The sequence below is a fragment of the Solanum dulcamara genome, chromosome 9 (genome assembly GCF_947179165.1).
Source record: "Solanum dulcamara chromosome 9, daSolDulc1.2, whole genome shotgun sequence".
Lineage (NCBI taxonomy): Eukaryota > Viridiplantae > Streptophyta > Magnoliopsida > Solanales > Solanaceae > Solanum > Solanum dulcamara.
This window is the reverse complement of record NC_077245.1, coordinates 64576541-64648629: the sequence shown is the minus strand read 5'-3', so window position 1 is coordinate 64648629 and position 72089 is coordinate 64576541. Positions and strand designations below refer to the sequence as shown.

The 72089-nt window shown below is 37.0% G+C and overlaps 3 protein-coding genes and 1 non-coding gene across 9 annotated transcripts in view; 2 read left to right on the top strand and 2 right to left on the bottom strand.

Moving 5' to 3' along the window:
- Positions 1-2331, bottom strand: part of LOC129902535 (homeobox-DDT domain protein RLT1-like) — an 11061-nt gene extending 8730 nt beyond the window's left edge. For 3 of the 5 annotated variants that reach the window (XR_008770110.1, XM_055977831.1, XM_055977834.1), the window contains exons 1-4: positions 1950-2331; positions 813-865; positions 354-461; positions 1-250 (exon numbers count right to left, since the gene is read on the bottom strand). The exon at positions 1-250 is cut by the window's left edge and continues 398 nt beyond it. Coding sequence is in view for 4 of the 5 variants with exons in the window: in XM_055977831.1 (XP_055833806.1) it covers positions 1-250; positions 354-461; positions 813-834 (380 nt within the window). In the remaining variant the exon portion in view is untranslated. The remainder of the gene's footprint in view (positions 251-353; positions 462-812; positions 866-1949) is intronic. The other 2 variants (XM_055977832.1, XM_055977833.1) reach the window with 2 other exon arrangements.
- A 43852-nt stretch (positions 2332-46183) lies between these two features.
- LOC129904509 (mitochondrial fission 1 protein A) lies at positions 46184-49236 on the top strand. Its single transcript, XM_055980075.1, has 5 exons — positions 46184-46451; positions 47890-48028; positions 48293-48414; positions 48711-48774; positions 48871-49236. The coding sequence occupies exons 1-5, from the start codon at positions 46359-46361 to the stop codon at positions 48963-48965; spliced, it is 513 nt and encodes a 170-aa protein (XP_055836050.1). The 5' UTR covers positions 46184-46358; the 3' UTR covers positions 48966-49236.
- Positions 49237-49936: 700 nt separating this feature from the next.
- On the top strand, positions 49937-50009 carry TRNAR-ACG (transfer RNA arginine (anticodon ACG)). The gene has a single exon. It is a non-coding gene; the product is annotated as a tRNA-Arg (tRNA).
- A 377-nt stretch (positions 50010-50386) lies between these two features.
- LOC129902103 (probable magnesium transporter NIPA6) lies at positions 50387-68678 on the bottom strand. 2 transcript variants are annotated; one of them, XM_055977145.1, is made up of 9 exons: positions 68209-68673; positions 68055-68111; positions 67503-67593; positions 67244-67404; positions 67032-67159; positions 66739-66876; positions 52027-52119; positions 51263-51383; positions 50387-51181 (listed from the first exon to the last, which is right to left on the bottom strand). In XM_055977145.1, the coding sequence occupies exons 1-9, from the start codon at positions 68336-68338 to the stop codon at positions 51048-51050; spliced, it is 1053 nt and encodes a 350-aa protein (XP_055833120.1). In that variant the 5' UTR covers positions 68339-68673; the 3' UTR covers positions 50387-51047. The 2 variants fall into 2 exon arrangements, with proteins under 2 accessions (XP_055833120.1, XP_055833121.1); XM_055977146.1 differs by having other exon boundaries at positions 51045-51181; positions 51263-51399; positions 68209-68678.
- Positions 68679-72089: the final 3411 nt, after the last annotated feature.

Here is a 72089-nt window from a genome sequence, read left to right as displayed (position 1 = left end):
ACTTCCCGATGATCAAATTTCTTATCATCCGCTTGCTTGGTGCTGCCACAAGAATCCTGCCTAAATCCACTGCCATGATCCTGAATGACACCACTCGAACGATCTTGTCTTCCATTTACATATAGTTCCCCGTTCGACAGCCTCTTGTCCTTCAACCGCCTGTGACAAAACCACCCAGAAATTTGTTTTTCTGTTAACCCTGATGACTCTGCCAGATCAGCTTTCAGCTCGTCGGTAGGGTACTTGTGTTCTGAAAATTTACAAGCTTTCTCTTATTTCTGAGTCTGAAACAATATGTATGATGTTCTAGCTCATTGCAAAACAAAAATAAAATAGTACGTACGATCAATTACCTTCATAAAGTTTCTCTAGAGCTTCGACCTGAGCACGTGTCTTGATTATTCTTTTGCTGTTTTTCTCAGGGAGACCTTTATCATATTTAGAATGCACTTCGCTTAAATCTGCAAACAGTGTCAACAGCTTAACTATCATCCAAGATGGAAATAAGGACTAACAACTGTTCCAAAAATAATGGCTTCTACTTCAAAATGAACTTTTTGCTGTTAAAAAATCATACAATAGACAGAACAACAGTACTCCTCCCTATCTTATCTAAATTGACTCTAGCCATACTCTAGTCATCTGAATAGACAGAACAAGAGTACTCCTCCTACTTCAAGTGACACTTCTTCTTCAAAAGATCATCTTAACATGAAGATATAGCATAGTTCCCACACAGAATATCATTAAATGATTGCCACAACTGCCAGCTGTTGCAGACAGCTCTTCATCCTATGAAGAACAAATGAGACCTGTTGAAATCGGATTCTCCATGTACAAATAAAGTTTACTTGGCCACCCCTGCCTAACCAAGAGAATTCATTTCATTAGAGGCAGCAAAAAGGTAACTAAGGAACACCGGATAAAAGAACTGGTGAAAAAGAAATAACATAGATTTCATAGTTGCACTGACTATACCCTCCTCAAGATCTTCCTTCTTTTATTGCATATTTAGAGACTAAAGTAGGAAGAACAATTTTAATTCCAGTGATGGAAAATGAACGGAAAAGAGGATATTTCCCAATGCAAATATGCAGCATATCGATACCCAGTGATCTGCATGCACTTAGCATACAAAAAAAAAATGTTATCTTAACCATCACCATGTCGAGTTTCAACCACTTAAAAGTTCTCAGAATGTCATCTGGCTATGCAGGTACCATTGTAATGGAACATCACATCTATCATTTGTGTGTATATATATATTCTTAGTTATCTCCAAATTCAATCCATTCCATATCATCATAACCAATTAACACTTCCCTAGTCAGGACATTGCAAATACCATGTTACAAATAGGTTAATCCATATACAAGGAAAACTCTCCAATTCCGTGCACCCCAATCCCCCCAAACACACACACAAAAATAAAAACACGAAACACCTACATTGCACATAAATCTCCAAGTATTCAATCTTGCAAATTACCCAATCCACTTGATCCTCTAGAATAATTAGTAATCAACCATCAACCAACAATCCCAAATCACTTGAGTTTTGATTAAGTGAATCCTCAATGCCCATTCAGCTCAGTAACATTATAATTAATTTTATAATTTACTTCTGTCATTTATACACCATCAACTAGCAGCATCAACATTCTCAACCACACACAACTAAAAAAAAACATCAAAGCTTAATCACTCTCAAAAAAATGTGCAAACCCCCCACCCCAACAACTGATCACACATAGATAACATCTAAAGCTCATTATCACAAAAATGAAACCTACAGAATCTTTAAACTCACAACAATGCAGAAACTGACTTAAAACGGCACATAAAACCAAAAATTTCTAAAACCCATCTCCAACAGAGTGATAAAACACACAAAATTACATCTGAGTTTTGATCTGTGACAGAAGAAAAAAAAAGAGTATAATTTCGTACCTTCCATTAGTTTTCCTCACCAGAACTTTTCTGGGGTTTTCTCTATTTCCTCTACGTTTTGCTCTAACACCTTAAAAATTCAATCTTGATGCCATACCAGGCGGAGAATGCAAGAATTGAAGCATCCTTTTGTGCACAAAAAGATGGAAAATAAGATTTATATATATACAAAAAATAAAAAATAAAAGTTCAATAAAATTGAAATTGGACACACATCTGGATTGGAGAAGCAAAATTATGAAAAGGGTAAAAGAATTCTTGAGCAAAAATATGGGGAAAATGGAATTGGAAGAAGTTATGGTTTTGCTTTGCTTGTTCGCTTCTGTTCTTCTCCTCTTCTCTTCTTTATTACACGTTCCTCTTCTCTCTCTATTTTCAATTAATTTTCTGAATTTAGTATTTTATTACTCAAGACAAAACAACAATATATTATAGTAGAGAAACAAATAGCCTGTTTGGATTCAAGCCGTTTATAAGTTAAAAACTGTTTAAAATAAATTTATCCAAATAAATCAACTATTTATTCGGACTTATTTTAAGCACAAAATAACTTTAAGTTGGTCAGCCAAACACTCAAAAAGCTAAAAACAGTCTATAAGTAGCTTATATGCCAATCCAAACGACCTCAAAATCATAAAGAATTATTTGCTTACTAGACATGGGAACCCATGCTACACGGCCCAATATATGTTATTTTTTTGGAGAATTTTCAAATATGACAAACCTGTTAAGTATAATTACTTCACATGAATATAGTTTTCCTAATTACTTATAATGACAAATGTAAATTTGTCATTATACAAATGTTATAGCGAATTATACAAAAATTGTAGCGAATTATACAAACGTTATATCCACGAATTATTTATATACTAAAATATACAAACACTGGTATACATATGTATTTGTATATCTGGCAAGCGAGATTGAGAGAAAGGAGGAGAGAGGCGAGCGAGAGGCGAATTGTATATGTATATCTATCGAATTGTATATGTATATTTGTCAAAAATTTATATATATGTAACTAGTATACATATATATTTGTATATATGGCAAGCGAGATTGAGAGAGATGAGGAGAGAGGAGAGCGAGATCGATAGAGGAAGGATAGAGGCGAGCGAGATCGATAGAGGGAGGAGAGAGGCAAATTATATATGTATATTTGTGAGAAAAATTATATAATAATAACTGATATACATATACATTGTATGGTAGCAAAATTTGCCAGACTGCGTAAATATGTTTGTTGCGAGCCATAATTATTTTAAACTATAACCTAAACACGTAATATAGTAGTAAGGTTTGCCATACCGCATAATTTTCCCTACTTTTTTTAGTCTCAATTTATGTGACACAGTTAAAATCTGGAGAATCATTCAAATTTTGATCTTTTTACACAGTTTTCAAATAATATATATTACTCTATATGTCTCAATTTATGTGGCATAGATAAAATTTCAAGAGTCAACCAAATTTTGATATATCTTCCAAATATTTTTAAGTTGTTAATTATTGTGATTTATAATAATTTTTATGTCATTTTCAAATAAATCAATCAAATTTTGATATGTCTTTTAAATGTTTCAAGTTGTTAATTATTGTGATTTATAGTATTTTTTATGTCATTTTCAAATAATATATGTTACTTCTTCTGTCTCATTTTATCGGGCACCGATAAAATTTCAAGGGTTAATCATTTTTTCTATATCTTTTAAAATTTAAATATTTTAAGTTGTTAATTATCATGATTTATGAATAAAAAATTATATAATTTTCAAATATTCAAGAGATTAAAAAAAAGATAAATAAATTTAAATAGAAAAAGTATAGAAATTACATAAATGCCCTCAGCAAGAAACAAGTACGTCAATCAAGAGGTTCTGCAGCCCATGCTAGCATGAACCCAATATGTGTTACTTTTTCTATCCCAATTTATGTGATGCAGATAAAATTTGGAGTCAATCAATTTTTTAAATACATTTTAAAAATATTTTAAGTTGTGATTTACACTCCTTCCATTTCAAAATAAGTGTTTTTTAATTTTTTAATTTTTTTAAATATAAATAGTGTTTTAGATAATAATTAAAAAAATGTTAATGATGTTCTTCTAATTTTACTGTTCTTTTTAAATTGTTATTTTGATTCATGGTACTTTTTTTACGTAACTTTAAAATATATAGCATATTAAAAAGAGACAAATAAATTAAAATCCAAAATTTCTAAAAAATGATAATAAATAATTTTTATTGATTTTGTTTTTGACTTTTCAAATAACTTCTGTATTTAAGGAGTAAAATTTGTAGATTGTAGAGAGGAGTTTGAATTAGCTACCAATGGGACCCGTGTATATAGTGACTTTTCGGCCATTAAATATAAAAAATAGAATTAAAAAACTACACTACAAAACATAAAACTACTTGAATTATTATAAAAACATTAAAGGTACAAAGAAGAAGAGGCTTGGTCGGCAAGCTGGCAAGACCACGGCCAACTGCTTTTCAAGTCCCTTCTATATATAGAGAGAATCTGCTAGATCATATTATTAATTTTTTTTTATAAATTATAAAAATTATACTATTAGATTCATGACAGTTGATTAAAAGGCTAACATGTCATAAGATTTTGTATTATGTGTAAATAGGGTTTAGAGTATTGTTGATGAATTCATAAAATTACTTATTATGATAAAAGAAAAAATTGTTAGAATCAAAATGTATGAATATTTCTCTCGATTTTAAGCTCTTTTTACTATCACATTTATTTCTTAATGATATAAACAAATTGAGAAGAGAAGGCAATGTTAAAGTCGAGCATGTATACATAGAAAATAATGTGATGACAATTTTTTTAACTGACCTAATTTTTAAATTTATAGATACACTGTATTTTTCTTTATTTTAAGAAAGGAAGATTCTTAATATGGAGAAGGCTCTAATTTTTATTTTTATTTTTGTTTTTTAGTTAATATTTTGACCTAAGCGAGTCTTTGTTATATATGTAAAATTAGAAATCCGCAAAAGGCTCCAATTTCAAGTTTGAGAATTGTCACGACTCAAAAACCGAGGTCATGATGACACACATCTCAAATCCATCCCGATGTGTAAGCCATAAAGTAAAATCATATGAAACTCCCAAAGGGAAGTCAGGCCACGAATAAACACAAAATAAAGGACAGCAACGAAATTATATCAAATCCTGGGGTCATAAGTTTAAGAGCATCTAAATACAAATCTGAGTCTGAATACACAATTTAAGTCTTCGAGTATACAAAAGATTTAAATGCAAGATGGACTAGCGGTGATCTAGATTCCAAGATCTCACCACTGATTCGATGATGATGTATCCGCTAGAATCAACTACCGCGCTGGTCACCCTGGCTAGTATCTGCATCAAAACAGGGACACAAAAATAAGGGTGAATACAATCCACATGTACTCAGTAGGTTTAACCTGAGTATAAAGAATTAATCAAAAGATATGAAATAAACTAAGGAACGTTTCTATCTGCATGCAGAAAAGTCCCACTCCGGCTACACTGCCGCCAATTTATGTAGAACGACGCGAATAAAGTAAATATAGTTCAATATCACAATTAAATAGATAGAACAAATATCACAGGTATCAGTATGATGCAATGCATTATGATGATGCAATGATATGATGGTATGGTGGAATCAAGGCTATTGCACAACCTGTCGTATACACCTGCCGAGCTGTGCTACCAAGTAGGATCCATGGAGATCTCGCAGACCATATACCTCATCACAATCTCAATGTATCAACTACCTCGCCACCCAACTCGTGGCCAAGGACTCATGATACTAATGTCTCATCCGCTTGCCATCTACTCGTAGTCAAGGATACAAAAGATGTCATATTTTCTTTCTCAAAAAGAATTTACACAGTTCTCAACTTCCCAATGATCAATGATAATATGAATAAGGATGAATGCATTTACAACATATAAGACATGGAGGTAATATTCAACTCAACATTTAGTACAAGGTTCAAAGTTTTCAAAACTTAACCTAAACATGATATTCACCCTCAATAGACAACAATGGGGAGGAAGTACTTCAATTTAAATGTTCACCCCTTTCTCAACAATATTTCAATACTCAGGCACGCTTAAAACCCCCAACTTAACCCCTCAGACGGCGTTACAAGTCAAATAACCTCTACACATCTCTAACTCAGTTAAGTCATGGATTACACAGCCTCAAATAATAAATAAAATATCACATATGACCCCCACACAGGCTACACAACATATATAAGCCCTCAATGAGCATTGCAATATAAATTATCAGTTCCAAACTACACTACGACCCCATCCCAAAGTCTATAACATAGAATTTGACTAATCACCCCAACTCAGCCCCCAGAAGGATAGCCAAACCTACCTCAATTGTCGAAACCGCACTTGAACGCTCTATCGGATGAAAAACCTTTGAATTTAATGCCCAAAATAATAACCCACCATCAACAATGAAACATACGCGTCATAAGGAGTCCAATGACACCCATATTGATAGATTTCGGAACCGGGGGTAAAATAATCTAAAAATTGATCATTTTCAAAAAGGGTCAAATCTGAAATTTTATTGTAAAATCACGTTCTACTAGTAATAAGGAACTCATGGTTGAAAAACCCACAAAAATAGAGTTTAAAACGAGATAGAAATTACCATTTTTCTTAAATTCGAGTTTGAGAAGGAAAAGAAAAATTTGGGGTTTAAAACTAAAGATTAGGAGTTGCAATCACCAAATAATTAACAAAAATGGAAGATTTTAAGTCAAAAATCACTTACCCAATACTTTTCCTCGAAAATCTCTTCTCAAATCACCTCCCCAAGCTCTAAGAACTCAAAATGGTGAAAAATGGAGGTTTTCTTGATATTTCACTATTCATGTGAAATTTGTTCTCTGCGAACGCAGACATTAAATTTCGTGAACGCGGAGCTCGATGAAAGGACCCTCCATGAATGCGAAGCTACTCTGCGAATGCGGAGAAGGAAGATGTTGCCCTCCACAAATGCGCCAGGGGACCCGCGATCGCGGTCCCTCATGCACCACACACCAGATCAGTAAAACATTTAAGGATCAAGTTTTTGATCGAACCCTTGTGATTCGTTCGGAATCCCATACACCAAACCATATATGAACTCCTACTAAATTTGACGTTTCGGACTCAATGGAACCATCAAAATTTGAATTCAAGGTCACCTTGACCCGAAATCCGATAAGTCATAACTAAATTAGTTTCGGCACTTGAAATACTCAAAATACCTTCGAAACCTCTAAAAATTACAACAAAACCATTTCTAGCGTTAGAATCACCCCCAAAACCATTAAAATCATTAGAAATTCAATTTGAGTCTCTGAACTCGATTTGTTCACCAAAGTCAATCTTAACTCATTTAAAACTAAATTTCCAACTTGAGACCTCAAATTTACATATCAACCCCAAATTTGATTCCAATGACTTTTCTAGACCAATTTTCATAGTTCGGAGTTGATAAAACTGACGGAATCCCGTTTCGAGACCTGTAGATCTGATTAGTCTCTAAAACCACTTTTTCACCTCTTAACTCTATAAAACTCAAGAATTTGCCTAATTTACTAACTATTAAGATTTTAAGATATTCAACCACACAAACGGAACAAATAACACTCAAGGGCACTAATGATAGGGTAAAATAGTAATTTTACATAAATTTTTGAAAATGACCCTCAAGGTCATTACAACATCCACCACTAAAAATGATGTTCGTCCTCGAACATAAGATAAAGGAAAGTACCTAGAGTTTTAAAAAGCTAAGGGAACCGTGCCCGCATATCAGACTCTAACTCCCAAGTCACCTCCTCAACAAGCCGACGCCGCCACTTCACCTCGACCAAAGCGATATCCTTGTTCCTGAGCCTATGAAGCTGCCTGCCTAGGATAGCTGCCGGTTACTTCCTCATAAGTCAAATCCGTACCCAACTATACTGTATTATACAAAATCACATGAGACTCATCCGGTATATACTTGAGAAGTATGAAGACATGAACAACGGATGGACAACTGACAGTCTAGGGGGTAAGTCCAACTCATAATCTGCCCTACCCACTCTACTCAAAATCTCAAACGAGCCACAAACCTCGGGCTAAGCTTGCCCTTCTTCCCGAATCTTATCACACCCTTCAAGGGAGATATTTTAAGCCACACACAATCACCCACCATGAACTCTAAGGGACGAACCCTCCTGTCAGCATAACTCTTGTGACGAATCTGGGTAAGTTAGTATCAAATGCATCAATCGCAACTGAATCAAACCACCCAATTGGTGATCGATACCTATGACCATACAACGCCTCAAATGGTGCCATTTAAATGCTGAAGTGATAACCATTATTATAGACAAACTCCGCTAAGACCAAGTGTTGGTCCCATCGAGCACCAAAATCAATCACACAAGACTTAAGCATATCCTCCAACACCTGAATAGTCCGCTTGGACTGGCCATCGGTCTGGGGATGAAATGTTAAACTCATCTCTAGTCGCATACCCAAACCACACTGCAATGCCGCCCAAAAGTGAGAGGTGAATACTGAACCCTAATCCAACGCAATAGAGATAGGCACCCCATGCAACCTAACAATCTCATGAAGATAGATCCTAGCTAACTGCTCCGTATTGTAGCTAGTCTTCACCGAAAGAAAATAATCTAATTTGGTCACTCGGTCCACAACCACCCAAACAGAGTCATACTCACCCAATGCCATGGGTAATCCAGACATAAAGTCCATAGTAATACGCTCCTACTTCCAATCGGGAATAGATATCCTTTGCATAGGACCACCCAATTTCAGATGCTCATACTTCACCTATTGACAATTCAGATACTTAGCCACAAAATCAACAATGTCCCTCTTTATGCCACACCACCAATAGTATTGTTTCAAGTCATGAAACATCTTTGCTGCTCCTGGGTGAATCGAATACTTAGAACAATGAGCCTCCTCCAATATCATACATACCCAATCACCAACCTTGGGTACACAAATGCGATTATTAATCCTCAAAACTCCCACTAGATCAAGAGAGGCTAATTTTGCTTCACCACTCAATACTTTGTCTCGAATAGCCATCAACTTGTCATCCTCAAGCTGGTGTGTACGAATCTGGTCTATCAAAATAGACCTAGCCTGCACAAAGGCTAAAATTCTATGATGTGTAGAAATATCATGTCGGACCAACTGTCTAGCCAATGACTGAACCTTCAAAGCCAAAGGCCTCTCATCCGCCTTAAGAAAGGTCAAACTACCCATACTAGATGTTTTGCAACTCAGGGCATCTACTACCACATTCGCTTTGCCCGGATGATAAAGAATGGTGATGTCATAGTTTTTCAATAACTCCAACCACCTATGCTGCCTCATGTTCCGATTCAACTGAGAAAAGATATACTTAAGGCTGCGGTGACCAGTAAAGACCTCACGATGCACACCATAGAGATAGTGCCTCCACAACTTCAGAACAAACACCACCGCCGCCAACTCTAGGTCATGGATAGGACAGTTCTTCTTATGTACCTTCAATTGTCAAGAAGCATAAGCTATAACTCTATGATTTTTCATCAATACACCACCCAAGCCTACTCTCGAAGCATCACAAAACATAATGAAGGCCACACCCTCCTTAGGTAAGGCTAGAATAGGTGGTGAAGTTAATAATTCCTTGGTCTTTTGAAAGTTCACCTCACACTCATCAGTCCACTGAAATGCCACGATCTTTTGAGTTAGCCTAGTCAATAGGGCTGCAATAGAATAGAAGCCTTGCACAAACCGATGATAATAGCCTTCCAACCAAATAAAACTTCGAATCTCTATAATCGAGGTAGGCCTAACCCAATCACAAACTACTGCAACCTTGGCCGGATCAACCATAATACCATTCTTGGTCACCACATGACCCAAGAATGCCACAAACTCGAGCCAAAACTCACATTTAGAGAATTTTGCATACTACTTCTCCTCTCTCGACCTCTGAAGGACTGTCTTTAAGTGACTAACATGATCCACCTTATTCTTGGAATAAGCCAAGATGTCATTAATAAAAATAATCACAAATGAGTCCAAATAAGGCCAGAATACCCGGTTTAATAATTCTATAAAAATAGTCGGGGCATTAGTCAACCCAAAGGATATAACCACAAACTCATAATGCCCATAACCAGTTCTGAATGTAGTCTTTGGGATATGAGATTCCCAAACTCTCAACTGATGATAACCCGACCTCAAATAAATTTTAGAAAACACTGATGCACCCTGAAGCTGGTCAAATAAATCATTGATGCAAGAAAAAGGATACTTGTTCTTGATGGAGACTTTGTTCAACTGTTGATAGTCAATACACATCCTCATAGTACCATCTTTCTTCTTCATGAATAAGATCGGTGCACCCCACAGAGATACACTAGGCCGAATAAACCCCTTTTTCAAAAAATCTTCCAATTGTTCATTCAACTCCTTCAACTCTGCCTGAGCCATCTGATAAAGAAAAATAGAGATGGGCTTGGTGCCCGACTCTAAATTAATCACAAAATCGATATCATGATTAGGAGGAACACTTGGAAAGTCTTTAGAAAATACATCCATAAACTCTCTCACCTTCATAGTCTCTAAAGGAGGTGACTCCATAGTTAGATCACTTACATGGGCGATATAAGATAAACAACCCTTTTCCATCAAACAGTGAGCGCGTATATAAGATATCACCCCCTTTAGATATGAACTCGGATTATCCTTCCACACCAAGCTAGGCAAATCAGAATAAGCTAAGGTCATAGTCTTTGCATAACAATCTAATATAGCACGATAAGAAAATAATCAATCGATACTTAATATCATATCAAAATTAAGCATGTCTAGTAAAATCAAGTTTGTACAGGTCTCTCTACTTGAAAATACCACCAAACAACCCCAATATACCTGATATACCACTAAGGACTTACCTATCGAGGTAGAAACAATCATAGAAATAGTAAGAGGCTCACACATATAATCACTTCCCACATTAAAATAGGTCGACACATAAGAATAGGTAGACCTTGGATCAAATAATACTGAAGTAGGATGCTGGCAAACCTGAATAATACCTGTAATAACTGTATCAGAGACCTCTATCTTAGATATGCCTGTTGTAGCATAGCATAGCTGACGGTCATCTCTAGCCTATGACCCACCATGAGCACCACCTCTAGCTCTACCCTTGGTGCCACCTCTAGTGCCTTGTGAAGTACCTCACACGGTTGGAGTGGGAGTAGAATGAACAGCCGGTGTCCCGGGCTACCCAGTAGAAGGAGCATATTTGGGGAAGTCTTAGGTCTTATGCCCAAACTCATTATAACAAAGCAGCCTCGAGGTCCTGAACTCTATAGAGGATAACTAGAAGTGTCAATACGTCCTCCGGAGATCGAAGAACCACTATAACCAGTCTAACCCGATCTAGATCCACTTGTACCATTTGAGTCCTGAATAGCTGCCTGTTTGCCCTGATAACCATGGGTACTTGAACCCGAATACTCTCTGCCTCTGGAGGAGTAACCACTAAACTAACCTTGCCGATGGAACCTCTTAGCCTTGCCTTATATAGCATGCTGAATACTCTCTATCATCCTGACGTGGTCAATAACACTCTGGAAGGTACCATAAGATAGTACAAGGGAAGTTGTAGCCTCCTAATGATAACCCGTGAATCCCTTTACTGGCTTGCAGATCTGCTCAAACTCATTAGGAATACTAGACATGCCATAGCGAGATAACTCATGAAAGCGAGCCTCATACTCAGATACAGATAGGGAGTCCTGATCTAATTTGTCAAACTCATCTCTCCGTTGGTCACAAAGGCTATAAGGAACAAAACTCTCAAGAAATACCTCAAAAAACTGGTCCCATGTCATCATAGGGGAACCAACTGGCCTACAACCAATAACCGATCTCCACTACTCTTTGTCCATCCCTGTAAACTGATATGAAGTGTAGGCTACTCCATATGCCTTAAGAATACCAGGTTAAACAACCTTTCCTGACACTTAGTTAGAAAATCATAAGCCCTCTCCCTGCCGTACCATCAAATCTGAGAGGTGCCAATCGAACAAATCTCTTAAAGCTTTTCTTCTTAACTACTGACATAGCAGCACTAGTAGAAATTGGCGGAGCTGCAAATCTCAAGGAAATGATAGAAGGCACAGAAGAAGATCTCAGATTTTGAAACCCAATATTTGCGCCTAAACTGGTGGCATAGTACCAACTGCGATAGGAGAGCCTGAAGTACCTGGAAGAACACCAAGAGTCGAAGCCCCATCCAATCTAACAATAGTCTAATCAATAACTCCTTAAGCATCAGAGTACTATCAGAGACCGCTGGAGGCTGGCCTGGCCTCTACTCCTTAGTATGCTGCTCATAATCATCCTCATGATCATACACCAGCTTAGGCGATAACTCTTTAGCTTGGTCACGAGCAAGTACCTCTCCCTTAGCTCGGGCTTATCCCCTGACTCCACCGCGTCCTTTGCCTCGCCTGTGAATTGGGGCTTAGGCAGCAGATGCAGCCTCACTCTCGACGACTTTGACTTTAGTCCTCATCATCTATACAAGAAGAATAGATTAAAGGTATACAACACTTGATATGAATAACTCACATGAAAGGAATCAAAAGAAGGAATTTCTCCTAACAAGTATCTTGTAGCCTCTCAAAAATTAGTACGGATGTATACGAACCAATCCGCAAGACTCTACTAGACACCTTGCTTCTTAACTTATGAGACTAGTGAACCTAGCACTCTAACTTATAAGAAGGCTCTAATTTTTAATTTTTAATTTTTAGTTAATATTTTGACCTAAGTGAGTCTTTGTTATATATGTAAAATTAGAAATCCACAAAAGGCTCCAATTTCAAGTTTAAGAATTGACACAATCCAAAAATTGAGGTCCTGATAGCACACATTTCAAACCCCATTCCGATGTGTAAGCCAAAAAGTAAAACCATATGAAACTCCCAAAATGAAGTCAGACCACGAATAAACACAAAATAAAGGATAGCAACGAAATTATCCCAAATTCTAGTATCATAAGTTTAAGAGCATCTAAATATAAATCTGAGTCTGAATACACAGTTTAAGTCTTCGAATATACAAAAGATTGTAAATGCAAGATGGACTAGTGGTGATCTAGATTCCAAGATCTCACCACTGATTCGATGATGATGTATCCGCTAGAATCAATTACCGCGCTGGTCACCCTGGCTAGTATCTGCATCAAAATAGGGACACAAAAATAAGGGTGAGTACAATCCATATGTACTCAGTAGGCTTAACCGACTAAGTATAAGGAATTAATCAAAAGATATGAAATAAACTAAGGAACGTTTCTATCTGCATGCAGAAAAATCCCACTCCGGCTACACTGCCACCAATTTATGTAGAATAATGCGAATAAAGTAAATACATAATTATAGTACAATATCACAATTAAATAGATAGAACAAATATCACAGGTATCAATACAATGCAATGCATTTTGATGATGCAATAATATGATGGTATGGTGGAATCAAGGCTATTGCACAACCTGTCGTATACACCTGCCGAGCTGTGCTACCAAGTAGGACCCATGGAGATCTCGCAGACCATATACCTCGTCATAATCTCAATGTATCAACTACCTCGCCACCCAACTCGTGGCCAAGGACTCATGATACTAATGTCTCATCCGCTTGCCATCTACTCGTAGTCAAGGATACAAAAGATGTCATATTTTCTTTCTCAAAAAGAATTTACACAGTTCTCAACTTCCCAATAATCAATGATAATATGAATAAGGATGAATGCATTTACAACATATAAGACATGGAGGTAATATTCAACTCAACATTTAGTACAAGGTTCAAAGTTTTCAAAACTTAACCTAAACATGATATTCACCCTCAATAGACAGCAATGGGAAGGAAGTACTTCAATTTAAATGTTCACTCCTTTCTCAACAATATTTCAATACTTAGGTATGCTTAAAACCCCCAATTCAACCCCTCAAGTGGCGTTATAATTCAAATAACCTCTTTATATCTCTAACTCAGTTAAGCTAGGGGAACCGCGTTCATTGTCCCTTATGCACCAGATACTAGATCAATAAAACATTTAAGGATCAAGTTCGAGGAATTATATATGCACTCCTATTAAATTTGATTTTTCAGACTCATTGGAACCATTGAAATTCAAATTCGAGGTCTTCTTGACTCAAAATCTGATAAGTCACAACTAAACTAATTTTAACACTTAAAATACCCAAAATACCCATAGAACCTCTAAAAATTACAACAAAGCCATTTCTAGCGATGGAATCACCCCCCAAAACCATTGGAATCTTAAAAAATTGAATTTGAGTTTTTGGGGTATTTTGTTAGTGTATTTCTTCATGTTCTTCCCTTTTCCTTCTTTTTTTTGGTCCTATGAAGACCCATTTATATAGTTGTAAGTTAGAGTTTTGGGGGTATTTTATTCTTCAATTAATTTTAGAGAACCTTGGTGTCACACCCCAAGAGGGTACCTAAGACATAATCGGCACTCAAAAATCATTATTGTCTTCCAAGCGAACCACTTGGTCTGATCACATATTAATCATTAGGCGGAAGACTTAGTTTAAGAGAGAAACTAATCTTAGTGGGCTATCTCAATAGACAATCTCAATCATTCTAATTAGAATTATAGTTTGAAAGATAACTAATCAAGATTTAACGAAATTAAAACAAAATCATCACTATCTGATCTATGAAGGCTCTATCTCTACTATCTAAATAACACCAATGACAGGTTCATGGCTGGTAAAATCAAAATAAAATAAAAGTCATTACTCTAGACTCTAAATCTAGATGATTAAAGAGTGGTATCCTCCGAAAGAGGGAAGACTCACCAATCAACTGAAATATGAATAGATCCTCAATGGTGCACTTGTTGATGATCTCTAGAACCTGTCTCAACATTATTAAATGATGTAGGCCCAAATAGACTTCAGTACTTGAAATGTACGAATATGTAGTATGGCAGAATGAAACATGTTTTAAGGTAGAATAACATTAACTCAAGTAACTCAATCACGAGTAAGGAACTCAATCAGGATATCATAAATCTAAATCTCCCACTTCCACTCCAGAATCTCTATATTCTAAGCCAACCCACATGGCCTTTGATGCTCAACTTTAACCTGTTGACAATTTGGACACTTGGAAACAAATTTAGCAATATCTCTCTTCATTCTATTCCACCAATAGATTTCTCTCAAGTCATGGTACATCTTTGTAGAACAAGGATGAATGAAGTATTTGGAACTATGACCTTCAGCCATAATCCTTTCTCGGACATTATCAACATTCGGGACACACACTCTATTCTTATACCTCAACACACCATCTCCCTCTTTGGAGAAAATTGCCACCTTCTGTTACAACTTCCTTCAACTAAAGGAGGTTAGGATCTTGGTCTTGACTCTCTTTCACCTCTGCCATATGGGATGATGCAGACCCATGCTGAACATTAACTCCACCTTCATTATTTTCCTCAAGCTAAACTATCAATCGAGCTAATTTATGCATTTTTTTATCCAATGCTTTCTTTCTCTCCTCTATATGGGCAATCTACCCATAGACTACCTGCTAAGAGCATCCACAACAACATTAGCTTTACCTGGGTGGTAGAGAATGTTTATGTCATAATCGTTGAGCAACTCTAGACATTTCCTCTGCCTAAAGTTGAGCTCTCTTTAACTAAAGACATATTATAGGCTCTTATGATAGGTGAACATATCGATATGCACTCCATACAAATAATGGCGCCAAATTTTAAGAGTAAATACCATAGCTGCCAGTTCAAGGTCATAAGTTGGGTAATTTCTCTTATATTTCTTAAGCTGCCTAGAAGCATAAGCTATCACTTTTTTCCTCTGCATCAACACATAACCCAAACCAACTCTAGATGCATCAAAACAGATTACAAAACCCTCTGTTCCATCAGGCAAAGTCATAATAGGAGCGATGGTCAATTTGGTGTTCAATTTTTTGAAACTCTTCTCATAAGTATCGGACCATGAAACTTAGCCTTCTTTTGGGTCAGCTTAGTCAATAAGGATGATATGGATAAGAATCCCTCTACAAACCTTCGTTAATAGCCAGTCAAACCCAAAAATCTTCTTATATCAGTTGGGGATGTGGGTTTGGGCCTATTCTTCACTGCCTCAATTTTCTGGGTATCAACCCGAATACCATCTCCAGATATAATGTGGCCTAGACAAGCTACTGATGCAAGCCATAATTCACATTTGGAGAACTTTGTATACAACTCTTTGTCTTTCAGAGTCTAAAGGACAACTCCAAGATGATAGGCATGCTTTTTCTCACTCTTGGAGTAGACTAGAATATCATTAATAAAGACAATCACGAACAAATTAAGATACGCCTTGAACACCTGATTTATGAGATTAATAAAGGATGTAGGTGCATTGGTCAACCCAAAAGACATGAACAAGAACTCAAAATGGCCATAACATGTTCGTAAGGCTGTTTTCAGGATATCACATTCTCTGACTTTCAACTGATGGTAACAGGAGGTACCCTGAAGTTGGTCAAACAAATCATCTATCCTGAGAAGATGATACTTATTCTTTACTATGACTTTATTTAGTTGCCGGTAATCAATGCATATTGTAAGGGATCCATCTTTCTTTCGAACAAATAGGATAGAAATGACCCAGGATGAGACACTCGGCCTAATGAAACCCTTATCTAGCAAATCCTTCAATTGCTCCTTCAATTCTTTCAACTCAGTGGGAGCCATTTTATAAGGAGGAATATAGATAGTCTAAGTATCGAGAGGAACATCGATCTCAAAGTTAATCTCATTATTAGGAGGGACTTCATCAGATCCTCAAGAAATAATTTAGGAAACTCAGTCATAATTGGAACTGACTCAAGAGTAGGAGACTCAATACTTCCATCCTTAACTATAATTATGTGTTAAGTACACCCTTTAGAGATCAAATTTCTGGCCTAAGGTAGGAAATAAATTTACCCTTAAACACAATAGAACTACCCTTCTATTCTCAGACAGGCTCATTCGGAAATTTGAACTTAACAATCCGAGTCCTACAATCAACGGAGGCATAACAGGCATAAAGAAAGTCCATGCTAAGAATCATATCAAAATCTACCATGTCCAACTCAACTAAGTCAGCCATGGTATCCTTATGATAGATTGACAAAGTACAATATCTATAGACCCTCTCAACTAAGATAGACTCACTAACTGAAGTAGACACACTGAAAGGAAACTCAGGAATTCTATCAAATCTACTAGCCATATAAGGAGTTACGAATGACAAAGTGGCATCCGGGTCCATCAAAACATAACAATCAAGAGTAAAGACTCGAATCTTACCAGTGACAATATCTGGTGAGTTCTCCTGATATTGGTGACTACCCATGGCATACAAATGGTTTGAACCCCCATCAATACCAGAAGTACCACCTTTCTAGTTTTCTCAAATTGGTGGTGTTGGTGCAGAAGATTGGGCCTTGCTGGCCCACCTCAGATGGTCTTTCTGAAAGTGATCCAGTTGGCCACACTTATCGCACCCATCACTTCCCTCACAACATTCTCCCATATGAAGTTTGCCATACTTGCCACATTAGCTTGTGACTAGGAACCTTGGGCTCTAAAATTTTGGGTCCCTTGTTTATTTATGATCTTGGGTGCAGGCGTACTAGCAGATGATGGAGCTGGCCTAGATGGCCTTGTTTGAAAATGGCTCCTATTCCCATTCCCTCACTTATTACCCTTTTGGCTGGATGTCTTAGCCCTGTTGCTCCTAAACTCCTTATCCTGCAACTTCTCCTCCTCTATCTATTGTACATAAGTAATTAACCTACCAATATCTATGTCTCCAACCAGCATTGCTTCTCTTCCCTTTTTCTTTGTCGAATGACCCAATTTAGCCACATACAAACTCATCCTACTCCTCATATCAGCAACTATCTTTGGGGCATAGCGGGATAGTTGTATGAATTTGAGACTTTACTCCTACACAGTCATAGAGACTTGTTTCAAATTCAAAAACTCTTACCTTAGCGTTCTTCAACTTTCTCAGGAATAAACAGCCCTAGAAGGCTTCCTCAAATATTGCTCAAGTCAGCATTAGTGCACCCTCTTCTCTACTTTATCTCCACTAATCAAACCATGGTCTGGCCACACCCTTGAGCTGGTAGACAACCAACTCAACTCTATTAACTTCAGCCATATGCATCATCTGAAACACTTTCTATAGCTCCTCAATATAGTTCTACGGGTCTTCATTGGGTGTAGACCCTGTGAACTCAGGCAAGTTCATTCTCAGAAGTTCACGGGCCTTAGATGTATTCAGAACATCCTGTCTACATGCTCCCTGTCTAGCAACTGGCGCTATTAATGCTGAGCCAAAGTTTAAATAGCATGGCAAAGCTTAACATTTCTGATGTCAGCCTGTGGGGGATGCTCTCTAGGCATAGTTGGGTTTCCTTTCCCCTCAGGAAGTTATTGTTCAGGTTGGTTAACTTTTTGCCTGACTGGGTGTCCTCTGCCCCTAACTGTTCTGACATCTCTTCTTGGAGGCATGATCTAAAGTCAAAATATGAACACACGAATTAAAAGTGAACTTTCATAGAGTTAAAATCTATCGCACGAACTCAAAATATAAAGAAGTGAAACAATTCTTAATGTCCTATATCTTTCTGATTATAAGTGTGGTGCACAACATACCCATTAGCAAGATTCTACTAGATACGACTTCATAGACACCTAAAACTCTTAAACTTTGTTCTCTGATATCAAGTTTGTCACACCCGAAAGGGTAGTCTAGACATAATCGGCACTTAGAAACCATTGCTAGCTCTCAAGCGAACCACTTGGCCTGATCACACATTTATTCATTCAGTGGAAGACTTGGTAAGAAAAAAAATCTTAGTGGGCTATCTCAATCAACAATCTCAATCATTCAAATCAGAAACATAGTTTGAAAGATGACTAATCAAGAGTTAAAGACATCAAAACAAATTCAGCACTATCTGGTCTATGAAGCCTCTATCTCTACTATCTAAATGGTGCCAATGACAGGTTTATGGCTACCAAAATCAAAATAAAAGAAAAGTCTAAACTTGAAAGCTATATGATTAAAGAGTAGTGTCCTCCAAAAGTAAGGAGGACTCACCAATCAGTTGAAATGTGAATAGATCCTCAACCGTTTAGTACTTTGCCAGAGTAAATGGCAAATTATCCACTCAAGGATATAATCCAATCAATCAATTCCTATCTTTTTAGGATATTAAAATAAAGGAAAACATCCGACTTTAATGGTTCAATCCTCCCCTACGCTGCCTATGTAGTTATTAAGTTTGAGTTATTACTTACTCTTACCCAATTCGGTACTCGGTACTCCTCCCAAGATTTAATGCTTAAAATATAATCAATTCCAATCAACCAATCAACAAGACTTATATGGACTCTTATCAGTTCATTAGTTCTACCCAATCAATCATTTCAACCAATCAAAAATATAAAGTCTAAAACTTATTCCAAAATATAATCAAGGTTAAAACCTTCATAAATTGACGAGAATTGATTTTTGAAGTTGGTCTCCACATCTGCCATTACTTTTTTCAGATTTGTGAAGTCTTCACCAAAATGTTTGTATCTTGTTGTAGGAAAGTCCAAATGAAGAGTGACTTAATTCTAAAAAAACTAGACTTTTAAGTCTACAACATATCTAAAAATCAAAGCCAAAGTCCTTATGTATAAATTAGCGATCCAATTGACTCTAATGTGATTTTGGATAAAATTTTTGAGTTCACTTCTCTTTATCTTTGCCAAAGAGCTGCATATTGATTTCTGTATTGATTGAGACTTCTGACATCATCTATATGGAGAAAAAAAAACTTTTAATCTCAATTGGCTCATAGTCATCATGATAAGCATGAGAGAATATACCACATTTTTCAACATGCCAATTTAAAACTTTGTTGCTATTGGCACTATGAGACACATCACCTCTTTTTTGCAGGTTTATTATGGAAGGCAAATAGTCTCAATATCAGACCAAAAAATGTGAGGATTAATTCATAATTAGCAAAGAACTACTTTGTGCATCTTCGTTTGTAGTTGCAGTTTTGACGATGAACCACACTTAGTACATTTTTTTTGGCAATTATTGCTTTGTTGGTGATGAACCACACTTGGTTCATCTTTTTTTTCAGTCGCGGCTTTGATAATGAACCACACATGATGCATCATATTTTTCGGTTGTGACTTTGACGATGAACCACACTTGGCGCATATTTTGTTTTTGCAGTTGCGACTTTGATGACGAACCACACTTAGTGCATATTTTTTTTGTAGTTGCGGCTTTAATATGGAACCATACTTAGTGTATCTTCCTCTAAATTATGGCTTGAAAATGAATCACACTTTGTGTCTCTTCCTCTGTACTTTCGGCTTTGGTGAGAAAGATTTTAGTGTAGTCAGTCCTAGTTTTGGAGAACAACTACTTGGCACATGATCAACTCCACAAATCAGACTTCAAATTTTTTCCCTATGCCAAATATAGAGGCTCGCTTATGGCTGCATCAATCCAAAAAAATATTCGAAGTGATGATTTTTGATGAAGAGATAGTGTTAACTTGATAAATGCATCCAAGACGAGTTGACAAGTCATTTCTTGGCGTCTTATTTTTTTTTTTTTTTTTACTTAGGCTTTTTGTAAAGAATGATATGTCAGTATATTTGTTTTCCTTATGATTGTTGATGCATAAAAACTCTTGCAATTTTGAATCAATAAAATATATTTACTTTACACTTCAATGCAAAATATATGAGCTTTTTTTTCCTAATTTGCCTAGGTCACCTATTTCAAGGTTTTCAACCTAGTGATTTTTTTTGACCGTATGGATTTAACCTCATGTTGGTCAACAGTAACAATTTGAAGATTTAACTCATTTTCATGGAGCTTTTGTTACTTGAAGACTTTGCTCAAATTTGAGGAGCTTTGTGACTTAAAGAGTTAGGTCACCTATTTCAAGGTTTTCAACCTACTGAATTTTTTTGACCATATGGATTTAAACTCATGTAGGTCAATAGTAACAATTTGAAGATTTAACTCATTTTCATGGAGATTTTGTTACTTGAAGACTTTACTCAAATTTGAGGATCTTTGTGACTTGAAGACATAGCTCGAATTTGATGAGCTTCATGAAATGCATTTTAGCCTCATGCATCAAGTAGCATTTTTACTTGAATATTTTGCTCGAATTTGATGAGCTTTGAAACTTGAAGATTCTGCGCGAATTTGAGAAGTATCACGATTTGAAGATGACTTGAATTTGAGATGCTTCAAGATTTTGAAGACTTAGCTTGAATTTCACAAGCTTCCATACATGAAGATTTAGCTCAAATTTGATGAGTTTTATGACATACAGTTTAGGCTCATGTGTCGAGGAGCATTTTGACTTGAATATTTTGCTCGAATTTGATGAGCTTTGGAACTTAAAGACTCTACTTGAATTTGAGGAGCATCACAATTTGAATATTTAGCTTAAATTTGATAATCTTCATGACTTGAAGACTTAGCTCAAATTCAACAAGTTTCTCACGACATGAAGATTTAGCTCAAATTTAATGACATTTATGACATACATTTTAGGCTCATGCGCCTAGGAGCATTATAACTTGCAGTTTAGTCTCGTACGTCGAGGAACATGTCAAATTATATAGACTCTTCCATTTCGGTTTCGGATGAAAGTTTATCCTCATCGTCAATATCATGTATATTTTCTTTATAGGGCTCGAAGTTGGACAACTCTTGATCTACATTTGTAGTCATACTCAGTTCCATACCATGAGCACGAGTTGCTAGTTCTTCTATATTTTAGGTTTTATGCCTTGCAATATGTAACAAAGATCCCAATGCATACCTTGGATGCATATTTTGATCCCAGAAGTTTCGCTAAGGTCATCTTTGCAGTTGAGGCTCAAGCTCCTCCAACAATTAATAAAGTCAATGGCTTGCTCATCTTTCCTTTGGCGGGTGTTAGTAAGCTTTATCATGTTCACAAAATGCCTTATGCTATAGAAACACTTAAGGAATTATTGCTCCATTTGCTCCCAGCTATCGATGGAACTAGATTCATGATCTATATACCAGTCGGAAGCAATTCCTGTTTGAGATCACACAAACTGCTTAGCAAGATAATCACCATATGTTTCAACATTATTGCAAGTTTCAACAAAGTGTTTTACATATTATTTTGAGGTTTCTTTGCCGTTAAATTACTGCAATTTAGAATGTTGATAACTAGCATGTATCTTGAGGTTATCAATTATTTGAGAATACAATTTTACATACATGACAACGGATTTGGATGTGGACACATGTCATGACCCAAATCGTGTGATGACACTCGTCTCAATCTACCAAGTTAAGTCAGTCCAAAACTTAATAAAAGTGGATAATAAGCGAAAACAGTATGATAGATAGATAACTACGAAAATGCGGAAGTCTTAAACAACTATAAAACCCCTAAAAATTGGTTGTCATATGTACAAGCCTCTAAAATAGTAGAATTGAAATAAACATAAGTCTCAAAAATGCGTTTGTCTCTCAAATGGAACAAAAGCATGAAAATGAGTAAGAGAGATTGCCGGTGTTAACAACTACCTCCGAAATATCTCCAAAAGCCACAGATGAAGAAAGGAGAATTTGGGTCACTGTTCGGGTTCAGAACCTACACCGATGTAGTTAGCAAGAGGTGAGTACCAAACAATACGGTACTCAGCAAGTAAAATTATAAACACATCTAAAGCTAAATAGAACAAGTACTCCTGACATCCCATTCGAACCTTCCATAACTACAACTTGCAAGCAGAATAACCAAATCTAATAGTCTATTAACAAATTTAACTCATGCAGCAAGTAAGTCAAGTATACCTCCATAGCCCAACAAATAGTATCGATATCTCACATATTTCAACCTCAAAATCTCACATAATAAGGGTAAGTAATCAAATAATCCAGTCAATGCAAAATAATACAATGCGATGAATGCCCTATGTGATGCTAAAATAACAACCATGGCGCGTGACACGTACCACATATATAAAATATAACAACCACGATGCATGATATATCCCTCGATGCAATAATAATAACAATCATGATACATGGCATGTCCCTCGATGCAATAATAATAACAACTATGGCGCATGGTATTTCCCTCGAATCCTCTTTATTTTCCTCTTGTTCATATTTATGTAGCCGGAGCCATTTTCCTGCGGCGAATAGCATAAAAAAGGGGACCTCAATACATATATCAACCCAAATGTAATTGAAAATAAATATGCAACCAATGGTAAGGGAATGAAGTCCAATATCATATACAGTCAATGTCTCTATAACACCAAGTAAGCTTCACAATGAGACAACAAGGTTAACTCAACTCAAATAGACCGATTCATTGGGTTAGTTTCTCTTTTATAACTCTAGTTAATCAATTATAAGTATTTAGCATGATTCATTATCAACTCGTTACTAATTTAAATCAATTCACATAGCACGTAACAAGAATATACATTCTATAAAGCTTACAAAAGTTTAGAATTCCACTTGCCTCGATATCACACCCAATTACTTCGGAATTTGGATTTTCCCCTTCCATCGATGTTCTAAATCATAAGAATCTAATCAAATATGAATTTTTAATCAAATTAAGGAACTAATGATACTCAAATCATCATTTTGAAAATTGACCAAAAATACCCGAGAAAATCCGATTTTGAAAACAAATAGTAAATCTAGAAATTTTTACATAGAAATGATTCTTGTTGTATTTGGAATCTATTAGTAAAAAAGGAATTTCATTTGGACTTGAAATGAGTTCAAAATCATCCAACATATTAAAACCCCATGTTCTTGAAAAATTCCAAATTTTCTCAATTGAAAATCCCAAATTCAAGCCAAAATTAGTTAATAATTATTTTATAATAATGAAATCATAGTTAAAGGACTTACCCATCCAATAACACTAAAAAAATCCTTCAAAAATAGTTCCTCCCGAGCTCTCCAAAGTCCAAAAATGGTGGAATGGGGTCTAATTCTCGTTCTTGGGGCTTAACACTGTTCACGCATATTTTGACCTTCGCATACTTTGGGAACTTATCCTGCAAATGCAAATAGTAAGTCCTCAACTCCGTGCAAATGCGGCAAGACCTTCACAAACACGGAAACAAAGTAGTCGAATCTCCACAAATGAGGTCCCACCTCCATGAATATAGGGAGCAAATAAATAATCCTCCATAAATACGAGAAAGGTGCCACAAATGCGGAGAAGCTCACACTAGAAGCAGTTGGCAACAACCACCTTATCACGACCTGACCTAGGGCCTAGTTGTAACACAGCGATTGAAACTTTGAAGGGCCCCAACCAAGCCATTTATTCATATTGTAAGACTACGTAAGGTACATCAAATGCGGAAACATCGGCCTTGGGATCAAGTTTTGAGGCTTCAGGTAAGGGGTCACCATGGTAGGCTTCACGGCCTGTGGTACTCACCACGGTCCGTGGTGACTTGTCGTGGACCTCACCTTACAAAGCTAAGCTTTAGGAACATCACCATTGTGGCTCATCACTTGGTGCCTAAAATTTGTAGCTTTCCAAATTTTGTGTTCTTACAATATCTTTTCCTTGGAAACATTCTTCCTTGAATGGGACTCGGGCTAGCATGAATGGAATAGGAAAGGAAAATAACAGCCTAACATAAATATACAGTATCTCAACAATGCATAGAAACATGAAATATTCAATCTTAAGAGAAAATATAACTTTAAAACTTATTTTATGAACATGAATGTATAGGAAAACATGAGAACAACTAGAACACATGATTTGGGCTGTTTGGGTCATGAAGGAACTAAATACCTCAACTAGGCACAAAAGGAAAGAGATGAGTATATCAGGACATCATGTCGGCTTCGGCCTCCCATGTAGCACCCTCAACCTCTTGATTTCTCCATAACACTTTAACTGAAGCTATTTCTTTACTCCTTAACTTTCTAACTTGTCGGTGCAAAATCTCAATTGGGACCTCTTCATACGAAAGACTCTCCTTGACCTCAATGTTGTTCTATGGCACAATGATGCTAGGATCTCCAATAAACTTTCTCAATAGTGACGCATGGAACACCGGATGCACCAATGTCAAATCTGAAGGTAAATCCAACTCATAGGCTACCTTTCCAATTCGCCTCAAAATTTGATATGGGCCAACATAGCGGGGACTTAGCTTCCCTTTCTTACCAAAATGCATCACACCATTCATGGGTGAAATTTTCAAGTAAACCCAATTATTAACTTCAAATTCAAGTTCCCTCCTTCTTATATCCGAATAAGACTTTTGTTGGCTTTGGGATGTTTTTCAATCTTTTTCTAATAAGTCTGACTTTCTCCATAGCTTCAAATACCAACTTGGGTCCTATCAAATCAACTTCACCTACCTTAAGCCATCCGATAAAAGATATACACCACCTACTATACAAAACGTCAAATGGAGCCATCTCAATGCTAAAAAGATAACTATTATTATAAGCAAACTCTATAAATGGCAAATGGTCATCCCAATTTTTTCTAAAGTCGATCATGCATGGTCTCAATATATCTTCAAAGGTCTGAATAGTACATTTGGAATGACCATCCATTTGTGGATGGAAAACCATACTAAGCTTTACTTGGGTACCAAGACCTTTTTGAAAAGATTTTCAAAACTGGGATGTAAATTAAATTCCTCTGTCAGAAATGATAGACAATGGAACACCATGAATCTTGACCAAATCTTGGATATATAATCTAGCATTGTCCTTGGCTGAGTTGAGGTCCTAATTGGGAGAAAATGAGCCGACTTAGTTATTCAGTCAACAATCACCCAAATAGAATCATGCTACCTACGAGTACGAGGAAAACCCGTAACAAAGTCCATATTTAATGCTACCCACTTCCAAGTAAGAATCTCAATGTTTTGAGCTAAACCTCCTGATTTTTTATGCTCAACTTAACTTGTTGACAATTGGGACATTTAGCCATAAATTTTGCAATATCTCTTTTCATGCCATTCCACCAATACAGCTCCCTCAAATCTCAATATATTTTTGTAGAACCAAGTTGAATAGAATAGCCCGAGCTATGAGCCTCAACCAATATCATATTTTTCAAGTCATCAATATTCGGCACGCATAATCGGCCTTGATATATCAAAACACCATCTCCCCCTTGGGAGAAAGCCTTGATAGCTTTTTCGGCAACCTCTTTCTTCAATTCAACCAAAATGGGATCATCTTCTTGTTTTTCTTTTACATCCGCCATAAAAGATGATTCAGATCCATTTTGCACAATAACACCACCATCTTTGGAATCAACCAATCGAACACCTAATTGGGATAATCAGCACATATCTTGAACTAACTCTCTCTTTTCACCTTCAAATGAGCAACACTATTCAAGGACAATCTACTAAGAGCGTTAGCAACCATGTTTGCCTTACTCGAGTGGTATAGCATACTCATATCATAATCTTTCAACAGTTCAAGCCATCTCCTTTATCAAAGATTCAAGTCCTTTTGAGTAAACATATTTTGCAAATCTTGTGATTGATGAAAACATCAACATGGACACCATAGAGGTAGTGTCTCCACAACTTCAAAGAAAATACCACCGCCGCCAACTCCAAATCATGAGTTGGGTAATTCTTTTCATGCACCTTAGGTTGCCTTGAAGCATAAGCTATTACATTACCATGTTGCATTAGGACAGAACCAAGACCAACTCATGAAGCGTCATAATATACCACAAAACTATCAGAACCTTTCGATAAAGTCAGCAACGGAGCATAGGTAAGCCTGTCTTTCAATTCTTAGAAGCTTTTCTCATAAGCCTCAGACCATTGGAATTTCACCATCTTCTTAGTCAAGGACGTCAAGGGTGATGCAATGGAAGAGAAGCCTTCCACAAACCGTCTATAATAATTGGCTAAGCCCAAGAAATTCTGAATATCAGAAGGACTCAATGGTCTGGGCCAATTCTTGACAGCTTCTGTCTTTATTGGATCAACCATAATTCCTTCTCTGGAAATAATATGATCAAGGAAGGCAACTAACCTTAGCCAAAAATCACATTTGTTAAACTTTGCATACAACTGCCGGTCGTTGAGAATTTGCAACACAATCCTTAAATGATTAGCATGCTCTTCTCCACTCCGTGAGTAAATCAAAATATCATTAATAAAAATGATCACAAATATATCCAAGTATTGCCTAAATACCCTGTTCATCAAATCCATAAAGGTCGCAGGAGCATTTGTTAGTCCAAAAGACATAACCAAAAATTCAAAGTGACCATACCGAGTCCTAAAAGATATCTTTGGAATATCACACTCTCTTACTCAAAGTTGATGATAACCCAATCAAAGGTCAAATCTTTGAAAAGTAACATACACCTTGAAGTTGATCGAACAAGTCATCAATCCTTGGGATATGATACTTATTCTTAGTTATGACCTTGTTCAATTGCCGATAATTTATACACATTCGGAATAACCCATCTTTCTTCCTAACAAACAATACGGGAGCACCCCAAGGTGAAATACTTGGCCTTATAAAGCCCTTATCCAACAAATCTTTTAATTGCTCTTTCAACTCCTTAAGTTCCACCGGAGCCATACGGTAAGGAGGAATAGAGATAGGCTGTGTATTGGGTAAGAGATCAATGCCAAAGCCAATTTCCCTTTTGAGAGAACACCTAGGAGATATTCTAGAAAAACTTCTGGGAACTCATTAACAACTGAAACTAACTCAAGGGTGGGAGTCTTAGAAACAACATCCCTAACTCGTACTAGATGATAGATGCAACCTTTGGAAATCATCTTTTGGGCCTTTAAGATATGAAATAAATCGACCCTTAACAACTGAATCATTTCCCTTTCATTCTAGAATAGGCTCATTAGGAAATTAAAACTTAACCACTCGGGTTCTACAACATATAGACACATAAGAGGCATGTAACCAATCCATACCAAGAATAATGTCAAAGTTGGTCACATCAAGTTCAACAAGATCACAGGGGATGATTTTATGTAAAACCGATATGGGACACTTTCTATAGGCCTTTTTAGCCATAATCGAGTCACTTACGGGCATGTAAAAGGAAAAAGGCTCCATCAATATTCGGGTCTAACATCAAACCTCATAGCTCATACGGAGTAACAAAAGAAAAATTTGCACCTGAATCAAGCAAGGCATAAAAATTATAGCGAAAGACCCATAATATACCGGTAATAACATCAAGAGTCTCTTCCATCTCTTGCCTACCATGAAGGGCATAGAACTGGTTGTTGCATTGAACACCCTTTGGTTGAGCTTGGGCACCTTGTGGAGCTTGTCCACCTTGAACAACTTGGCCTTAAGAACGACCTTCTTTACCCTTATTGGTTGTTTGAGGGTACTCGAATTGCCTATGACCCATTTTACCACATCAAAATCAAGCATCAGTTCTCATCAAGCATCTCCCCTTATGACTTTTCCCACATTTTTCACACTTGGGAAATGAAGGGCTATTAGCATTCACATCTCCTCCTTGAGCCTTAGGGTATGACACCCAATCATTTACAAACTCTTTTTCCAAACTTTGGCCTTGTTGAAAATGGCCATTACTATCACCGGACTTAGCATTTGAGAATCCACCTTCATATCGAGCTCTCTTAAAATATCTTATTCTCATCTCCTTAAGTTTCTCTCCCTCAATTTGTTCGGCAAAATCCATAAGCCAAGATATATCCATTTTCTTAATAAGTATAGCGGTTTGGCATTCTTTAGCAACCAAGTCGAATACCCCTGATATGAATTGACACATTCGGGCACGTGGATTGGCAACCAATGAAGGAGCATACTTGGAGATCTTGGTGAACTTAAGGGCATAGTCCCTTATTTCCATGTTGCCTTGTTGAAGATTGATAAACTCCAATACCTTGGCTTTACTTAGTTCTAGAGGGAAAAAATGATCAAGGAAAGCAAGTTTGAAGGCTTCCCATTCAATAGGTCCTTCATCCACCCTCTCTATCTTCCATTCTTGCAAAATCTCTTACCCTTGAAGACGGAATGGGAATATTAGAAGGAGATGTAACCCTTTGGTTGGCCACAACTTAGTCTAGCATGGTAAAAGCGGTCCAGAACTTTTCATATGTCACTTGTTCGGGCAAAGGGTCATTTCCTTGAGGAGCCAGAGGGATTTGGGCATCATTAGTATTGTTCCCCCTTGGCAATGGCGGTCTTCTTGGAGGCATGATTTCTAAAAATAACAAAGAAGGAACATTAGGGAGAGGAAGTCTTAAGAGAAACTCTATAGCACGACATAGATCATTAAGGAAGTGGGAATTTCAAAAATGCCTTATAGCCTCTTATTCATAGATGTGGCGCGCTTCATACCCATGAATAAAACTCTACTTGACGTGGCATGTTGGACTTCCTAGGACACTTGAATATTGTGCTCTGATACCAAATTTATCATGACCCAACCTAGGGCCTAGTTGTAACATAACGATCAAAATCCCGAGGGCCCCCAACAAAGCCTCTTGTTCATATCGTAATCATACATAAGTTATAGCAATTATGAAAACATTATAGAGAAGTGTCTAGCATAAACATAAGGGAAACATGATCCGACAACATAAGACTCTACATACTTGTCTACTAATACCTTTAGTTATGAATATAGGCAGGGTATAAGACACGTCCCTAGATCACCCTCAAGTAAATAAGTAAATGTATTTGGAAGTAAAAACAACAACTCGTACTTGTCCTCAATAGATAAGGACTCACCAAGACTTCGCCGTAGGAATTCAAATAGCCACGTGGATGGATATGATCCTCAACCTCAATCCTTACATTATGAAATAATGTAGGCAAAAATATGCGTTAGTACATTTGAATGTACTAAGTATGAGGCATGACATGCAACGTAAATAATGAGATACAATGATCAATTAAAATACATGATAAGAGAAGAAAGGTAAGGACATGAGAGAATCATAATAATCAAGTATTTGAAAAGAATAATTAATATCGTGAAAGTACATAAGAGATCATACATATGTGGGATAGGAACCATAACCAACATTAAGACCATGTGAGCTATAACATGGAATCCGAATATTTCACCTACACCGAAAAAGGGGAATCTACTTGCCAAGGTAGACTCTACCTCGCTAGGCGGGTGATACGTACACTATATGTAGATCCACTAGCAAATCCATGAAGGCAACCTGTGGTGACACGTAGTTTAAGAGACATGGGGCTGCTACTAAGGCTTTTGGTAGGATCTCATCCTCAAGTCCACTCGGTGCTAAGTCAAATCTCACGGAATACATACATAGCACAAAAATTATAATGAACACATATCATAGTCATGATCATAGGCTTGAAATCATAGAGTAGCTCATTTTTATAACATAAGTGCAATGCGGGTATTGTCCTTCCACATTACATAATGTACCTACATAGTCTTAGTTCATACATAATTCATATCATATCTTAAGGCACTACATAGGGCCCTAAGTAATCTTTTCCATAATTTGCATGAAAAACATGATTTGGAGCATACTTGTAATTCATGATCATAGCTGAAATACATAATCATAATTCATACTCAAAAATTAGGGTAAAACATGAATGCATGATCAATTGACTTACAAATCAAGATAATACCTTAAAATAATTGAATTGTTAATCATACTTCATAATTCACATAGAAAATAAGCTTCATGTATGGACAATCATAATTGGACTTAGAATTCATGTAATTCATATGGAAACATCATTATGAAGATCGAAAATAATGATTAACAGCGGAAATTAAATAGCCTAATGAAATTCATACGATTCTGTTTACAAACCCAATTAAAATTCATGAGATTTTGGAAGAAATTCATGGGACTCCATGGGTAAAAGGGACCTAAGGATAAATCCCTACATAGCTTAATTGAATTTGACCTTAGAAATGGAAAAGTAAACTTGTTCCTAAAGAAACCCTAGCCCAAAAGCTTGATGAAGATGATCTTTGGAGGAGCCTTGAGAGAGAACTCTTCTAGTTGATTGGGAGTTAATGAGGGAAAAGAGTAGATTAAAGAGTATTTAGGATATTTTCATAGTGAATCTAGTCCCAAAAATGTCCACATGCATTAATCAAAGAATAGAAAATGTTTACTCCTCATTAAATTGCAGTTGGGGCTTACCACGGAAGACCCATCACGGCCCGTGGTGCTCACCACGATCCATGGTGGTATCCGTGATGTTGGACTTAAACTCAAATTTTTTGTTCTTCATGGAACCTTCACGGTCCATGAAGAGTGGATGTGGTGCAGGTCCATCCTGCAACTTGACCTGCAGGGGTGACCACCATGGAGCTCACCACAGTCTATGTAATATTCCATGGCTCGTGGTGTCAGTCATGGTCCGAGCCTTGGGATCAAGTTTTGAGGCTTCAGGGGAGGGGTCACCACGGAAGGTTTCACGGTCCGTGTTACTTAGCACGGTCTGTGGTGACTTATCTTGGACCTCACCCTGTAAAGCTAAGCTTCAGGAACATCACAACGGTGGTTTACTATGGTCTGTGGTGCGTATCATGGCCCGTGATGGCCTCCGTGGTCATCACCTGGAGCCTAAAATTTTCAGCTTTCCACAATAAAAGTCTCCCTAGATTGAATAACACTACTGTCTCTGAACTAATGGAGAATGGAGGATGGAAGGCAAAGGAAGTAAGGAAACATGCACCCCCTCAACTGGTGTGCAAAATTCTCAGCACTCCCATTAGCTATATTCCAAATATGCAGGATCAAGCCATCTGGAAGCCTAACTCTCATGGCAACTTCACTTGTGCATCAGCTTGGGAGTTAGTAAGAAAGAAAAAGACAAGATCTCTCACTAACAACAACATATGGCACAATAGCATTCCATTCAAGGTCTCTTTTATTTTGTGGAGAGCGTTCAGACTTAAGCTACCCACAAATGACAGAATTATGGCCTTTGGACAGGAGCCTGCTGCATGCTCTTGCTGCTATAGAGCAGGTCTTGATGATGTAGACCATATCCTTGTTTCAGGCTACTTTGCACAACATATTTGGAAGCACTTCTTAGGGTACTGGGGTCTACAACACAGCAACACTCCTCTAAAAAACCTATTGATGAGGTGGTGGCTAATCAAAACTAACAATGAGCTACATAAGTTAGTAATGCAAGCCACCCCCATTTTTGTGTGTTGGAATCTATGGAAGAATAGATGTGCATGCAAGTATGGAGGCAAGAAGTCTAATGCTACTAGAGTAATATTCTCAATATCCAAAGATCTATATATGCTTATCTCTACTGTGTATCCATATATTGATTTGCCAAGTAAGTAGGCAGATTTGGTTACTATGGTTGAAAAAAGCCAACATGAGTTGAGAATAACCAAAGTATGCTGGACTAAACCACAGCCTACAATGATCAAGCTCAACACAGATGGGAGTGCCCTTAACAATCCAGGGAAGATAGGGGCAGGGGGCATTCTTAGAGACCATAATGGGGTGTTAATATATGCTTTTGCATCTCCACTAGGCTGTGGTTCTAATAACCAAGCTGAAGTGTAGGCAGCACTTATTGGTATTCTATGGTGCTTATAATATGGATACAGCAGGGTAGCCCTTGAAGTTGACTCTAAACTTCTAATCAAGTGGCTTAAACAAGAAGTTAAACCTCCATGGAACATTATTACTTATATTAGTGAACTGCAGGTATTGGTTAGCAAACTGGAAACTTTCCAGTGCAGGCATATCTTTAGGGAAGCTAATTACACTGCAGATTCACTCTCAAAGGAAAGCCACATGAAAAGCTATACACAACACTACTACAGCATTCAACAGCTTCCAAGAGAGACCAAGGGACACTACAAAATGGACAAAGCTGGCATGGCTAGCTTCAGGAGAACTAAGATGACGAAGATCAATCAACCACCTTGAAGGAACTTCTTCATACCTTGTAATATTAGCTGATATAAATAAATAATGATAATCAGGACCATTGTAAAAGGGAGAGTCTCCCTAATTTACTGCTTTTATAGAATAATCTCCATACCATTAGATTTAGGGGTTAGAGTAGCTATCTCTTCCTTTCTTTTCCTTTTGCATATGCAGGTAGTTGCAGGTCTGGAAAACTTCAGGGTGAGCAGCAGTATGTAGACCTGTCCAAAGGCCTCCAATCTTTGCAGGGTTTTAGAAAATACTATATTGACAAGGACCAAGAAGTTTCAGCCCAAACAGATAATTGGAGACGTTAGGCGAGCGACATTGAAAAATTCAGCTGCCTTAAGTCTAAAAAGAGGGCCTTTAGTAATTTGGATCCTCCAACTTGGGAAACAAGCCTTCAAACTTTGCATGGCTAAAGAAAAGGATATGTATGCAAACCTCATGAAGTTTCAGCTCAAAAGGATAATTGGAGACGTTAGTCGAGCGACTTGGAAAAAGATAACAGTCTCCAAAGCTCTTACTGAGGTACCTTCTTTATTGCTAGTTTGTGCAAGTTCTTTTTGGGTTGGATTTGTTTGTTGTATTATTGTAGGTTGCTGGAGTGATATAACAACTTTCTTTAACAACAGATACATAGAGAAAACCTCAAATACAACTTCCAAACACCCTGCAATATCTAAGCTTCAGCAGGCTAAGATGTGCAGGGTGTGTAGCAGCATGAGGACATGCACCAAGGAATACAAACTTTTCAGGATTATAGCAATTACTATTATGACTAGGCCCAAGAAGTTTCAGCTCAAACGGATAATTGGAGACATTAGGCGAGCGACCTTGAAACAATCAGCTGTCTTAAGCCTAAAGAGAGAGAAATTTGCTATATGGAATCTCCAACTTGGGAAAAAAGCCTTCAAATCTTACAAGGCTAAACAAAAGGCTATATGTGCATACCTCATGAAGTTTCAACTCAAACAGATAAGTGGAAATGTTAGTCGAGCGACCTTGAAAATCCTAACAGGCTCCAAAATTCTCTTTGAGATCCATTCTTTTCTGTTAGCCTATACAGGTCTTTGCTTGTCTTTGGTTATTTGCTGTGTAGTTGCAGGTTGTTGGAGATATACACCAACATGCTCTAACAACAAATACATAGAGGACACCACTGATACAAGACTCTCCATGACTGAAACAAAAGGATGGTGCAGAAATGGAGACCCCTCTTGTTTTTGGTGCTTATTTGGTTGTCTGTATTCCTTTGATTGTTTTTGTTTAGGTGCAACAACTACTGGGGAACCACACACAAAGAAACTGAACCAGATCACAAGAAAGGGCCTTCTTTTCTGTGAAGCATGCTCCAACAAGTTCCTTAACCTCTCCTACTATGAAAGAAACTTGGAGCTGCACACAAACCTACAGCAGCTTATCCATTCTCCCCATTTGTTTGTTTCTTTGGTGCTTCTTTATGCAGGTTCAAAGATTCCCAAAAGAAGGGAGACAGCAGCTGGGCATAACTGGACCTCCTCTCCTAATCACTATTCCATCTATGCCTTCTCTAATAGCTCAACACCTGCAACAGCTCTATGTGCAAACCCTTTCTTGCTGGTTCTTGTTTGTTGTGTAGCTGCAGATGTCAGGATGGATTCATCAACATGTTTTATCAACACCTACATAGAGGACATCACAGATACAACCACCAAAACAAATACCTTCACTAAGAGGCCTACACAAGGACTGTGCAGAATTGCAATTCCCTCCTGGTTTTTGTATTTGTTTGGTTGCTTGTCTTTGTTTGATTGTTTTTGTTTAGGTACATCAACACAATTGAAATCTCCAAGAACAAGGTCTCCAGCATACAACAACTCACTAGAACATAAAGCAACATCAACACATACCTGCAACAGATGGGCTACAGCAGCAGCAACAGCAGTACTATATTTTTGTTCCCTGTTGTGTGTCTCTTTGTGTAGGTACAATTGCTTCAACACCAATAAGAACATGAGGAGCTACAATCTCAACAATTGGTCCATCCACAACAACTATACCTTAACAACAACAACTTGGAGATTTCCATTTCTGTTTGTGCCTATTGATTTTTTGTTTGGTTGGCTTGGTTTTATGCATTTGCAGGTAGCTGGAGATACATTAAATCAAGTAACATTTGTGGATACAAGACACAAGACACAGCACCTCCAACAACATGCAGCACCCAAGGAGATTGCAGACTTACAGGAATCAGCAGAATTACAACTCTTAATGGGGCTCTCTATTACAGGATACCTCCTACAATACATGCAAGTAATAAAGAAACCAACTAGAGCTCCATTACAAACTGTCTTCTGCTGGCTACTACAATCACAGCAACACTGGAGTACAACAACCTAGAAGCCCTCAAGATCATGCACACTGCTACTACAAGCTGCTACTTACTTGCTGAGATGCAATCTAGGGACACAAAATGCAGCCAAGCACTTGGACATCCCAGCTGCATCTCCAACATTGTGGATGCACTGCTTCAGCATTTGTGCCTCATTAGTTTTTTATTACAGTTGGATCTCCAAGCAGCAGTTCAGCCACAGCTGCACCACTTACATCCGCTACATACAGCAATTCAGGACCATATCATCCTCAACAACAACTCCAAAGATGCTGACTGATACAGCTCCAAAGCTGTTGACTATTACACTTCTTTCCATTTTTCATCCTCCATAGCTGCTATAATCATGATCTTGAAGTTGATGCATCCTTCCATCTGGATTCACTTGGTACGACAAGACGAGAAAGGGCAAAGATGAAAAGAGTTTCTTCACCCCATGCGAGATAGAAGGTTCATATACTTGTTCTTCTTCAATTTAGCTATGTATGGTACGTAGCATAGTTGAATAGGACTAGTGTAGGTTACTTTCTTGTCTTCTCATGGAAGGGGAGAGTCTCCCTCATTTATGCTTTCTTAGTCGACTTATATCGGGAGGAGTCCTCTCATAGGTTTACTGCTTTCTAGTTATAGATAGCTCCTTTTGCTACGGGGATGAGTTAGCCGACCTTAATAGGTTAGCCGACTTATGAACTAACATAGGATCGGAGGTAAGGTTTATGCCCCCCTCCTTGTATTTTTCTGTTTTATTTTTATGTTAAGGCTTGGGGGTGATGCTCAACCCCTGACTGTGCACGAGAGGTGGGAGCCTCGTGTAGGGTCTGTTCCCAAAAAAAAAAAAATGGTCGACGGGAATCAGACTTTTGACAGACACTTGAAACTCTTTGATCATTGTTTCTTGTTTTGTGAAGAACCCTCCTTTCTCTTGCATTTCATGAAACTTCACACATTATTGGGTGAATTTTCATTTCTTCATATTCTCCATCATATTTGTCAACTTGGTAATTTGGACGTCTTGAACTTTGATGTACTTTGATAGGCCTTCAATTGCTTTTGTCAATTTTACAAGTTGTTCATCTATGGTGGAAGTTTCAATCACCATCATTTGCACAAGTATCATAAAGGATGAAGAATAGTGCGGAACATCATTAGGATATAGCTTGGATTGAGAAATGACGTAATGGAAGATCAGAGCAGATCTAGTGCTTAAGACATTACCATATTCATGTATGAAGGGACCATTAGACTAACAATGTCGTTCTTCTGACAGCCTTAGTCGATCTAAAATTATTTCAACCACCTCAGTGATGTTGCTCCCTCGTTCTAGCACATATGGAGAGGATATTTTTTCTTTTAGAGAAGATAAATCAAGAATATGAGATGACTTGGACGGTGCTTGATGCACTTATTGTCCTCGCATTATGGCTTTACTCCTTCTAATTCGGCCAACAATTTCCATAATAATTTTCAAGTCATTTGTGGATTCAACATCCTCCAAAGAATCAGATTCAAAGTCGATATTCATTGCGGTCATATTGATATTTTTTAAACTTTAAAGAGAGAATATAGATTCAACAATTTTTGCAGAAGCGAATTTCGAGTTGACCTTTTTAAAAGCCATCTGAGTGTCCTTGAACTTTATTTTTTTTAAAGAGAAGAGATGAGAAGTAAAGACTGGGCGTGCCAATTTGTAAGTGACTAAGTTTTATTCCTGAAAAACAATAATCAAGAAAGAAAAATAGTGACAAACAATGATATTTATATCAAGAATTTATGTGAAGGTTACAATCTTTATAAAATCTAATGAAAAAGACATAATCCTCTGATTCTTCTCCTTACGATCGTCAACTCAAGAGCTTTGTTTTTTCTTGAATCAATGAAATACTTATTGGAATTTTTCTACGAATGGGGAGCCAAGATTTGATTACAATCATAGAGGTATGGAAATTTATGGCTCACAACTTAGAGACAAAGACTTCTTTGTATGCAAAAGACTTGCGGACCACCGTTGAAAAGCTGAGCTTTTTTATGTATTTCTTCTTATTCTTTCTCCGTCCTTTTTTCTGGTCTTATGAAGACTCCTTTATATAGTTGTAAGCTAGGATTTTGAGGGTATTTTGGTCTTCAATTAATTTTAGAGGACCTTGAGCTTGAAGAGAATGAACTGAGCTCGTCTTGTCAACTTAACGGACTTACCCAAATATAATTGAAACTTTATTCAAGTTATATAATTTTGACATAAATATTAATACTATTTTATTAACCAATAATTTGACTTGGTCAACATATCGTGAATTTAAGATTTAATTCAAATAATATGGATTTATCAATAAAATTTCACTGTCTACAACAGGTAACATACAAATGAATAGTTAAAACTTTAAAAAGGCTCCTCGGTCACTTAATTAAGAACACAAATCAAGTTGATAACCAACATATATTTTTCTAGAGATTAAGACTAAGGAGGATCAAACTAAAAAAACTTTTTGTTGTGTGGTATCAATATGCTTACATATTCATTCTATTGAGACTAATACTAGTCTGAGAATCCTTAATTAGATTGCTAAAAGAAATTTAAAATTTTTCGTTAGAGGTTAAACTTCCTTAAGAATGTCTCTATCTTATAAGAGCTATTTGAAGTTTTATTTATTGATATTTGATCGATAACACCCTATGAGAATTTTGTGGGTGTATGAGATGGAATCAAGTCAAGGCCTATTAAATTAAACTTAAGCGAATTTTTAAATTAGGTTCAATTTTTGTGCTTTGTTATATTACAAGGATATTTTCTTGTTTGTTTTCTTTATTTTATACTTTTCAAACTATTTCGATTTGTTAATTTATCACTAGTTTTTTTTATTTGTGATCTTGTTTTTAAAAAAATCAAGGAGAAAATAATTGTTCTCAAGAATAGAAACATTTATAGTTTAACTTTTAACAGAACTTAAAAAGTGAAGTTACTCGATGTCGAATTATACATGAATAAATTCAACCTATTTCTCTTTTACTTATATAAAGAAGCACACAACAAAATCAAATAAATGTCACACCATCTCCACCAACTCATCTAAGTGAATATTACATTCACCTATATTGATTCTCAAAATTCACCACAACTCTATATATATATAATAGTATTTTCAAAAATACTTTCTGGACGAATTTTTATCATGACCCGACCTAGGGCCTAGTCGTAACACGTAAATTAGAATTCCGTAGGATTCCAACTAAGCCTCTTAGCATAACATACATGAGCATCCATAAGGCAATTAGATATAATGAAATGAAACGAAAGAACCAACTCAACAAGGAAAGTCTAAGGAAAGAGTAATACTTAAATCAATGTCCAAAATGGACTACATCGCTTGCAACATATAAACATGCCTAAGTCTATACTTGATGGGGGCTTTAGGAAAAGCTACTAGCTCACCCGAATCATAAGAGAAAAGTCAAAATGATCAACATAGAAGAAATCCCACCCTCAATAAATGAGGACTCACCAATGATAAAATATGAGTGTTGTGACAACTCTAACCACGAATAGGATGAACGTCGTCATTCCCTATATTATGAGACAATGTAGGCAAAATATGAGTTAGTACATAGAAAGTACTAAGTATGTGAGATATGCATGAAAAATAAACATGGGACATAATCAATATGAATAATGAGATGCACGACCAATATCTCTAAAACATAAGTAAAGTCATGGAGGCATTAAAACATCAAAATCTCATAAACATCATAAGAACTCATAACTCAACTGAAATTGTGTGGGATAATACCTTTAAGCGACATCTTAAGATCTTGCGAACTATTACATAGAATTCGATGTAACTTCCACATAGAAAAGAGAGATGTTACTTGCCAAGGTAGAATCGAATCCGTGAGAACAACTTTAACTTTATGAGCTATATATGGATCCACTAGCTAAGTCATGTAGGAAACCTACATGAACAACATAGTTTGGGACTTTAGGTTGTTACTAGGATTTCCTTGGGTAACTAACTGCGTTACTGGAACAAACCCCACCTAAAAGTCCTCTTAGTGCTTAGTCAATATCCCAATGGAACTCATAAAAATGATCATAAAACATTAAAGGAAAAGATAGTAACTACCAATCAATCCATATTTATAAAATATAATAAGTGTAGCTCATTAACTTTGGTGATTCATAGGAATCCATAAACTTTGGCGAGAATTGTCCTTGTCACCATCTTAAATATGATTGTGTGAGAATTGTCCTTATCACACCATAATAACTTTCTTTGATCATAATTGATCATCATCATAACTTTCATCATTAAATCATAAAATCTCAACTTCATTCATAAAAGCTTTTCTTTGGAAATCATTGAAATTCATAATCAAAACTCATATAAATCATCATTGAACCTCATAATCACAACTGAAAGTAGCTTTATGCATGGGCATTCATAACTTGAAATCATGCAATTAATGTAAGAACATGCTTAGAATGATCATTGATAACAATTAAAAATAGAATTAAAACAACCCAATGCAATTCATCAAAATTAAGGTTAGAAACTAATGAAATTAAGGAAATTCTTTGAAGAAGCATTGGCAATCCATGGGTGAAAGAGACCCATGGATCAATCCCCTGTACCTTGAATGAATTTGAATTGAAATTGAGAAATGAGACTTGTTCTTGAAGAAACCCTAGGCAAAAACCTTGAAGGAACCTTGAGAGAGAAGTATTAAAGTTGTTTGGGAGTTAATGAGGGAAAAGAATAGACTTAGGAGTATTTAGGACAATTACATAATGAATCTAGTCCCAAAAACATCCACATACATTAATGAAAATATAGGGAATGACTAAAATACCCTTCATTAAAACTGAATTCGGAACCCATAATTGACCTTCACCACGACTCGTGATAGCCAATACGGGTCGTGGTCGCCATCGTGAAGTGGGACATAGATTTTTAGAAAAAAGGATGCCCACTACGAGATACACCACGGACCGTGAAAGGCAATACGACCCATAGTGGTCGTCCGTGACACAAGACATGAACTCGAATTTTAGCAGTTGCAGGAAAAGTTTTCGAAATTCCTCCATGGAGACCTTCATGCTACGTGGAGGCCATTACAGTCTGTGAACGTGGATCATGGTGTAGGACCTGCAGGAGAGACCACCACGCGTGAAGGGCAATACGGCCCGTGGTGGTGAGGTGTAGTCCTTGCCTTGGGAAAGTTTCTGAGAGACTAGAGGAGGGATCACCACGGAGGGCACCACGCCTCGTGGTGCTTACCATGGCCCATGGTCCCTTCCCTATAGGAATAAGTTTCAGAACCACCACCAAAGTGGCTCATCACGAGCCGTGATGCTAAATACGGCGCGTGATGGCCTCTGTGGTCGTCACCTAGTGCCAAAAGATGCACTTTTCTGAGATTTTATCCTTTGTTCCTCGTTTTTCGTCTTTTCAACTTTCAGGGTCTTACAATTTTGGGGTGAGTTCCTGGGAAGGGCATATCAAAAATACTTTGGGGCGCAAATTAAAGGCGTAGATTCATGGGGCATAAGATCCTAGCATAAAACATAAGTCCTAGGCATAAAAAAATACGCTCCGATCATTATTTTTATTTTTTTTGAATCATTTTTGCTTTAAATCATATTATTTATTATTGGTGTAATGATATTATATTTTACGTTTTCAAGTTTTTTTAGGTTGTAATGATTTTTTCTAAATTGTATAAATAAACTCTCACCGATAATGACGTTGCTATAAATAATTCTTTACATAATCTTGTCTGAAATTGATAGGATAGAGGTTTCGTAGCACTATGTTCCTTAGACAACTTTATTCATTTTATGTCATTACTCTTACAATTCTCATCCTCCTCCTTCTTCTTCTTTAAAATATATAAACAATAATCAATGCAAATATTAATTGAGGGTGGAAAAGACTAGTAAATATAAAGATGGATGATGATTTCATTTTAAAAATTATTTTGGCTATTATCATTTTTGTATTGTTAGTTATTACCTTTCTCAAATAGTAATCATAATATTTTTTTCTATACTATTGGTTATTAATACCTTTCTCAAGTAATAATTATAATATTTTTTCTATATTATTAATTATTTATTTAAAATTTATTTATAAAATCATTGAAACCTTTACTTTTGCTTATTTTCTTAGTAATAAAAATTATAAAATTGAATACACATGAAATGTACACCTCATAGATCCATGAGACTTACACTCAGTGTGTCGGGGCTTACGCCTTGCCCCTGCTACATAAAATGCCTCGCCTACACCCCTTCCTTTTAAAAACTGATATATGACATGTTTCATTATATGAATGATGCATACCACCGATAATCTAATTCACAACTCTCAATTTCATTAATTTACATTACAAAGCATTGTCTAATTATATGAATGGAACATACCACTGACCATTCAATTAACTATAAAATTATGCCCAACGTGCATAACCTTTTCATCACGAGAGCTTTCACTTTCATAGAAGAGCATGGTGCTCATAAGGATCGTGATCTGATCTATTCATTAAAAAGAAAGGTTAAATACATGTTGTCTTTAGTTGTTGTTCTCATCTCAAGGACAAGTTCTTACGTGTTACTCACCCATCCGTCATTAAAAATATCATTGTTTATATTTTTTGGCTGATCTTTTTTTATCCATTTCAAATAGTTAAAAAAATAGTATATTTAAGATAATTACGTAATTAAAAATTTTCCAATAAAAATAAAGTTAATGCAACAAAACTCGAGAGGCTTCTCATGGGAGGACAAGGAAACATGTCATGATCCAAAAATGGGTGTGATGACATTCGTCTTATCCCAGCAAGACAAGTTAGCCTAAAACCCAACAAAAATAAGAAATGTAGAAGTAAATAAAATGAAAGACTAAAACACTTTCAATAATGCGAATAGCATAATATTTTTTAAAATAACCCCAAAACCTGTCTATCACGTGTACAAACCTCTAGTATAATACCATAAACTCGAAAGAAATATAAGTCTCAATGCCATTATTTCTAAAAAGAACAAAAATATACTAAAAGAGTAAGAGGTGTCCACCGAGATGATAAGCAACTACCTCACAACCCTCCACAATAAGCCTCGAATGTAGAAGAGAAGAAAGAGTAATCACAATAGCCGGGGCACATAACTTATACAAGTGTAGAAGCAATGAAGTGAGTACCAAACATCATGGTACTAAGCAAGCAAATGACTAACCCTAAGTAAAGCAATATAAAATACAAATACTCTCGATACTCCAACCGAACCTCCACAACTACAACCTACATAGGATCAGCCCAACCTAACAGTTCATTCTTGGGAGAGAAAAAGGCGACTTAAGACTATTTTCTTCATTTTTTTAATCAATTCTTGCGATTAAGGTAAGTTATTTACTCCCTTAACTTGTATTTTGATTCTTAGACCTTAGAATCTATGATGAAAATTTTAGGAGAGGGTTTTTGACTTGAATTAATTATGGAAAAAGCCCTAGTTGGGTGGGATAATCATGAAATTGGTCAAGGGTTAGGATTTGAGTTATAATACGAAAAATTTAGGGCATTGATCATTGATTATTATATTTTGTATTTATTTTAGACCAAGAACAAGCCAATGCATTATGAAAGGGGAAAACTCAAGTTCTTTAAAACATCCAGGCTTATTTTGAGGTAGATTATGATTGTGTTTTCCCATTTATATTATATGTGCTTGTTAACTACTTCATTAGTATTGCATGCATGATATATGATTAGGAAAGAGGAGAGAACATGAGTTGAAATAATAAATGTGGTCAATTGCGTGCAATGAATGTGTTACTTAGTTGTGCAAGTGTGATTGCTATTCATTATGGATGTGATTGTGATATGTAATTTCTTATTTGGATTGGGTACCACGCCGGTATATTTGGATCGGACACCACACTGACACACTAACAATGGGAACATGTACCACGCTGGTACACTAACTGATTATGTGTGGGTTCCATAAGAGAACTAGATCGACTGTTGTGCTGTGATTTATTTGATGTGAATTGTGTATATATTTCTGGAGTAAGGGCTAGAAGTCCTGTTTTTTTGCTATAATTGTGATCTAATAGTGTATTATTTGATTTACTGAGTTGTGGATGCCTGTTCATATTTTGTAATTGAAACTAGCCGTGTGATCCTATCAGTACACTGTGTTTGTGTACTAATTCTGGACTTGCTCTTTCTTTATTAAGTACAAGGCATATTCATACGATTGCTGAGAGATTTCAACTATGAGACTCCTACCACTCAAATCTATGGGTGAGGTTCTTCGTTCAGGCTGTCGTGGATTCCTCTAAGTTCTTTTTCTATCATTTCGGACATAGACATTTTGGTTTTGATTATGTTTTTCTTTGTTTGTGGTTTCATACCCTAATTTCAAGATTTAGTTAGACTTTTGGTACAATGACCTTCAGGTTCTAGGGAGTTAATTCCACGCATGTTTTGATATTGATTGGGTATATGAGGACTCATTCTTTACTTGTTTTTAAAACTATTCTTTTGTTGTTAATAATGAGTTGTTTTCCCATAATGAATTAAATTAGATAAGTATTGTGTTATAGGTGGTTCTCCCATTAGAAGATTACTGTGGGTGTCACTTACAACAGGTCGGAGTCGTGATACAAACCCATTTAACACCCTTTAGTTTATTCAAGTGTACACATTTGTTATTCATACATAACTGAACTACTTATAAAAATAGGTTGAAATTTTAGTTATGTGAGTCAAAGTTTTTGTCAAAACTATATATCACCCAAATATATTTCAAATAAGCTCAGATTTGACACAATTTCATGTATCATAAAGACAAAGCTTCAATCATCAATTTGTCAATTTAACAAAGATTTAACAAACTCATTTAATACTCTTTTAATTTTTGATAATATCCTTGCTCAGTCATACATGAATGAAAAAATATGTTAAAATTGATTAAAATTTCAGTTAATTGTGTCTGAATGCAAAAGTAAAAAAGAGATATATTTATTCACCTGAAAGTTATCTAATATTCTATATCGTACGAGCCACCTCCCCCCCCCAACACACACACAAAATGAGTATTATAAAGACGCGATCAAAATAAGACATCTCATGATTTTTTGGAAAAATTATGCAACTAGGCAAAAATCCCACCTTATTTAGAGAAAATAAGCACAGTTTAAAAAAATTATTAAAAATCACTATATTTTGATTTTCATAGTAAATTTTATGTTTTTAATTATCTCCTAAAATAAATCCTATTTTGACTTTCCCTCATTCCCATTCTCTCTATCTAAACAATCCTATTTCTCTCTCTTCTCACTTTTCCTTTTCTCGCATATCTCTCCATCACTTTCTTTCTCATTTTTTTTTCTCAAAACGAAAAAAAACATACAAAGAATTTTTCAGAATCCCCCTATATCAGGCGTCTCCATTTGTGGGTATGGATTTTTTGAGATTTGTTCTCCATTGTTTAGCTTTGATTTGTATTTTTTTGGGGTCTTTTAAGTATTTTAATGTCTAGGTATTTCATTCTATATTCGTTAATTACGCTATTGTTTAGTGTTTGTTTTGTATTTCATATCTAATCCATATATTCTTTTTGCATTTTGGTGTTTTATATAAGTCTTAAATTTCAATTAGGGCTAAGCTAAAAGAAACCCCCAAAATTCTCCTCCAATGACTGACGAAAGGAGGATAACAAGAGGTATCCCCAATAAATATAGGCATTGTTGCTCAGTTGTATGTAGAGAGAAGATCCATGGATCGTCACACGAATACAAACTTTGAGGGATACAATTTCTACTTCAGATACAAGTTGTTTTCTCGAAATACAAAAATAATTTGGCAATATGCATGTATACTTTTAGAATACCAATTTGTTTGGAAATACATACTTAATAATTTGTATATATAATGAGTAGAATACAATTTTCTTATGAATGCATATCTGATGAGTAGAATACAATTTTCTTATGAATACAATTTTGTGGATTAGAATACAAATCTATTATTAATACAATGTAATCATTATTGTGATGGATACAAATTGTATATGTTTTATAAGCTTGAATACAACTGTGAGGGATACAAAATCTAATTCAGCTACAACTCTTTTTTAAAAATACAAATTGATTTCTAGAAATACAAAAAAATGCAGATTCCAATAATCTTCACAAATCCAACACCGTTTTTGTGTTATTCATGAAGGGCGAAGATGAACTGCTCCAAATCCATTAGCGATTTTGATTTTTCGATAAAAAACAATGACGATTCGAAGGGTTTTTCAATTTCAAGAAGGATGAGCGATGATAAACTGACTTTTAGAGTCCTGTGTGTAACTGTAATGATATGTGAGTGATTTCAGTGATTTTTATCAAGTTGGATGAGTTCAATTTAGTTATTTGTATCTATATTTTATTGTATACAACTGACGAAAGAATACAAAAAATTAATGGATAGCAAACAAAGTATAGTTTTTTCGCATAAATAGTGAAAGTATAGAGAAAAGAGTACTATTTAAAGCTTAATGTTTGCTGTTTTTGAAAATTTCCCTGAAATTTTTACTTGTTTAGACCATTTTAATTCATTCCATCTTAACTTATCTCAATTTTAATAGGGTTAAACAAAATTTATTTATTATTTCAATCCATTTTGATCCGATCAAATTCAATCCACTGCCCCTATACTATTAATACTTGCTTCAACTCTAGACCTCTTACCAAACGACTCCTACGGTTGGTGTTTTGAACATAGTATTGGGGACACTTGCCTCCAAGCCTATATTTGTTTGCTTCTTAAACCCCACTCGGCACCTCTTGTTGCGTACAATACCAGCAGTACAACGTACATCTTGAATCGTCTCGTCTAGAGAGAAACCAATGGATGCTAAGATCGGGAATTTTTTCGAGTCGGTCGGAAATTTTTTCACCGGAGGAGATCAGATTCCTTGGTGCGATTCCGATATCGTCATTGTAAGTACCCTATTTATCAATTTTTTAAAAATTTTCGTTTTGCAATTTGATTTCACCAACTGTAGCTGATTGGATATAGACGAAGAACTGCTTCGTGTTTGAGACGAAGCTTTTGTGTTTTTTTCAGTGAATTTTGCTATTTCATTCTGTATTTATTTGAATTTTTGTCTATTTGGTGTTTATTTTACTTTGAAGATAAGATGGAAAAGAACTAACCCAAGATTTTGTGGAAAATTACTGAATAATGTGCATGCTGAAGGATTTCCATAGCTGAGGGACGTATGGGATTGGGATTAGGGGTAAAAATGGTTAAGGGCTGGTTTGGATGTTCAAATTTGGATAAGGAGGAAATTTCAAAAAAAAAAAAGTTTAGTTTAAGATTTTGGATGAAACATCTTCAAGTGGCAGTTCAAATCAATCCAAAATAAGAGCTCAAAATTGAGTATACTCTTGTTATTTTCTTGAGCATTATGAATAAATTTGCAATGGATTTGATTTATATACATGAATAGTCTGCAGAATTTTTACGCCGTAGTTGTAAATTATTGGTCATAGCAAGTGATTTCCCTTCTTTTTTTGTGGCTTTCTCGCTTGTTTTTTCCTATTTTTAGTAGTTGGTTTTTCGAGATCTTGCATATTGGATGGAAAACAAACTTTAATCAAGAGAGAGATCTATGTTATGGCCAACTAAATTACATTACTTGTGATCTCATTTCTCAATCCTATAAGTAACAGAAATTAGTGGGTTTAATCAAGAGAGAGTTATATGTTAGAGAAGCACAACCACCCGAGAGACGAAAAGCTTCTAGGAATTAGGGCTAAAGTGAGTAGTGGCCCCAACTTTACTGTGAACTATTTGTAAAAGGTTTATCAGACTGGTGTTTCTTTACTTTGTTGGAAGACTGTTCCATTTTTAACTACTATTTAGAGTTCAAATGTTACTCTCATGTGATTTCTGAACACAAACAAGAGGCATTCATTTAAAACATATCTGATGTCCAGTTTGCCCACAAACCATTCCACTCAAGTCAATGGAAATAGAAAGTTTAGATGCATCTGTTCACTTCACTTCCTGGAAATCTTGCATCAGTGTTGGGTGATTTTCTTGAATCATCTTTCTTCGCTCAAAGCAAAAGTCGTTCTGCTGTGCCGTCCATCTCTAGGGGGTCATGGCGTTGATAATGACGACAGAGACAAGAGGGTGAGTGATGGTTGAAGGATAGCAAAATTGGTGTCAACTATTATTTGGAAGATTTTTGGTTAATGTTTCCTTGAGAAAGATTGAAAAACTCTCTGAATATCTTGCTTAAAGAGACTGCCTTTGTTCAAGAATAATGTGTAGTTTGTAATAAATTTGCGGTTCCATGTGCATTTACTAGTTATACATAAGGTAATATTGATGGTGTCTGAGTCTCTCACAAGGGCAATCTATGTACAGGGTTGTGAACGTGAAGTTGCTGAGGCGGGAAAAGGTTCCTCTGATGAACTGAAAAATGAATGCATCATGCGTTTATCATGGGCTCTTGTTCACTCAAAACGGCCAGAAGATGTACAGCGTGGAATAGCAATGCTTGAAGGTGAGATCATTGGAATCCTTCCTATTTTTTGGAATCCATGCCCCCTTTTCTGTACCCTGTGCTTGGGGTTTGTTGAGTTTCATGAAGACTTTGATAAACACTTCGACTTATATGTTTTTCCTTTCCCTAGGTCTTATACATTTTAACTTTCGACTCCTCTTCGTTCTCCTACCTTTGCCTTTTGCTTTGCAATTTACTGTTGTCACTCCTCTTACGCTAGTTTCCTTCCTTAGCAAGAGTTCTGACTTATTTTGTCATTTGCAGCTTCTCTGGGTGGCAGTAACAGTCCCCAGCAAATGAGGGAAAAGATTTATCTTCTGGCAGTCGGCTACTACAGAAGTGGGGACTATGCAAGAAGCAGGCAGCTTGTTGAGCGTTCTTTGGAGGTTTGATCTTTGTTATTCAATCTTTGCTAGTATATTTTATTCACCTCTTCACTTTGACATTAAAATTTGAGATATTTATCTCTGTGCTATGAAGTTTGTTCCACTTCCTTATCTTGAATAATTTATCTTTTTCTGCATCTTGATTTATGAAATTCAAAAATTGCATACTCGAACTTTGTTGTGTCATGCAACTCTGAAGTTTTACTAGTTCATTGACTTGGCTGAGTACCTTTCAAGTTCTTTCCAAGTGTGTTCTTAAATATTTTGCCTTAATTAGTAGCTGTTTGAATCTGTAGATTGAACCGGAGTGGAGACAGGCCTTGGCCCTCAGGAAAACTATTGAAGATAAAATTACAAAAGGTAGTAAGGGAAATCTTTATCTTCAGTTATTTATCAGATTCTATTTCCAGTCAAAGAATGAAGTTTTGAATTATGTATATTGCATTGTCCAAGCAGATGGAGTAATTGGCATTGGCATTGCTGCTACTGCCGTTACTGCTGTTGGACTCCTGGCTGGTGGAATTGTAGCAGCTTTGTCCCGCAAGAAATGATCCATCAGTAACCATTAACATGCATATGATACTTGGTCGCTCTGGACCATGTATGCATCCGAGACTATCAACTCCAATTTCCCAGCACTTTGTTTTGATACTTGTCTTTCTTTGTAGAAACACCAACATACTGCAACTGAAGCAAAAAGGTGTAGGCTGGCTTTGCTTGACTTGATGGTCTGGTTTATTATATGTGATAAAAAACAGTGACTTGTCTATATTCATCTTAATCGTAGCAGAAAGGAGGATCCGTGTTGCTGTTTCTTTTCAATTAGTTGGTTTCGTTATCTGCTCTTTAGATAAAAGTGTTATAATGAACTATACCATTTTTAAGTCTAGTAGGATTAAGTCCCTCTTCGTAGATTATTGACTAAGATTTATTAGCTTGTTTACGTTCATTTTTAGCTTGATTATTGAGTAAATAAGATCAGCTGCTTTTGCAATATTCAAGTTTCATATCAGAGTATGTTTCATTTTCACTCTATATTTGCTGTGATTGAACTTCCGATCCTATTAAATTTATACACGTATATTGCACATTCCATCATTATTTCGCACAAGTATTATTTACCATCCAACAACACAAATCCTTGAATAATTCTATTTTACATGTGTTCGCTGATATTATCTTTTAGTGTTTTACTTTAATAACTTAATCAACTTAGCAAAAATTCATCAAAAAATACATTAAACACATAAATTTTAACAAAATTCCCATTCTAGAGGTTTGTTGAATGGAAAGTGTTATTTAGATGGACATACAAGTCGAGAGAGAAAAAAATGAAAATATTTGTTTGTTGTAGTTTGTGGTAGTTGCTATATTGCGCTTGAGAGATTAATAATATTCTATCCCTTTACAAATCAAGTGTTTTTATGATTTATTAAAAAGGATAAGATAAGGAGCAAAACACATACATTATAAAATTAAAAGTTGATGTTAAATAATATTAAATAAAAAATATAACGTATAAGACTCTGTGGCCCAATGGATAAGGCGCTGGTCTACGAAACCAGAGATTCTGGGTTCGATCCCCAGCAGAGTCGGTTTACTTTTTTCAATTTATTTTCTTTGTATGTGTTACAAGATTTATAAATATATTAGATATATTTATGGTCAGCTACACCAAATCAAATGATTTAAGTTTGTGCATAATTATATTATAGGGCATATTTGTATGCAAAAATGCCCCTGGTTTAGGTGGAATCTCCCAAATTAAACAAAAAAACAAATTTCCCTAAATAACCCACTCCCATCTTTTAACCCGACCTATTAAATTAAATAACACATATCAAATTAAATAAAAAATCCCCGGAGAATTAGTCAAGGAGCTAAAAGACTTCCACCTCTTATTTATTTCTATATGAATTTAACTTACATACACGACAATACGATTTTTTTTTAATTTGCATTACATGGGAAGTAAGTGAAAAATCACTTGAGATAAAAAAAAATGTAGTGTTATTGGAGTCAATTAAACATCTTGTGATCTCAAGTTCACCAAAGAATGAAAACATAAACAAAGACTCTACCTAATACATCAAAAAAATTGCTATACAAACAAAACACTTCCAGTAAAAATAGGGACACAGAAAAGAAGAAAACTAGCCTGGACACCACGGTCATAAAAAAGAATAAAAAACTAAAATGAACTATATCACTCGTAATCAGTGCAAAAACTACCACAAAATGACTTGTTTTGCACAGAGAACTCCTATGCAAGCTCTCATCATTCAACTCTGCTTCTATAGACCTTTCTCAATCCCCCTAACTCTAGATTCTGATGCTTAATGATGTACAATAAACCAATATTTGGAACTCCTATAACTATAGACAAACAGTATAGTTTCAGGCCGCGACAACTTTTGATGATTTTCCACTAACTCTTGCTTTAAGATCCTGTGGAATCCTTACCTTGCTGCTGCAATCAGATGCAATAGAAAACGAAACTGAGGCGTTTTAGCACCTTCGGAGGTTTCAGATGGATTATCAGTTGCATGCTTCACCTTTCTAACCGCAAATCACGGTTCCTCATGGCCTATCATAATATGAAAGAAGTCTTGGTCTTGTCTAAAGCAATCATATTAAACCTGGAGATCCTGTCTTCTAGAATCGGCTTCCTCAGAGTACGATTCATCTTCTTCTTCATGCTTATGTGATTCCCCATTTGAATTACATAGTCGTGTTGATAACGTAGGGGATGAAGGTGTGTAATTACCTGCACTCTTTGGTAGTAATTTAAAGGCTAGAGAGAAAAGAACATCAGGTTTTCATAAATATTAGGATGATGAAAGTGCACCTCTGAAAGATGAACTTCTTTCCACATCTTTGGTAACGTGCAACAAGATGGTTCCAGAGAGCACAACGATGAAACCACATATTTCTGATATAATGCTCCCAGTGCTCTGGCCATCCCAGTCCTACATAATATAGAGCCTGTTTGGATGAGCTTAAAAAAAGTAACTTTTATGTATGAAGTGCTTTTAGAACTTTGAAGTGCTGAAAGTTATTTTTATAAATAAGCAGTTGAGTGTTTGGATAAAAGAGCTTATGTTGAAAATAAGTGTTTGAATTTTAGGGTTAAAAGAATAAAAAGGGTAGTTTGGGAATTTAGTTAAAATATAAGGGATATAAAAGTAATTTTCATGGTCAAACAAAATGGCTTTAAGCACTTGGAAAAAAAAAGTTAGAAATCCTAACTTTTCATTTTTGACTCACTTTAAGAACTTTATGGCTTAAAGTTAGCATTAGGCAACACGTCCAAAAGCTAAAAAGGGGCTTTAAGTTGGTTTTGACCATAAAGCCCATCCAAACGGGCTCATAGTACAGATAGATCGATAAGCATGGCTTCAAAGTTTTGGACAAATAATCATGGTGTTCCTGTTCCACATAATGTAGTTGTTGTTGGTATTTCCAAGTCATGCAATTGTGGTGAATGTCCATGGCATTCTAAGGTATAAAGTTTGGGACTCCCAATAAGTGGATGAACTCTAATTGTACTCATCATTCTCTAGAAACAAGCTCAAAGCGAAGCAACAAGAAGAAAAAAGGTAGATGCTACACCTTAAACATGATGACACTGGCAACGATTGTTAGTGTTGTGAACATAACATAGTATATAGGAGAGACAACAGCAGTATTGAAGGTATCAAGGGCCTGAAACATGGAAAGCAAAAAAGGTGTTAAAGCAGAGAAATGATTGACCAGCTTTTTCATGATACCAGCTAAATATTGCTTGATGAAGGTAGATGCAAAATAGTCTGCTCTATACATGACTTTACCCTAGAAACCAGGAATCAGGATTAAACAGGACGACTCTATCACACCATTTAAGATTGATACTCCAAAGGAAATAAATTCAAGAATAACTACTACATTTTCAAGAAAAGGCTGCATAAACTACCCAAAAAAGCACAAAGTTTTCTTGGAACTCAACAAGATCGAGCTGCAATATACACTACAAATTAGAAGGACACTGAAGAAATCCATGATCAAGCAACTAGAGTAATGTCTAAAAGGTGAAGCAGCTTCTCAAGATTGATAAAGAAAGAAAACCTGTAATATGACTTCTCTAATAAGAAAAGTGTTCATGAAATCATAGCATCTAGAAGCTAATTTGAAACTCTTCAATCAGACTATCAAAAGGAGGAAAAGGAAAAATATCTAATCTGACCTAATAAACTTGCAAAAATTATTAGATTACCAATATTATCCGCAATCCTAGACATATAGGAAATCTAAAATATTCCAGTTAGCAGTATAATTCTGAAATTAACAATTCAGACACACTTTAAAGCTAAATTTCTTCTATTAAGAAATCAAAGACACCCTTTAAATCTAAAGCTATTAAGAAACTAAAGACTCTTGGTACTTCCACAACACGACCTAGTCCCTCCCCTACTCCCCATCCACCCACCCCCCAAGCAATCAAGTAACACATCTTAAAGTTTTAAGCTGTTGCAATATATGTAGAAGTCATTCACTTTGTAAGGAGATTGTTGGAGCAGTGTAGGGATAGGAAGAGAGACTTACACATGGTGTTCACTGACCTAAAAAAGGGTTACTATAAAGTCCCCAGGGAGGTTGTTTGGAGTCTAAAGGTGTACCTATGGCTTACATTAGGGCAACTAAGGACATGTATGATGGAGCCAAGATCGGGGTTAGAACAGTGGGAGGTGACTTAGAACACTTCCCGGTTGACAGTCATGATGGGGTTGCACTAGGGGACATCCCTTAGCTCATTCCTATTTGCCTTGATGATGGACGAATTGACATGGCATATTCAAGCGGAGGTTTTGTGGTGCATGTTATTCGCAAATGACATAGTATTGATTGACAAAACGCGCGATGGAGTTAATGATAGGATGGAAGCTTGAAGACATGCCCTAGAGTCTACAGGTTTCAGGTTGAGCAGGACTAAAATAGAGTACCTAGAGTGCAAGTTCAGTGACATAACATATGAAGCAGAGGTGGAAGTGAAGATCGATGTGAAATTCATACCCAAGAGAAGAAGTTTCAAGTATTTTGGGTCGATAATCCAAAAAGACGGGGAGATTGATGAGGATGCCGCACAGTGTATTGGAGCGGGGTGGGTGAACCGAAGGCTCATCTCCGAGGTACTATGTAATAAGAATGTGTCGCCAAGGCAAAAAGGTAAGTTCTACAAGGTAGTTGTTAGACCAACTTTGTTGTATGGAGTAGAGTGTTGGCCAGTCAAAACGTCCACGTTCATAAGATGAAGGCAACAGAGATGCAAATACTCAGATGGATGCGTGAGCATACTAGGAGATATATGATTAGAAACGAAGTTATACGAAGCAAGGTGGAAATGGCCTCTGTGGCAGACAAGATGAGGGAAGCGAGGTTAAGATTGTTCAGCCATGTGAAGAAGATGTGCGTGAATGTGCCAATAAGGAGGTGGGAGAGGTTGGCTGTAACAGAAATTAGGAGAGGTAGGAGTAGGCTAAAAAAGAATTGAAGGAAGTGATTATACATGACATAAAACAACTCCGGTATACTGAGGATATGACCATAGATAGGAAGGTTTGGAGGCCGAGGACTAGGGAATAAGGCTAGTAAGTAACAGACTGTTGTCGCACTTTATCTGGTAGAGGTCGGGGGCTATTTAGTAGTCGCGTAGTCTCTTATTCTTTTAATACATATTAGTACGTGTTGCTTCATTTGCTTTGTATCTTGCTATTTTTTTGTCATATTAGTCTTGCATTCCTGCTTCGAAAACTTACTCTTTTTGAGCTGAGGGCCTATTGAAAACGGCCTCTTTACCCCACAAGGTAAGAGTAAGGTCTACATACATCTTACCTTCCCCATACCCCACTTGTGGGATTACTCTGGGTATGTTATTTTTGCATTATATGCAGAAGAAAATTTGGCATTTTAGAGTCTTTATCTTGAAACTGTTTTCTCAAGAGATAGATGACATTGATTCGCCAACTTTCGTGAAATTCTTCTGTCACTTCTTCATTGTTAATGTAATTTGGTGATATCATTCAGTATACTACAACCAAGGACAGAATTAAGATTATCAACAGACATATAAGTTACTATCATGATAAATGATTTCATTTTGATAAAAATTAACTCATCAATTGCACCTTCCATAAAATATTTCAGTTGCATGAAATGGTTTTGGCATTGTTTGAGGGAAGTTCTATATTTAAAAAAGCTCAAACTTATAATCTTCTACTGATCAAGATAATAGTAATATTTTTTCTATTCATCATTAGCAATAATCTGAAAGCATAAACTTCTTGAGAAAGCCTATCTTTCATGACTTGCAATGTAGGAAATAGAAGTTCCTTGTACTTATCTGATGAAATAAATAGTCTACTGATAAATAACAGCACAATAAAGAAGAGCTTTTAACAGGGAGGAATACAACTTTGTACAGATTAGAGCATGCTTTCTGTTTTTGATCAACTTTTGGAGCACCCGTGAGGTTCCTGCTAGTATAGCTGGATGCCTTTCGTAGATAATCACATTGTCAGGTAAGTAAACTACTTTTTTGATATACTTCTCGTATCAGTGTTTTGAGAAGCGAGAAGCGGAAAAAAGCGACAGGGGCTCGCTTGTAATGACCTTGAGGGTGATTTTCGTAAATTTGTACAAAACACGCGTGAACAGTAACACGCATGAACAGTAACTTTTTGGGCAGAAAATGCCCCTTTCTTCTCATTTCAATATTTTTCAACATTTGTTTGAGTTCTTGAACTCCTTGAGGTGATTTGAGAAGAGATTTTCGAGGCAAAGTGTTGGGTAAGTGATTTTTGACCTAAAACCTTCCTTTTTCATTAAGTTTTTGACGATTTTAACTCTTAAATTTTAGTTTCAAACCCCAAAAATCCTTGTTTCTTCCCTAATCCGAATTTAAGGAAAATTGTGATTTCCAACTCGTTTTGAGCTCTATTTTTATGGGTTTTTCAACCATGAGTTCCTTATTACCAATAGAATGGGATTGTTCAATAAATTTACAGATTTGACCCTTTTCGAAAATAGTTAATTTTTGGACCATTTTACCCCCGGTTTCGAAACCTATCAATATGGGTGTCATTGGACTCCTTGTGACGTGTATGTGTCATTGTTGATAGTGGGTTGTCATTTCGAGCGCTGAATTCGAGAGTTGCTTGTCCGGTGGAGGTATTCGAGTGCGGTTTCGGCAATTGAGGTAGGTTTGGCTATCTTTCTTTGAGATTGAGGTGGGGTAATTAGTCATTCATATGTTATAGACTTTGGGATGGGGTTGTAGTATGAGTTGAGAATGTTATATATATTATGATGTCCGTGTGGAGGTTTATTTATTAATGTGTTGCCGTGACGGGGTTTATTTGTATTACATAGCCCGTGTGGGGGCCTTATTTGTTATCTTATTTGCTTTGAGAGCATGTGAATTATGATTTGCCTAAGAGAGAGGCTTGAGTATATTATTTGACTTGTGATGCCGCCTGAGAGATTGAGTTGGGGGTTTTGAGCATACTTGAGTATTGAAATATTGTTGAGAAAGGGGTGAATATTTAAATGAAAGTGTGTGCTTCCCGTTACTATTTATTGAGGGTGAATATCATGTGTAGGTTAAGTTTTGAGAACTTTGAACATTATACCACATGTGAGTTGATTATTACTTCCATGCATATGTGTTTTGATGCATTCATCCTCATTCATCACATCATGAAACATGGGAAGTTGAGAAATATGGAAATTCTTTTTGAGAAAGAAAATGAAACACCTTTAAACCTTTGTATCTTGAGTCCCTGACCGAGGCAGTTTTCCGGCAGGGTAGTGGATGCATTGTGATCCCAACCTTTGTATCTTGAGTCCCTGACCGAGGTAGTTTTCCGGTAGGGTAGTGGATGCATTGTGATCCTAACCTTTGTATCTTGAGTCCCTGACCGAGGCAGTTTTCCGACAGGGTAGTGGATGCATTGTGATCCCTTGACCACGAGGAGGTGGCAAGGATAATGAGATATTGTGATTGAGGTATATGGTCTGCGAGACCCCCATGGGTCCTGCTTGGTAGCACAGCTCGGCAGGTGTATACGACAGGCTGTGCGAGAGTCTTGATTCCACCGTACCACCACATCATTGCATCATCATATTGCATTGCATTGCATTGACATTTGTGCTGCTTGAATTATTTGATTAATTATGATTATGAGTTGTTATTATACTTTATTCGTGCCACTATATATATAAACTGGCGGCACCGATGCCGAAGTGGGACTTTTCTATATGCAGGTGGAAGCGTTCCTTAGTTTATTTCATAGGTTTGATTAATTCCTTATACTCAGTCAGCTAAAACCTACTGAGTACATGTGAATTGTACTCACCCCTACTTCTGTGTCCCTTTTTGATGCAGATACTAGTCGGGGTACCCCACGTGGCAGTTAATATTCTAGCGGATTGTGTAATTCTCAGATTAATGGTGAGGTCCCAGAATTCGGATCGTCACTAGTCTATCTTTATTTTTCAGTCTTTTGTATCATTCAGAGACTTATGTTGTATCTTCAGATTCGAACCTTGTATTAGATGCTCTTTATACTTATGACACCAGGTTTTGGAATAATTTCTTCATTGTTTTTTTTTCTTTTTATTTAAATCGTGGAATCACTTTTCCCTTTGGGAGTCTTGTATGATTTTTATTTTTAGGGTTACACATCAGATTGGGTTTTGAGATGTGTGCCATCATGACCTCAGTTTTTGGGTCGTGACAATTGGTATCAGAGCACTAGGTTCACCGGTCTTATAAGTTAAAGAGCAGGGTGTCTAGTAGAGTCTTGCGGATCGGTACGTAGACGTCCGTACTTATCTTCGAGAGGCTACAAGATACTTAATAGGAGAATTTCTTTCTTTTTACTCCCTTCGTGCGATTTATTCATATCAAGTGTTGTATACCTCTGATCTATTCCTTCTGCGCAGATGGTGAGGACTAGAGCCACAATTACTGAGGGTGAGGCTGCACCTGCTGCTCAAGCCCCAGTACGTGGGCGAGGTAGAGGACGTGGTGGAGTCAGGGGACGAGGCCGAGCAAGGGGAGCGGCACCTGCTCATGGACGAGCTAGAGAGCTATCACCTGAGCCCATGTATGAGCATGAGGATGACTTAGAGCAGAAGACTGAGGAGGAAAGGCCATCCCAGCCTCCTGTGGTTCCCGATAGTACTCCGATGCTTCAGGAGCTATTGGTTCGATTATTGGCTAGACTGGATGGTGCTCCTACCTCTGGTATTATTTCAGGTACTATAGGTTCTCCTATCACAGTTGGTGCTACACCGCCAGTTCAGGGGCCTAGTGTAGGATTTCAGACTCCTGGTTCATCTTCAATGCCTTCTATTGCACCTCCGAGATTTGCAGCTCCGCCAGTTTCTGCTAATGCTGCCATGTCGGTAGCTGAGCAGAAGAGTTTCGAGAGGTTCGTTCGATTGGCACCTCCAAGGTTTGATGGTAAAGCCGGAGAGAAAGCCTATGACTTTTTGACTGAGTGTCAAGATAGGTTGTTTAACCTAGGCATTTTAGAGGCACATGGAGTTGCTTACACTTCATATCAATTTGCGGGAGTGGCCAAAGAATGGTGGAGGTCAGTTCTTGCTCATAGACCTATTGGTTCTCCTATGATGAGTTGGGAACAGTTTACTGAGGTGTTCCTTGAGAGATTTGTGCCATATAGCCTTCGTGATCAGCGTAGGGATGAGTTTGACAGACTGGAGCAGGGCTCCCTATCTGTATCTGAGTACGAGACTCGCTTCCATGAGTTATCTCGTTATGCTATGTCGAGTATTCCCACCGAATTCGAGCGGATTCGCAAACTAGTGAAGGGATTCGCCGGTTATCTCCAGGAGGCTACAACCTCTCTTGTACTGTCTGGGGGTACGTTTCAGAGTATTATTGATCATGCCAGGATGATAGAGAGTATCCGACGTGCTAGACAGGGCGGGGCCAAGAGGTTCCGTCGACAGGGTCAATTCAGCGATCATTCCTCCAAGGGTAGAGAATATTCGGGTTCAGGAACCCATGGTTATCAGGGCAGACCAGTCCAGGCAGCTATTCAGGGTTCTTCGAGCTCCGGAGGTCGTTTTGACACTTCTAGTTATTCCCCACGGAGTTCAGGTCCTCGAGGTTGTTATGTGTGTGATGAGTTTGGGCATAAGGCCCAAGATTGCCCCAAACGTGCTCCTTCTAATGGATGGCCTGGGGCACCAGTTGTTCGTTCTATAGATGCTCCAACTGTTCGAGGTTCTTCGCAGAATACTAGAGGTGGCACCTATGGTGCTAGGGGTAGAGTACGAGGTGGTGCTCGTGGTGGTTCGCAGGCTAAGGGTGACCGTCAGTTATGCTATGCTATACCGGGTAGATATGAGGCAGAAGCCTCTGATGCAGTTATTACAGGTATTGTTCCAGTTTGCCATCGTTCTGCTTCAGTATTATTTGACCCAGGGTCTACCTATTCTTATGTGTCGACTTATTTTGATGTGGGTATTGATTATGTGAGTGAGTCCCTTATTGTGCCTATTACTATTTCTACCCCAATAGGTAAATCTTTAGTAGTGGATCGGGTATACAAGGGATGTTTGGTGATATTTTCGGGTAGAGAGACCCGTGCAGACTTGATTTTATTAGACATGCTTGATTTTGATGTGATATTGGGTATGGACTGGTTATCTCCTTATCATGCTATATTAGATTGTTATGCAAAGACTGTGACCTTAGCTTATCCCGGTTTACCTAGCTTAGTATGGAAGGGTAATCCGAGTTCATATCCTAAGGGGGTGATATCTTATATTCGTGCTCGTCGCTTGATGGATAAGGGTTGTTTGTCTTATTTGGCTCATGTACGTGATCTCACCACGGAGTCATCTCATAGAGAGACTACGAGGGTGGTGAGAGAGTTTATGGATGTATTTCCTACAGACTTGCCGGGAGTTCCTCCTGATCGTGATATCGATTTTGTGATTGATTTGGAGCATGACACTAAACCCATCTCTATTTCTCCTTATCGGATGGCTCCGGCAGAATTGAAAGAGTTGAAAGAACAATTGGAAGATTTATTAAAGAAAGGGTTTATTAGACCTAGTGTATCACCGTGGGGTGCACCGGTTTTATTTGTGAAGAAGAAAGATGGTACTATGAGGATGTGTATTGACTATCGACAGTTGAACAAAGTCACTATCAAGAACAAGTATCCTCTCCCTCGCATTGATGATTTATTTGACCAGCTTCAAGGTGCATCGGTGTTCTCAAAGATTGATTTGAGGTCGGGTTACCATCAGTTGAGAGTTCGAGAATCTGACATCCCGAAGACTGCATTCAGGACTCGTTATGGGCATTATGAGTTTGTGGTTATGTCCTTCGGGTTGACTAATGCCCCGGCTGCTTTTATGGAGTTGATGAACCGGGTATTTCGACCTTATTTGGACTCGTTTGTGATTGTGTTTATTGATGACATCTTGGTTTATTCCAAGAATGAGGCGGATCATGTTAGGCACCTGAGGACAGTCCTTCAGAGATTGAGAGAGGAGAAGTTGTATGCAAAATTCTCCAAATGTGAGTTTTGGCTTGAGTCCGTGACATTCTTGGGTCATATAGTGACCAAGGATGGTATTATGGTTGATCCAGCCAAAGTTGCAGCGGTTCGTGATTGGGTTAGGCCTACTTCGGTTACCGAGATTCGGAATTTTATTGGGTTGGCAGGCTACTATCGTCGGTTTGTTCAAGGATTCTCTTCTATTGCAGCCCCATTGACTAGGCTAACTCAAAAGACCGTGGCATTTCAGTGGACTGATGAGTGTGAGGCGAGCTTTCAAAAGCTCAAGGAATTATTGACTTCAGCACCTATTCTAGCCTTACCCGAGGAGGGCGTGGCATTTATTGTGTTTTGTGATGCTTCGGGAGTCGGCATGGGTGGTGTATTGATGCAAAAAGGTAGAGTTATAGCTTATGCTTCTCGTCAGTTGAAGGTTCATGAGAAGAACTATCCTACCCACGACTTAGAGTTAGCAGCAGTGGTGTTTGTTCTGAAGTTGTGGAGGCATTATCTCTATGGAGTGCATTGCGAGGTCTATACTGACCACCGTAGCCTTAAGTATATCTTTTCTCAGCCGAATCTGAACATGCGGCAGCGTAGGTGGTTAGAGTTATTGAAAGACTATGACATTACCATACTTTATCATCCGGGCAAAGCTAATGTGGTAGCGGATGCCCTGAGTCGCAAAGCATCTAGCATGGGTAGTTTGGCCTTTCTTAAGGCTGTGGAGAGGCCTTTGGCGTTGGAGGTTCAGTCATTGGCTAGACAGTTGGTCCGACTGGATATTTCTACACATCATGGTATTTTGGCATTTGTGGAGGCTAGGTCTACTTTGATGGACCAGATTCGTACACACCAATTTGAAGATGAAAAGTTGAGGGCCATTCGAGACAAAGTGTTGAGTGGTGAAGCAAAATCAGTCTCTCTTGATCAGGAAGGAGTTTTGAGGATTAATGGTCGCATTTGTGTGCCCAAGGTTAGTGAATGGGTACGTATGATATTAGAGGAGGCTCATTGTTCCAAGTATTCGATTCACCCGGGAGTGGCAAAGATGTTTCATGACTTGAAACAACACTATTGGTGGTGTGGCATGAAGAGAGACATTATTGATTTTGTGGCTAAGTGTCTAAATTGCCAACAAGTGAAGTATGAGCATCAGAAACCGGGTGGTCCTATGCAAAGGATGCCCATTCCTGAGTGGAAATGGGAGCGTATCACTATGGACTTCGTGTCTGGATTACCCATGGCATTGGGTAAGTATGACTCTGTCTGGGTGATTGTGGATCGATTGACCAAATCAGCCATTTCCTTCCGGTGAAGACTAGCTACAATGCGGATCAGTTAGCTAGGATCTATCTTCGTGAGATTGTTAGGCTGCATGGGGTGCCTATCTCTATTGTATCGGATCGGGGTTCAGTGTTCACCTCTCACTTTTGGAAGGCATTACAGCGTGGTTTGGGTACGCGACTAGAGATGAGTTCAGCATTTCATCCCCAAACCGATGGTCAGTCTGAACGGACTATTCAGGTGTTGGAGGATATGCTTAGGGCCTGTGTGATTGATTTTGGTGCCCGATGGGACCAACACTTGCCCTTAGCAGAGTTTGCCTATAATAACAGTTATCACTCCAGCATTCAAATGGCACCATTTGAGGCATTGTATGGTCGTAGGTGTCGATCACCCATTGGATGGTTTGATTCTGTTGCGGTTGATGCATTGGATACTGACTTACTTAGGGATGCTGTGGAGCGGGTACGTTTGATTCAGGGTCGACTATTGACAGCTCAGAGTCGTCAGAAGAGTTATGCTGATAGGAGGGTTCGTCCCTTAGAGTTCATGGTGGGTGATTGCGTGTGGCTTAAAATATCGCCCATGAAGGGTGTGATGAGGTTCGGAAAGAAGGGCAAGCTTAGCCCAAGGTTTGTTGGCCCGTTTGAAATCCTGAGGAGAGTAGGTGGAGTGGCGTATAAGTTGGCCTTACCCCCTAAATTGTCAGCTGTCCATCCGGTGTTTCATGTTTCCATGCTTCGCAAGTACATACCGGATGAGTCTCATGTGATTTCTTATGATGCGGTAGAGTTGAGTCCGGATTTGACTTATGAGGAGAAGCCGACAGTTATTCTAGATAGGCGGCTTCGTAACTCAGGACCAAGAAGGTCGCTTCGGTCAAGGTGCAGTGGCAGCATCGGCCTGCTGAGGAGGCGACTTGGGAGTTAGAGTCTGATATGCAGGCTCGATACCCTCAGCTTTTTGAGACCCCAGGTACTTTATTTTATCTTATGTTCGAGGACGAACATCCTTTTTAGTGGTGGATATTGTAATGACCTTGAGGGTGATTTTCGTAAATTTGTACAAAACACGCGTGAACAGTAACACGCGTGAACAGTAACTTTTTGGGCAGAAAATGCCCCTTTCTTCTCATTTCAATATTTTTCAATATTTGTTTGAGTTCTTGAACTCCTTGAGGTGATTTGAGAAGAGATTTTCGAGGCAAAGTGTTGGGTAAGTGATTTTTGACCTAAAACCTTCCTTTTTCATTAAGTTTTTGACGATTTTAACTCTTAAATTTTAGTTTCAAACCCAAAAATCCTTGTTTCTTCCCTAATCCGAATTTAAGGAAAATTGTGATTTCCAACTCGTTTTGAGCTCTATTTTTATGGGTTTTTCAACCATGAGTTCCTTATTACCAATAGAATGGGATTGTTCAATAAATTTACAGATTTGACCCTTTTCGAAAATAGTTAATTTTTGGACCATTTTACCCCCGGTTTCGAAACCTATCAATATGGGTGTCATTGGACTCCTTGTGACGTGTATGTGTCATTGTTGATAGTGGGTTGTCATTTCGAGCGCTGAATTCGAGAGTTGCTTGTCCGGTGGAGGTATTCGAGTGCGGTTTCGGCAATTGAGGTAGGTTTGGCTATCTTTCTTTGAGATTGAGGTGGGGTAATTAGTCATTCATATGTTATAGACTTTGGGATGGGGTTGTAGTATGAGTTGAGAATGTTATATATATTATGATGTCCGTGTGGAGGTTTATTTATTAATGTGTTGCCGTGACGGGGTTTATTTGTATTACATAGCCCGTGTGGGGGCCTTATTTGTTATCTTATTTGCTTTGAGAGCATGTGAATTATGATTTGCCTAAGAGAGAGGCTTGAGTATATTATTTGACTTGTGATGCCGCCTGAGAGATTGAGTTGGGGGTTTTGAGCATACTTGAGTATTGAAATATTGTTGAGAAAGGGGTGAATATTTAAATGAAAGTGTGTGCTTCCCGTTACTATTTATTGAGGGTGAATATCATGTGTAGGTTAAGTTTTGAGAACTTTGAACATTATACCACATGTGAGTTGATTATTACTTCCATGCATATGTGTTTTGATGCATTCATCCTCATTCATCACATCATGAAACATGGGAAGTTGAGAAATATGGAAATTCTTTTTGAGAAAGAAAATGAAACACCTTTAAACCTTTGTATCTTGAGTCCCTGACCGAGGCAGTTTTCCGGCAGGGTAGTGGATGCATTGTGATCCCAACCTTTGTATCTTGAGTCCCTGACCGAGGTAGTTTTCCGGTAGGGTAGTGGATGCATTGTGATCCTAACCTTTGTATCTTGAGTCCCTGACCGAGGCAGTTTTCCGACAGGGTAGTGGATGCATTGTGATCCCTTGACCACGAGGAGGTGGCAAGGATAATGAGATATTGTGATTGAGGTATATGGTCTGCGAGACCCCCATGGGTCCTGCTTGGTAGCACAGCTCGGCAGGTGTATACGACAGGCTGTGCGACAGTCTTGATTCCACCGTACCACCACATCATTGCATCATCATATTGCATTGCATTGCATTGACATTTGTGCTGCTTGAATTATTTGATTAATTATGATTATGAGTTGTTATTATACTTTATTCGTGCCACTATATATATAAACTGGCGGCACCGATGCCGAAGTGGGACTTTTCTATATGCAGGTGGAAGCGTTCCTTAGTTTATTTCATAGGTTTGATTAATTCCTTATACTCAGTCAGCTAAAACCTACTGAGTACATGTGAATTGTACTCACCCCTACTTCTGTGTCCCTTTTTGATGCAGATACTAGTCGGGGTACCCCACGTGGCAGTTAATATTCTAGCGGATTGTGTAATTCTCAGATTAATGGTGAGGTCCCAGAATTCGGATCGTCACTAGTCTATCTTTATTTTTCAGTCTTTTGTATCATTCAGAGACTTATGTTGTATCTTCAGATTCGAACCTTGTATTAGATGCTCTTTATACTTATGACACCAGGTTTTGGGATAATTTCTTCATTGTTTTTTTTTCTTTTTATTTAAATCGTGGAATCACTTTTCCCTTTGGGAGTCTTGTATGATTTTTATTTTTAGGGTTACACATCAGATTGGGTTTTGAGATGTGTGCCATCATGACCTCAGTTTTTGGGTCGTGACATCGCTTCACAGAAGCGAGAAGCGAAGCGCATGCTTTTTTCAGAAAAAGCACTATTTAGTATAAAAATATAAAATATAAAATATAAAATATGCATAGATAATAAAATATGCCCCATTGGCATATTCACTTCAACTTCATCATCCATTTCATCATCATCAACAAGATTAACCATGGATGCTTCAGGATTCATTTGAGTTTTAAATTCATTTTTTTCCGTAAAATACTCTTTTATTTCTTCCTTCACACTATTCGGGACCTTTGGACACACTTTAACATCTTATAACCACCAATAAGATGCTTCTTGTGACGAAATATTCCGCCATTATATGTCATATCAAAAAAAACACATTTAATTTTTGTGTTACTTTCCATGGCAATTCCATATGCCCAAGATGGATTCCTTTTTTGTGCCATTAAGAAAATACAACTTACTACAAAGAAAAAATAGAATAATAATTCAGTCACACAAGTCAAATTGTCAAAACAATAACAGAGCAGCTGCAGCAAAATTAAAAGAGCAACTGCAGCAAAATTAAAAAAATAAAAATAAAGCAGCCAGACTATGTGGAAAAAAAAACAAAGCATATGCTTTATCTTCAAAAAAAAATGGCCATACTGCTGAATAAAAACTTGAAAAAAATAATTCTTCGCAGACGGCAGTTGCGCAGAAATAGAAAAAGAAGAAGAGATGAAGAGAAGAACATCGCAGCAGTTGCGCAAACGGCAGAACTGTTGAATGGAAATAAAAATAGAAATAGAAAGAGACGAACAGAAGAAGAGAAGAAGAAAAACTAACCTGGTTGAACTGTCGAAGTTGAAGAAGAAGTCGCAGCAGCTTGGAACAATTAATTATAAGTTTTACAGTTTTTTTTTTAAAAAAAACCCTAGTGCCGCTTTTTTTAAAAAAGCGAGCTTTTTTCTCGGTTCTAGATGAAGCGTGCTTCTCGCTTCTCCCATGGAGCGCACGCTTTTTTGAAATCGCTTCGCTTCACGGTGTTGAAGCGCTAGTGCCTCGCCTCGCTTCGCTTCACGCTTAAAGCGAGCGCTTCGGCGCCTTTTCACAACACTGTCTCGTATAGGGTGTTCCCCCACAACACCAATAAACTATTACTTTATTGAAAAAGAAAAAAGCCGATAAAGGGAGACAAAAAAAACAGTTGAGAAGTTTCATCTATCTTTCCTTGGGCATAACGTCTGACAGTAAAGCTATATTTAGAATAATAAAGAGAATCTATTCAAATTCATATTCGAAAATGGGATTATCAACTATACTTGACTGGAAAAACCTTGATTAATTAGCAAAGAAGCAGCAAAGATTTGCATAAACTCATCTATCATCCAGATTGAAAAGGAATTAAGTGTCATAAGCTGCCAATTCATTGGTTCCAAGATGAGCAAGATGAGACTAATATACAAAAAAGCAAGACTTCAGATTAAAAAAAAACATTACTCGGAAAAATACTTAGAACTTCCTTTAGACTTGAGAAAATAGCAAGTTAAGGGGGGAAAATATCAGGCAAACAGAAATATTCTCAAGAAACTAAACCTAATACCAGATTAACGTAAATATAAAAAAATTGAACCAAAACTTGATGAACCAGGCCCCAGAGCAAGGATCACTTAAACGACAGTTTCTTTCTTAGTTTTATTGATATTTTCTTTAATTAAATATCAGTAAGAGAAGTTCTAACAGGGCAAGCAATCAAAGATGGTGGACAGTGTGGAAACAAAGAAATCAAAGATGTTTTGAGGCAAGCAGAGCAACTTACAGAATTTTAAGATGAACTGCCTGGCTTTGTATTACTTTTGGTGTGAACAAAAAGTGTTAGGACAGACTGAAGATATTTTTGATGTTTTAGACAGTTCGTAACAAAATGTACAAATAGGCATCCTAGATTGTAACACTTTTGGAAGGGGGACTGCACTTTGATTTAGTATACCTGTGGATATATAGATAAAAAAAGTTACCATTTCTAAAAAAACAAAGAAGGTACTAACAGGGATATTTTCCCAAAACACTAACCTAAATCCTTGTAGTGTCATAGTTTTCACACTGTCACCTAGTTCTTACTTCTATAAATGAATAAACAGGAAAAACACAAGATCCACAAAAAAAGAGGGGCAGAAGGAAATGAAACAAGGAATTTAAAGAAAGAACAGGCCAACAGGTTGAGCTGAAAAATGTCAGCACTCTTAGAATCTCGAAGGATGAATTAACAGTTCAATTTAAAGAGTAAGTTTGTAGACAAAACATGTTTCATTACAAAAATTAGTTAGAATAGCAGCCACTCACCTTATTGAGATAGTTCATTTGTGTAACGACACAAACTGCCACAACAAACATAAAAATCCAGGTTTCCGGATAGATCAGCTGGTTCTTTCCCTCAACAGTTAACTTCAGTGAAGTACCAAGGGCTTTAACACTCATAACCTGCACAATAAACATAATAGAGGGACATAAACTCTAGTGCACCTATGCAAACAATTACAGAGTTTTTGGTTATTGACTAACCAACATAAGATTTTTGGAAGTTAAGCATTTAAATGATAGCCCAGAAGGCAAGAAAACTCGATTCAAAGTTATACCGAGAGAGAACCCATCAATGAGCAGATTCCAGTGAAAACAAGGACATTTGAGTGTCCACATTGAGGAGCAAAGTAGAATACAAGAATAAAAACCAAGACAATCACCGATCCCATGTAGAGCAAAAATGCTGGAACAGAAAAGGAAATGAAGTTAGAAAGTGTAGATGGTTCCAAAGGAACTAGAGGATTTGGTCATGATGGAAGCATTTCACCTTTCTGAGTTGCCATGTACCATATTTCTTTGACAGAAGAGATAGGATGCTCCTGTGGTGCATGGACAACTATCACAATAGAACCAGCAATGCACAGCACACAACCCAAAATTCCAAGCGGATGCAACTTTTCCTTCAAAATAATCTGAGCCAATACAGCACTACAAGAGTTTTTGTCCATAAAACCGGTTAAGCAACCAGAAGCACATCTCAACTCTTACCATAAACAATGATATACACTATTACCAAGATTACACACCTGACAATTATACTCAATGCACCTAGAGGAGTGACAAGAACCGCCGGAGCAAAAGCATATGCCACAAAATTCGCAATCTCTCCGACTATCACTATGAAAAGCCAAAAAGAAAACAATAAAATTCTATGGACAGTCAGCCAATGGCCAAGAAAGAAAACACTAGACCTTGGCCACACCTTACTTCGATTAGGAGAAACATGAAACAAATAAGTAGCACCAATAGGATAGAGAGTTGGTTGACAAATAACTCCAAAGTCGAAAAAAGAAACACACTAATCAATCATTAAACTTAACTTCCCAGATCAAATTATCAACAAATTATATTCAAATATACACTTCTACCAGTCCTTTCTAGCAGCAGCACTTTATCAAACATTGAAATACATAAACAAATGCTGTAATTAAGGTTATATGACTGCAGAAAACAGAAATAACAAACAACAACCCAGTGCAATTCCACAAGTGCAGAAAACAGACATTACCCTAGCTTGAAAAGTATAGAAGTTGTGTCGGATAGGCCATAGGGGCTCCAACAAAAAGGGAAAAACTTACTTGTGATCATTCCAATCCACCATAGGGGCTCCATTAGATATGAATACCCACCAAAACCTACAAAACAAAACCAAGAAAACTCAAAATCAGATTGATACTACAGAACAAGCAACAAGAATATGAAAAGATGAAAACTTTATAGAACCCCACATACCAGCTCTAACACCAGAGACTACGGCAGCTCTTCTAAGGCCTTTCTTCTTGATAATAAAACTTGCCCCTATGAACACACTTGAAAGAAGAGCCAAAATGATACCTGTCATATTATCTTTAGAGAAAACCATGATTGAAACTTATCTTTCTTTTTTCCTTCTCCTTCTTCTTCTTCTTCTTTTCTTCGTGGAAATCTGAAAATCATCAGTTTTTCCTTATTGGGTCAGCAAATCTCAAAAAAAAATGTTTTTTTTTATCACACTTGTTGTTCTTGAATAGGATTTGGCATATTGTATGTGCAAATTTGTCAGATCCAGCTCATTATACACAAATGGGTCCTAAAGATGTCCGACCCCCAAATGAAAACTAGCCTTAGATCAATAATCATTCAAGGAATATACTCATTCTTGATTCTTGTTTCTTGTGCATTTCTTCGCATGCGATTTTATGTTCAATACGAAAAGAGTTTATCTTAAAAAACAAACTATCCATGTTTTCATGTTTTATTAGTTAAATTTAGGGGTTGTTAATCTTAACTCTAAGTGGTTGGTATGGAAATGAGATAGAAAAACTTATTTCATAAAATCAGTTATAATGCGTTAGATGTAATAAATAATCTCATCAATTTAGTATAAAAAATAAAATAAATAAAAATAATATATCATTTTATTCAGATATTAATGTCCCTTATCTTCGTGCCAAATGATATCTAACATTTTCATGTGATATTTTATATTATCTATTATTTATTATATATTTATAACGATCTGTTTTGTTGTTATTGCAATATTTATAGTCAAGGCATAAGAGTTTTCATACTTTTATTTATTTTTCAACATAAATTTGAGTCGAGGTAGTAATTATTTTGTCTATTGTAGCACATCAAACCTTCTGGCTAAAATTTGAACCTTTCGATAGGTGTAGATAGACCCAAATCTGATGAAATTTAAATTTAATTGTCAATAGATGTTAAGACCAATTTTTTTAGTGTGGGAGTGCATTAGATATGAATTAAGGTCATACAAGACTCCTAGTACAAACTTTAGTTGGAAGTGTCCTTACTGATTGAGTTTTGATATGAGTTTTTACTAGGGTCAGCTTCAAACTAGCACATTGTCACGACCCCAACCTAGGGCCTAGTCGTAACAAGGCGATTAGAATCCCGAATGACCCCAACCAAACCTCTTAGCATAACATAAATGAGCATACATAAGGTAAATAAGAAATAAAGCTAAATCAAGATACGAAAGCAAAATCTCAAATAGAACATAAGTCTCGAAACGAGAAAGCGACAACATAGACTCTTTACTATCTAACATGCCTTTACTACTAAATGGGGGCATAATACAATTTCCTAACTCACCCAAATAGACAACATAAAGGAAATGAAGTAATACTGTCAAATATGAAATAAATGTCATGTCCTCGAACTGTGAGGACTCACCAATAGTAAGCTAATAACAAGCACTAGCTACGAGTGGGAGGAGGATGATCGTGATCGTCGGACACTACATTATAATACAATGTAGGCAAAAAGTATGCGTTATTACATGGAATGCACTAAGTATGTGAGAAAATGCATGAACAATAAGCATAAGACATAGTCAATATGAATCATGGGATGCAAAACCAATATCTTTGAAATATTAGTAAAACCATGAAAACATTAAAACATTCATCTCATTGGTCAATGCATCAAAATCTCATAACTATCATAAGAACTCATAACTCAACTGAAACTGGTGTGGGATAGGATCTTTAACCGACATATAAGACCATACGAGCTATTATATGAAATCCGATGACTTCCACATTGAGACGGGGGAAGCTAACTTGCCAAGGCATACTTCATTAGTAACTCATCTAACTTTGCTATGTTGATCCACTAGCTTCGCTATATTGGAATCTTTGAACCTACACGTGCAACGTAGTTTGAGACTTTAAGTTGCTACTAGGATTCCCTTGGGTAACAAACCTTAGGTTATCGGACCGAACCTACCTAAAAATCCTCTCGGTGCTTAGTCAATATCCCAACGAAACCTTCATAAAACATGATCATAAACATCATAGAAAAAATAATAATAGATATCAATCCATCTTCATAAAATAACATAAGAATAACTCATCTATCTTGTAACTCATGTAATGTCGGTGTAGACCTTCCATCATTGCATATCTTTACTCATAAAAATATCTTTAGGGTTTAACTTATCCTATTATTAACTTTCTTGAAACATCATAGAATCATCATTCATAAACTTCTTTACATAAAGCATCTTTGAACTCATTCACAAAGCTTTCATTGAAATAACTTGAAAATCATAATCATATTTCATAAATCATACTTGAAACTAGCACATAGCATGGGCCATTGAAATTCAACTTGATATCATGCAATGTGATGTGAATTATGCATAATTAGGCTAGTAGCATTGAAGTATATCATAATTGAGAAGACCCAATGAAAATCATAAAACTAGGGCTTTTAATTGAAGGAATCATAAAAGAATTTGAGAAGAAATCTTTGGGATTTCATAGGTGAAAGGTACCCATGGATGAAGTACCACATACCTTGACCTTTTTGAGCCTTAAATTGAAGAGAATGGAAGCTTGAACTTGAAGAAATCCTTTGAATTGCTTGAGGAAGAGAATACTTTTGAGAGAAAACTTGGGAGAGAAGATTTGTGATTGTGGGAATTATGGTGAGAATGAGAGGGTTAGGGGAATTTAGGTTAGTTAATAAATAAAAAATCTAGCCTTAAAAACCGTCCACATTCATTAATGAAATATAGAAAATGACCAAAATAACCCTCATTAAAACTGAAAACTGGGCACTGATGGACAGTTATGGACTATATGGTCTGTGGTCCTCTCCGTGGTGAGGGACTTAGTTTCTGGAAAAAAGGATTTTGGAAGATTGCCTACCACGAGACCCACCATGATCCGTTATGGGCACTATGGACCGTGGTGGTCGTCCGTGATGCTGGACTTGGGCTAAAGTCTAAGGGTCTCTACGGAGGTGTCCACCATGAAAGGCACTACGGCTCGTGGTGCTTACCACGGCCCGTAATCCCTATCGTGGACCCTTACCTTCTGGGCCTGAGTTTCTGAATCTCCACCATGGAATCACACCATGAACCGTGGTGAGGAACACAACCTATGATGGCCTTCGTGGTCATTACCTAGTGTCAAAAACTGCACTTTTTTGGAAATTCATCTTTTGAACCTCGTCTTAGGACTTTTCAATTTCCGAGGTCTTACAATATCTCCCTCTTGGGAACATTCATCCTTGAATGAGACTCAAACTAGCATGAATGGAATAGGAAAGAAACATAATAACCCAACATGAATGCAAAACATCTCAATAATGCATAAAACATGAAATCTTTAATATCAAGCTAAAACGTGACTTAAAAACTCATTTCATGAACATGGATGCATATGAAACCATGAGAATAACTGAGACATATAGTTTGAGCTGATTGGATCATGAAGGAACTAAATACCTTAACTAGGCATGGAAGGAAAGATATGAGGATTTCGGGACATCATATCCACTTTGACTTCTATGTAGCACCCACAACCTCTTGGTTCCTCCATAACTCTTTAACTGAAGCTATTTCCTTGTTCCTCAACTTTCTAACTTGCCGGTGCAATATTTCAACCAGAACCTCCTCATATGAAAGACTCTCTTTAACCTTAATTCTGTCTAATGGCACAATGGAGCTAGGATCACCAACAAACTTCCTCAACCAAAATACGTGGAACACTGGATGCATCGATGCCAACTCTGAAGGTAAATCCAACTTATAAGCCACCTTATCAATCTTCCTCAAAATCTGATATGGCCCAACATAGCGCGGACTTAGCTTTCCTTTCTTA

What these genes read in the sequence shown, in the direction of transcription:
- LOC129904509 (XM_055980075.1), top strand. Translation starts at nt 46,359, where the DNA reads ATGGATGCTAAGATCGGGAATTTTTTCGAGTCGGTCGGAAATTTTTTC. An exon ending in GCGATTCCGATATCGTCATT is followed by an intron (nt 46,452 to 47,889) that starts GTAAGTACCCTA and finishes ATCTATGTACAG; the next exon opens with GGTTGTGAACGTGAAGTTGC. An exon ending in TTGTTGAGCGTTCTTTGGAG is followed by an intron (nt 48,415 to 48,710) that starts GTTTGATCTTTG and finishes TTGAATCTGTAG; the next exon opens with ATTGAACCGGAGTGGAGACA.
- LOC129902103 (XM_055977145.1), bottom strand. Translation starts at nt 68,338, where the DNA reads ATGGTTTTCTCTAAAGATAATATGACAGGTATCATTTTGGCTCTTCTT. An exon ending in GTGGATTGGAATGATCACAA is followed by an intron (nt 67,594 to 68,054) that starts GTAAGTTTTTCC and finishes GGCTTTTCATAG; the next exon opens with TGATAGTCGGAGAGATTGCG. An exon ending in GTACATGGCAACTCAGAAAG is followed by an intron (nt 67,160 to 67,243) that starts GTGAAATGCTTC and finishes TTTCTGTTCCAG; the next exon opens with CATTTTTGCTCTACATGGGA.